Source organism: Lolium rigidum, chromosome 4 (assembly GCF_022539505.1).
Source record: "Lolium rigidum isolate FL_2022 chromosome 4, APGP_CSIRO_Lrig_0.1, whole genome shotgun sequence".
Classification (NCBI taxonomy): Eukaryota; Viridiplantae; Streptophyta; class Magnoliopsida; order Poales; family Poaceae; genus Lolium; species Lolium rigidum.
In genome coordinates this window covers 111,692,808-111,764,896 of record NC_061511.1, presented here as the reverse complement: position 1 = coordinate 111,764,896, position 72,089 = coordinate 111,692,808, and the positions used below count along the sequence as shown (strand labels likewise).

General features: G+C 42.1%; 1 protein-coding gene and 1 long non-coding RNA gene across 2 annotated transcripts; both read right to left on the bottom strand.

Annotated features, from left to right (window-relative positions):
• Nucleotides 1–31,188: 31,188 nt before the first annotated feature.
• On the bottom strand, nt 31,189–32,298 carry LOC124705570. Its single transcript, XR_007004065.1, has 3 exons — nt 32,008–32,298; nt 31,764–31,812; nt 31,189–31,447 (listed from the first exon to the last, which is right to left on the bottom strand). It is a non-coding gene; the product is annotated as an uncharacterized LOC124705570 (long non-coding RNA).
• Nucleotides 32,299–34,512: 2,214 nt separating this feature from the next.
• LOC124647419 (cell division control protein 48 homolog A) lies at nt 34,513–38,731 on the bottom strand. Its single transcript, XM_047187368.1, has 9 exons — nt 38,670–38,731; nt 38,394–38,556; nt 37,436–37,664; nt 36,434–37,200; nt 36,121–36,342; nt 35,966–36,037; nt 35,601–35,882; nt 35,165–35,524; nt 34,513–34,838 (listed from the first exon to the last, which is right to left on the bottom strand). Exons 1-9 carry the CDS (start codon nt 38,729–38,731, stop codon nt 34,539–34,541), a joined length of 2,457 nt encoding a protein of 818 aa, XP_047043324.1. The 3' UTR covers nt 34,513–34,538.
• Nucleotides 38,732–72,089: the final 33,358 nt, after the last annotated feature.

Sequence of the window (72,089 nt, the reverse complement as noted above, 5' to 3'; positions counted from 1 at the left end):
CTTTGCAGAAAACAAAGCTGTGAACCTTGCCAATAAATTCATTGGGCAGAACACCCTCTTCTTCCCCTTTTTTTTTCTTTCTGGTGCGTGCGAGAGAATCCATGTCATAACTCTCCTTTTTCCCATCAGCTAGTAGCAATCGAACTGAAACAATCCGGAAGTCTTTTTCATTTATTTCCGTTGTGTAGGGGACAAGGTTGCATGGTGGCTTGATTAATATATTTCCTCTCGCTGCTGCTACTCGTCTGCACCTCATGCATCTCCAACGTATTGATCCCGAAAGGATTATTTGGGCATCACATGTGCCGCGCGGACCTGATCGATCGAGGGCGTGTACATGACAATCGTACGTGATCCTTGATTTTGATTTTCTGCGTACGCGTAGGTAGAGTTGGCGTAGAACCCGATGCGTTTCTTCATGAAACCAGCGCAGCTACCGATCTGACCATCGTTGATGACTACAGCTTCTTGGCGAAATTAAACCGGTTGCAGTAGAAGATATGACCGCGATCTGCGCGTTGTTGATGATCCGCGGATCCTGCGACCATAAGATCAAGCCACAGCGGATTGAAACTCTTGTTGTTGTCGTTGATGTCGATGAAGGATCCCGCCCGGATGACAAAATCCAGTCGCCGCAGTTCCCACAGACGGCGCCAATTGACGAGGCGGTTCCTCGGCAATGCCCACCATGAGGGGCTTGGGTTTTAGAGAAAGGCGACGACGGGAGTTCCGGGAGCGAGGCGGTACACGACGTACCCAGATTCACGCCCCCGCGGTGGAGGGTCGCTACGTCCTGCTAGCAATCCACTATATGAATATATGAGTACAGGGGGCCGCCATAGGCGGAGTTGTTGGATCTAGTCTAGTTCTAATCTGCGGGTTGCGGTGTCTAGGCCTGTTGCCTCTAAAATTATGTTTCTGATTATGCTTGTCCCTAAGGGTTGCCCCTGCCTGGCTTTATATATCAGCCAAGCTAGGGTTTACAAGAGTCCTAGTAGGATTCATATTGAAGTCTTCTTTCCTTGTAGTCCAAGTTGAGGCGCGTGCAGGTCCAGCTTGTCGAGTCCTTGTGCTGGTCCAGCTTCATAGTTTGCACCGGGTATGGCAATGTCGAGTACCCGAAGGGTTATGCCCACGTTAAAGGTAGAAAAATCGATATACGAATCTATAATTGAATAGGTTAAACTAGGGTTTTGCCCAGTACTACAGATCAAGGTTCAAAAAAATCCAACTACGGGGTTCGAACAACACGATTCTAATCCAAGAATTTTTTCTACCTCATCCAAATGGCCTCAAACTATAGGGTTAGCATCTAACTAGTGTGCTATAACTTGTATGTCTTTCAAGTTTGAACCAAATGTATGCACTATGTGTGCTATAACTTGTATGTCTTTCAAGTTTGAACCAAATTTGAATAGGTTTGAAATATTTGAAAAGGGGCTTTTGGCTTAAACGTTTGAAAACCAAAACGACTTCTCTTCATGCTAGACTTCATAAGACCGAGTTTAGGGTTAGGGGGTAGATACATGATTGTTCTGGTTTGAATATGTCTAAACCTTGTTTATCAACTTTAATGCTAACTATATGACATAAGAAGACTATGTGCTTTGGTTTTTCATTTTTCTGTTTTTTTTTTAATTTTATGCCCATATATTTGAATCTTGGCCAAATCCTAAGTTCGATAAAGATTTAAACAAGTTTAAAACATGAAATGAAAAGGGAAGCTTGTATCCTTCTTAATTAGTCACTCTAATATGATGTTTTCGGGAGGTTTTTGAAATTTCCATGTTTGAAACCCAAAACCACTTCTCTTCATGCTTGACTTCATAACACAGAGTTTAGGGTTAGGGGGTAGATACATGATTTGTATGGTTTGAATATGTCCAAACCTTGTTTATCAACTTGAATATGCTTACTATATGACGTACATAAGAAGACTATGTACTTTGGTTTTTCATTTTTCTAATTTTTTTAATATTCTGCCCATTCGAATCTTGGTCAAATCCTAGGGTTGACCATGATTTAAACAAGTTTATAACATGAAATGAAAAGGTAAGCATGGATCCTTCTAATTCACTCGAAAATGAAGCTTTTGGGATGTGTTCTTTAAATTTCCATGTTTGAAACCCAAAACGACTTCTCTTCATGCTTGACTTCATAAGATCGATCGAGTTTAGGGTTAGGGGTAGATACATGATTTGTATGGTTTGAATATGTCCAAACCTTGTTAATTTATCAACTTGAATGCTTACTATATGACATAAGAAGACTATATGCTTTGGTTTTTCATTTTTTCCGATTTTTTATGAATTTTATGCCCATTTGAATCTTTTGGTCAAATCCTAGGTTTGACAATGATTTAAACAAGTTTAAAATATGAAAATGAAAAGGTAAGCATGGATCCTTCTTAGTCACTCTAAAATAAAGCTTTTGGGAGGTTCTTGAAATTTCCATGTTTGAAACCCAAAACCACTTCTCTTCATTATTGACTTCATAAGACAAAGTTTAGGGTTAGGGGGTAGATACATGATTTGTCTGGTTTGAATATGTCTAAACCTTGTATATCAACTTTAATGCTAACTATATGACATAAGAAGACTATGTGCTTTGGTTTTTCATTTTTCTGTTTTTTTTTAAATTTTATGCCCATATATTTGAATGTTGGCCAAATCCTAGGTTCGATAAAGATTTAAACAAGTTTAAAACATGAAATGAAAAGGGAAGCCTGTATCCTTCTTAATTAGTCACTCTAATATGATGTTTTCGGGAGGTTTTTGAAATTTCCATGTTTGAAACCCAAAACCACTTCTCTTCATGCTTGACTTCATAAGACAGAGTTTAGGGTTAGGGGGTAGATACATGATTTGTATGGTTTGAATATGTCCAAACCTTGTTTATCAATTTGAATATGCTTACTATATGATGTACATAAGAAGACTATGTACTTTGGTTTTTCATTTTTCTAATTTTTTTAATATTCTGCCCATTTGAATCTTGGTCAAATCCTAGGGTTGACCATGATTTAAATAAGTTTATAACATGAAATGAAAAGGTAAGCATGGATCCTTCTAAGTCACTCGAAAATGAAGCTTTTGGGATGTGTTCTTGAAATTTCCATGTTTGAAACCCAAAACGACTTCTCTTCATGCTTGACTTCATAAGATCGACCGAGTTTAGGGTTAGGGGTAGATACATGATTTGTATGGTTTCAATATGTCCAAACCTTGTTAATTTATCAACTTGAATGCTTACTATATGACATAAGAAGACTATATGCTTTGGTTTTTCATTTTTTTCTGATTTTTTATGAATTTTGTGCCCATTTGAATCTTTTGGTCAAATCCTAGGTTTGACAAAGATTTAAACAAGTTTAGAATATGAAAATGAAAAGGTAAGCATGGATCCTTCTTAGTCACTCTAAAATAAAGCTTTTGGGAGGTTCTTGAAATTTCCATGTTTGAAACCCAAAACCACTTCTCTTCATGATTGACTTCATAAGACAAAGTTTAGGGTTAGGGGGTAGATACATGATTTGTCTGGTTTGAATATGTCTAAACCTTGTTTATCAACTTTAATGCTAACTATATGACATAAGAAGACTATGTGCTTTGTTTTTTCATTTTTCTGTTTTTGTTTTTGAATTTTATGCCCATATATTTGAATCTTGGCCAAATCCTAGGTTTGACAAAGATTTAAACAAGTTTAAAACATGAAAATGAAAAGGGAAGCATGTATCCTTCTTAATTAGTCACTCTAATATGAAGTTTTTGGGAGGTTTTGAAATTTCCATGTTTGAAACCCAAAACCACTTCTCTTCATGCTTGACTTCATAAGACAAAGTCTAGGGTTAGGGTGTAGATACATGATTTGTATGGTTTGAATATGTCCAAACCTTGTTTATCAACTTGAATATGCTTACTATATGACGTACATAAGAAGACTAGCTATGTACTTTGGTTTTTCATTTTTCTAATTTTTTTAATATTCTGCCCATTTGAATCTTGGTCAAATCCTAGGGTTGACCATGATTTAAACAAGTTTATAACATGAAATGAAAAGGTAAGCATGGATCCTTCTTAGTCACTCTAAAATGAAGCTTTTGGGATGTGTTCTTGAAATTTCCATGTTTGAAACCCAAAACGACTTCTCTTCATGCTAGACTTCATAAGATCGACCGAGTTTAGGGTTAGGGGTAGATACATGATTTGTATGGTTTGAATATGTCCAAACCTTGTTAATTTATCAACTTGAATGCTTACTATATGACATAAGAAGACTATATGCTTTGGTTTTTCATTTTTCTGATTTTTTTATGAATTTTATGCCCATTTGAATCTTTTGGTCAAATGCTAGGTTTGACAAAGATTTAAACAAGTTTAAAATATGAAAATGAAAAGGTAAGCATGCATCCTTCTTAGTCACTCTAAAATAAAGCTTTTGGGAGGTTCTTGAAATTTCCATGTTTGAAACCCAAAACCACTTCTCTTAATGATTGACCTCATAAGGCAGAGTTTAGGGTTAGGGGTAGATATATACATGAGTTGTCTGGTTTGAATATGTCTAGACCTTGTTTATCAACTTTAATGCTTACTATATATATGACATAAGAATTCTATGTGCATTGGTTTTTCATTCTTTTGATTTTTTTTCTGAATTTGTATGCCCATTTGAATCTTGGTCAAATCCTAGGCGGTTTGACCAAGATTTAAACAAGTTTAAAACATGAAAATGAAAAGGGAAGTCTGTATCCTTCTTAGTCACTCTAAAATGAAGCTTTTGGGATGTTCTTGAAATTTCCATGTTTGAAACCCAAAACGACTTCTCTTCATGCTAGACTTCATAAGATCGACAGGGGTAGATACATGATTTGTATGGTTTGGATATATCTAGACATTATTGTTTATCAACTTGAATGCTTACGATATGACATAAGAAGACTATGTGATCTGGTTTTTCATTTTTCTGTTTTTTTTTAAATTTTGTGCCCACCCATTTGTATCTTGGTCAAATCCTAGGTTTGATAATGATTTAAACAAGTTTAAAATATGAAATGCAAAGCTAAGCATGGATCCTTCTTAGTCACTCTAAAATGAAGCTTTTGGGAGGTTTTTGAAATTTCCATGTTTGAAACCCAAAACCACTTCTCTTCATGCTTGACTTCATAAGACAGAGTTTAGGGTTAGGGGGTAGATACATGATTTGTATGGTTTGAATATGTCCAAACCTTGTTTATCAACTTGAATATGCTTACTATATGACATAAGAAGACTATGTACTTTGGTTTTTCATTTTTCTGATTTATTTATTTTTCTGCCCATTTGAATCTTGGTCAAATCCTAGGATTGACCATGATTTAAACAAGTTTATAACATGAAATGAAAAGGTAAGCATGGATCCTTCTTAGTCACTCTAAAATGAAGCTTTTGGGATGTTCTTGAAATTTCCATGTTTGAAACCCAAAACGACTTCTCTTCATGCTAGACTTCATAAGATCGACAGGGGTAGATACATGATTTGTCTGGTTTGGATATATCTAGAACTTGTTTATCAGCTTGAATGCTTACTATATGACATAAGAAGACTATATGCTTTGGTTTTTCATTTTTCTGATTTTTTATGAATTTTATGCCCATTTGAATCTTTTGGTCAAATGCTAGGTTTGACAAAGATTTAAACAAGTTTAAAATATGAAAATGAAAAGGTAAGCATGGATCCTTCTTAGTCACTCTAAAATAAAGCTTTTGGGAGGTTCTTGAAATTTCCATGTTTGAAACCCAAAACCACTTCTCTTCATGATTGACTTCATAAGGCAGAGTTTAGGGTTAGAGGTAGATATATACATGAGTTGTCTGGTTTGAATATGTCTAGACCTTGTTTATCAACTTTAATGCTTACTATATGACATAAGAAAACTATTTGCTTCGTTTTTTCTTTTTTCTATTTTTTTTAAATTTTGGTAACCATTTGAATCTTGTCAAATCCTAGGTTTGACCAAGATAATTTAAACAAGTTTAAAACATGAAAATGAAAAGGGAAGCCTGTATCCTTCTTAATTAGTCACTCTAATATGAAGTTTTTGGGAGGTTTTTGAAATTTCCATGTTTGAAACCCAAAACCACTTATCTTCATGCTTGACTTCATAAGACAGAGTTTAGGGGTTAGGGGGTAGATACATGATTTGTATGGTTTGGTATGTCTAAACCTTGTTTATCAACTTTAATGCTTACTATATGACATAAGAAGACTATGTGATTTGGTTTTTCATTTTTCTGTTTTTATTTTATTTTTCTCGCCCATTTGAATCTTGTTGGTCAAATCCTAGGTTTGAGCAAGATTTAGACAAGTTTAACACGTGAAAACGAATAAGTAAGCATGGATCCTTCTTAGTCACTCCAAAATGTACCAATTGATAGATGTGTTAACTTTGCTTCATGGAAAAAATAATGTCATGTAAATGAGTTAACTTGGATTTCCTACGCTTGAATCCATACGAAACTTTGTTCTAATGCACTATAATAATCAACCGAGTTTTTACACCAACAGGTCTGTCACTTACGTGTGGTGCCCACGGGTGAGGTCCCACACTTCAGTGAGCACAAGTCACGTGCAATAGGTACGCAAACTCCCAGCCATCTTCTTTGTCAAGAGAAGACGCATCAGGATGCGTATTGGAAGTCTCTGGGTCCTTCAGGATCCTTCGGTTCTCCCTCTCACACAAAAAAAAACAAATCTCTCTCATTCTCGGCCTCGCTCGACTCGCTCGCTCGCTCGCACCTCCTGCTCACTGACAAACCCTGCACAATAGTCAACATCTCACCCGAAAAAGGGGAGACACCATAATGCTCTCCCTTCTTCTCTCCTTCCGAGTGATCCCTCTTCCTCCGAGTTTCACTAGCTAGACGGGCAAGCACACATGTGCTGCATAGTAATAATAAAATGGTAGAAAAATCGATATACGAATCTATAATTAAATATGTTAAACTAGGGTTTTGCCCAGTACTACAGATCAAGGTTCAAAAAATCCAACTACGGGGTTCGAACAACACGATTCTAATCCAAGAATTTTTTCTACCTCATCCAAATAGCCTCAAACTATAGGGTTAGCATCTATCTAGTGCAGTATGTGTGAAAATGTATGCACTATGTGTGCTATAACTTGTATGTCTTTCAAATTTGAACCAAATTTGAATAGGTTTCAAATATTTGAAAAGGGGCTTTTGGCTTAAACGTTTCAAACCCAAAACGACTTCTCTTCATGCTAGACTTCATAAGACCGAGTTTAGGGTTAGGGGGTAGATACATGATTTGTCTGGTTTGAATATGTCTAAACCTTGTTTATCAACTTGAAATGAAAAGGTAAGCATGGATCCTTCTTAGTCACTCTAAAATGAAGCTTTTGGGATGTGTCCTTGAAATTTCCATTTTTGAAACCCAAAACAACTTCTCTTCATGCTAGACTTCATAAGATCGACCGAGTTTAGGGTTAGGGGTAGATACATGATTTTTATGGTTTGAATATGTCCAAACCTTGTTAATTTATCAACTTGAATGCTTACTATATGACATAAGAAGACTATATGCTTTGGTTTTTCATTTTTCTGATTTTTTATGAATTTTATAGCCATTTGAATCTTTTGGTAAAATCCTAGGTTTGACAAAGATTTAAACAAGTTTAAAATATGAAAATGAAAAGGTAAGCATGGATCCTTCCTAGTCACTCTAAAATAAAGCTTTTGGGAGGTTCTTGAAATTTCCATGTTTGAAACCCAAAACCACTTCTCTTCATGATTGACTTCATAAGGCAGAGTTTAGGGTTAGAGGTAGATATATACATGAGTTGTCTGGTTTGAATATGTCTAGACCTTGTTTATCAACTTTAATGCTTACTATATATATGACATGAGAATGCTATGTGCATTGGTTTTTCATTCTTTTGATTTTTTTCTGAATTTGTATGCCCATTTGAATCTTGGTCAAATCCTAGGCGGTTTGACCAAGATTTAAACAAGTTTAAAACATGAAAATGAAAAGGGAAGTCCGTATCCTTCTTAGTCACTCTAAAATAAAGCTTTTGGGATGTTCTTGAAATTTCCATGTTTGAAACCCAAAACGACTACTCTTCATGCTAGACTTCATAAGATCGACAGGGGTAGATACATGATTTGTATGGTTTGGATATATCTAGACATTATTGTTTATCAACTTGAATGCTTACGATATGACATAAGAAGACTATGTGATTTGGTTTTTCATTTTTTTGTTTTTTTTTGAATTTTGTGCCCACCCATTTGTATCTTGGTCAAATCCTAGGTTTGATAATGATTTAAACAAGTTTAAAATATGAAATGCAAAGCTAAGCATGGATCCTTCTTAGTCACTCTAAAATGAAGCTTTTGGGAGGTTTTTGAAATTTCCATGTTTGAAACCCAAAACCACTTCTCTTCATGCTTGACTTCATAAGACAGAGTTTAGGGTTAGGGGGTAGATACATGATTTCAATGGTTTGAATATGTCCAAACCTTGTTTATCAACTTGAATATGCTTACTATCTTTACTATTAAATCTGAATCGGACCGTACGTCGTACGTCCGTACAATTGACATTATGGTCCCTTAAAAAGTTGGCAATCTAACTTGCAGTCCCTCCGCATCGTTATCATGTCTCTTCCCGGTCAGCGAAAACCGTCTCACCGCTCCGCCACCCACCTCCGTCCTACTTCATCCGCTGCGCAGGGGAGGTAGCCGATGCGCTGAGCTCAATCGACTAAAGCCGCATCGCCTCTCCGGCGACGATGCTAAGCACACGCCGCCCTCTCCGTCTTGCTACATCGGGTGATCGGGCACTCCGTCCGGGCGTCCGGCGCACGGGTGAAGGCAGTCGAACCGGTCTCCGCTGGTGCCCCGCGTTGGAAGCCCCGAGCCCCGATCTGCGTGGCGTGCGAGGGAGAGACGGCGCCATGCGATCCGGCCATATGGGGTGTGATTTCTTCGTTCGAAATTCTTGTCGGCGGGGTGTCGAAGCTTCGTCAGGATGAGTTCTATTCTTTCTTGTCCGCATCTTGCTTTTATTACGTAAATACGCATTCCCGTTAGTTTAGTCCATGAGCCTACTATGAGATTGAATACACACTCTTACGGCGTCCCTCGTCAAGCATTTCCCTTATTTGATTGACCACCACGACCAAGGAGCTGAGAGAAAGGAGGGAAGTCAGGGAGCCCGTGTAGCTGTTCTGGACCTTTGCACTCATGCTACGCTGGAGCAAGCCGGCCGCCTCCTCCAAGAAGAGGAGCACGAGTCTGATTTCGTGGCCGCCGTGCTGATCCTTTGTTGTGGCCACCGTTCTTGGTAAACTGAATGTGGAATTGAGCCACTAAGTGCAAACAGCCTGCAAGAAATTGCAAAGTGCAGGAAGCGCCCAAACGAGTCATTGTTGTTAATTAACTGAATTCGGAACTCGTAGGAAAGATTGAGATCACCGAGCATTGCTGCTGTGATTGGATGTTATGACTTATGACCGAATAACAATTCCGGTTGCTATGTACATGTGTAGAACTGAATTAAATAGATTGGATGTACATCAGTTCATGTGTTTGCAGTAAACTTTCGGGGCTGGATCTGGCCAAACTCTTCCCGGAACCGGAAGCTTGCAGCCGGCCGCCACCTCCCCTAGCCTCCGTACCTGCTCAACGCCGGCCTGGACAGAGCTCGCCCCTAGCGTCCCAACCTCCCGATCTGCTCGCTGCCAGCCTAGACAGGAGGTTGATGCCGTCCTCCCGATCCACTCCGCCCCCTGGTCAGCGTGTCGTCTGCTAAGAGCAAGTACAATAAGGCTGACTCAGCAGGCTATAAGAATTAAAATAATGTTGTTTTGCTTAGATGGATGAGAGAGAAGTGGAAAGAGAAGAGAGATGGGCTCTCATGCAAGAGCCAGCTCTTGCACGTGCTCCTAGGCACTTTGTGAGTATGTGTGGTGGGCCTTTTATACACATAAAGTTATCAATCCTTAAAGCCAACTATTGTACAAGTTAGCTATAATCTAACTATAGCTAGCCTTATAGCCAGCATCGAGCTGCACTATTGGAATTGCTCTAAGTGGTACTGGGGCACGAGTGTGGCAGACTGCCAGTTGTCAGCGCCAACCACAGGCTGCTCAAGTGCTATGTGAACTGATTTCTCATGCCACCAGAGCAACTACACCCGAACATACGTGATGTTTTCTTCAGGTACTTAATGCTAAACCAAGATTAATGCCCTGCCGCAGATAGCAATGCTACAAAAGTAAGCTCTCACTTGGTACAATTCAGTTGTATCGGAAAATCACCTCAATCGATCTATCATTCGCTTTAGCAGAGACAACACCGAGGCTTTTGCCTCCATAGCGCAGTTTTTTTATTTTCTTTTGAGAAGCATGAATATATTTTCTTAGAAATTCAATTATATAATGAGAAAATTTGGATATGGTTGGAAGGTTCCGCTGCAACGCGCGGGCATTTTCCTAGTATGACATAAGAAGACTATGTACTTTGGTTTTTCATTTTTCTGATTTATTTATTTTTCTGCCCATTTGAATCTTGGTCAAATCCTAGGGTTGACCATGATTTAAACATGTTTATAACATGAAATGAAAAGGTAAGCATGGATCCTTCTTAGTCACTCTAAAATGAAGCTTTTGGGATGTTCTTGAAATTTCCATGTTTGAAACCCAAAACGACTTCTCTTCATGCTAGATTTCATAAGATCGACCGAGTTTAGGGTTAGGGGTAGATACATGATTTGTATGGTTTGAATATGTCCAAACCTTGTTAATTTATCAACTTGAATGCTTGCTATATGACATACGAAGACTATATGCTTTGGTTTTCATTTTTCTGATTTTTTTATGAATTTTATGCCCATTTGAATCTTTTGGTTAAATCCTAGGTTTGACAAAGATTTAAACAAGTTTAAAGTATGAAAATGAAAAGGTAAGCATGGATCCTTCTTATAGTCACTCTAAAATAAAGCTTTTGGGAGGTTCTTGAAATTTCCATGTTTGAAACCCAAAACCACTTCTCTTCATGATTGACTTCATATATAAGACATAGTTGCGTGGAGGTTCAAACGTAGGACTAAACTACGTAAGATAAAATCAGATGATCGGGGATCGCCAACTACTAGTTTTTATTCCAAATTGTATCCATAGTTAGTGATGTATATGTGCAAAAAAAGTAAAGTGTGCGTTTTGTGCAACAATCACATCAATAAGTGGTGTGTCGTGCAATTTCCTCGGGCCCTTACTAAGGGCCTGGTTTGCTTTTTCTTTTTTTATATCTTGAGATACTCTGAGCACTCTCTCCATCCCAAAATTACTACTCAGTACTGTACATAGTACTCCCTTTATAGGAATCTGATTCCACGGAACTTTTTCAGTACATAAGTCTCCTCCTTAATTCCCATGCCGACTTAACTCCCCCGGCGAGAAAAATCTCCTCTTCGCTCTCTAGTCTCTACCAAGCCGGCCGCCTCGCTACTTCCATAGCTTCCTCCCTACAGCACACTCGCCCCCGTACGCGAGCTAGGTCCAGCCGGAGATGGGGCACAGCCGCCCCCGCTGGAAGAATGCTCAGAGGAAGTCCGGGCAGGAGGACAAGGGTGTCGCCATCCCGGATGAACTTCTCGGGCTGGTGTTCCTGCGCCTCACCTCGCCTCTGGATCTCGTCCGCGCCGCGTTCACCTGTAGGAGCTGGCGCAAGGTCATCGCGTCGGAGAACTTCCGTGTCGTCTCCGCTCTCCACGGCGCGCCATCCTCCATAGTCGTCGGCCACTACCACATCAGCTTCTCCCATTGTCACTATCGTCCGTCTGGCTTGCTGCCCCAGTTCCTTCCCTCTTCCTCGTCATGTTGGGCCGGGTTTGCCGCAAATAATCTCGCGCTCGACTTCCTCCCACGGGCGCCAAACGGCGACCTCAGCTTGGAGCTCGCCGACTCTCGGGGCGGCCTCCTACTCCTTGCGGACTTCGACCACACCGAACACGGGAAGCCTTTCGAGCAGCCTTCACGTCTCGTCGTCCGCGATCCCCGGCAGGTCGGTACGTGACGGTCCCTCCACCCCTGCTGTTTCGAACACAACATTCGTAAGCTTGTTCCTGGGCGCCGCCCTCCATGGCGAGGACGCTGCGGCGCGCATCAGTCTGTCAAATTACAGGGTAACGTGCCTGATCTATCATGACGGCATCTGCAAGACCTGCGTGTTCTTGCCTGACCCTGGTGGCCACGCTTGGACCTCCTCCGGCGCCACCGTGCCTCTCGACACCACGCACACAGGCCTGTCGGATATCCTCTTTGTGGGGTGCAACGCCCCTTTCTTCCAGTGGTACGTGTTCGGTGCGCTCGGAAACTTCATTCTTGCTCTCGACAGAGAATCCGGTGAGCTCTCACGCTTCCAGAGAGCTCGAGACGAGGACTGGCTTCACACCGTGCCGATTGAGATGCTGGGCGGGCCCTCGCGCGTGCTGAATTGGTACGTGCTAGAGCTGCCGTGGCCACCTACCTTTCGAGCTTGCTTATCCTAGGATTACGGCTTCCTGGGTTGGATTAGTGTCGGCCATGGTGCTGTCGACACGGTCTGGAGGTTGAAGACGAAGGGCATCTCAAGTATTTTGTTGTAATTTCATTTTTGTTAAGGTGTTTTGTACTATTTGATGTTTCTCTTAATGCCAGAGGGTTTATTTGCACTAGTCAAACTTGACATAGCTGTACGTTTTAAAGATTACATTTAACTTGTTCATCATGATCCGAACTTCTAACATAATATGGTATAGTACTAGAATAGGAGGAGTAACACTTTCCGCATTTGGGCCAAATATAAAGTACTACTCCCTCCGTCCTAGTTTGTAAGTCACAATTTTTGAATATTTTGGCCTAAGGTACTAGCTGATTGGGTTTCATTTTCTCTCTCTCATTGGTGCATGCAGCCCCTTTCTCTCTCTCTCATTGGTGCATGTATTCTCTTTCTCTCATTGGTGCATGTAATCCCTTTCTCTCTCACATTAAATAAAATTATGCCTAGGAGGTGAGGGTTATGGGACAAATAGTTTTTAGGAATATGCCTTAAAAACTAGGACGGCGGGAGTACGTCCATTTCAAGGAATAAGGCGCACGCGTACTCCAAGACGTATCTTTTGATCAGATTACCATGACCATTGAATTGACAAGACAATACACACAGCATTGGGGCGTGCTCGATGGTGCTAGCTGCGGCTATACAGACATGTGATAGGCATCGCGGAAGCGTCGCAAATAGAAAACAAATCATATTTTGTGGGGGAGTGATGTTTTGGCTCCTGGGTGCGTATGCTCCCTTTATTTTGAACTGCAACATCTATATATTTTGAAATGTCAAAAACTTCCAAACAAAAAATTAATCTTATCATCTTCACATGCTAAGAGCGCATAAAGTCTTTCGATAAAAAACTAAATTGTCGTTTGGGCTGTGTAAAAAAGATAAAATTTATTGCTAAAAATAAAGCTGTTTGTAATACTTTATCTTTCTTACATCAACCACAAAAAGTATCGGCTTTTCACGAAACTACACGAACACACATAGATTATCGAGGAGTACATGCGAATTTTTTGTTAGAATTTTTCGAAAATTAAAAATATGTTTTTTTGGGTCGAAGTAGCATATCCGCCCAAGAGCCGAATTAAATTTCCGATTTTTTTGGACTGACAATTTCATCGGGAAGACATGGATGCGCGCAGGCGGCGTGCAAGGCAAGGCATCTATTTGACCGGACGTACTTAGGGTAGGTCAGGCTGCCAGCGTACATTTTTCGGGCAGGTGAGGTACCAGAACTCAAGGTCCTCTTCAGCGTCTCTCTCTCTGTCTTTTTTGAGTGTACTAGCGCGCGTTCATACTGCACTCTATCAAATGTTCACGGTCAGCGAGAAGAGCCGCAGCCCGCTCTACCCGAAGGGGATTCTCTGGCTTGGCCTTTCCTGACTTTGGGTCATTGACAGCCGGGTCCCCCAAATTGTGGGACCTGCATTTCAGGGACTCAAAGTTAGGGAAATGTTTGAGATGCAAAGTAAGAGAATATTTACCAGTATAATTGGTTGATTAGATGATTAAATGGTGGAATCACAACAGATGGGAGCAGTACATGGTGGAAACCGCAAAATATCCGTCAAATGTTTTTTTTGTGCAACATACGAAGTATGAGGTGGTGGAACTTGACGCCAGTGACTTTACTTACTCCAAAATGCAACTTTACATACATGAGCCATCGGATCAAGATCCAACGGACACAGTTGATCCAGAATTTGAAGTCACAATTTAAGTTGCTCGGAAAAAATTGAAAACATTACAGTAAGATATATATCTTCCCTTAAGTATTCTGGTAAATTTTTACTTCATTTCAAAATTGAGTTTAATTTTAAGTTCAAAATTTGGATCAACCATGTGCGTTAGATCTTGATCGAATGACTCACGTACAAGTCGCAAGTGAAGTCACTGGATCTCAGTCCGTGGTGGAATCTGCAATTCCCTCGCCTATATATATACAAGTCGAAGACTACGACCCTCTATCCCCCTCTCCTTCCCATCCTCTAAATTCATATTCCATTTAGAATCGTTGGGCATGGATGTTGGAGTTTTTTTTAGAAGAACTTGCCAGATTTTGGCACCATGCATGTTGGAGTTTTTTTTTGACACAATCCTTCTTGGAGTTCGCATGGCTCTCTTCTGAAGTGAGAGGTGAGTTGGTTAATGCTAGAACCATGGTAAACTTCCGAATGTTAGTAATTTAGCATGGACTCATCATTTGTGATGAACTACCTAGGAACAATACCAAACATGACATACCTATGTTCTTGAGAATATTCTCTTTCACCGATTTTCGCACCATGTGTGTTTTTAAGTATGTTTGCATGCCTTCTTGATTGGTTATTGAAATACCATGTCAAACTGTCGATACATGGAAAATTCCTTTGCTACAATGAAATAAACTTCGGGCTCCTTTGATTCAAAGGAATATGGAGGGTGTAGGAATATGAAAGGTGCATGATTGGAATGTTATGCCAAGTTGAATCCTATAGGAACATGATGTGTCTTTGATTGTGGCAAAGGAACTTTTCCATGAGGTATTAGCTAATGTTTTTTTTCCTATAGGATTTGCACTACAAAATTTCTATAGGAATAGTTCCTATGAATCAAATGACTTGTATAATTTTTTTCCCATAAGAACCAAATCCAACATAATTCCTATGTCAATCCTATGAAAGGAGTCCGATTCCCATAGGATTCAAGTAGACATGACATCCCAATTCTATGATTTTCCTTTTCCTATACTTTCCATTTCCTATGAACCAAAGGAGGCCTAATTACTTGGCCATACTGAAACAATTGCCAAATAAATGCCGTGCATCCTATGGCCCCCGTGAGTTTGACCTAAATTTGAAATCATGGTAAAAGGTGCTTAAAATAGGCAAATAAAAGCATGGAGTCATTTTTTTTGATGTACTACCTAGGGAAAATACCAAACATGCCATAATGCAAACTGTGTTTTAGAGAGAAGCCCTTCAAAAAAGTTGGCATCCACTTGTTGATTTTGCTATCGACATGACAAAATAACTGATCAGATGACCAAGTGGTGAAATTTGCAACATATCAGACCACCACATGGTGGAAACTGCTAAAAATCGTGAAAACTGCAAAGAAAAAGTTAAAGTGGTGGTTTGTGCAGCATATGGAGGATTGAGTGGTAAAAGTTAGATGTGCACTACCGTGGGCCTGTGGTAATTTTTCGATAAAGGATGCTTTATTACTTTTGATAAGCAATTACATCCAGCCTCTGCACAACCAGGGTGCACACAGCCGTTTTAATAGTCTGAGGATCACAAAAATGTCAAACTAAAGGAGAAAATAGGCGAAATACATATCGAAAAAATGAATAATATAACGCCTAAAATGCGGGTGGGGCTTCAATCCGTAGACTATGCTGCCACCCATGTAGGGAAAAAGTATGAGAGAATTCCTTATTTGGCCATGTCTAAAGTTTGCCTTCCTTTTTTGGCCCTGACAATTTTTTTGTTCCTTTCATGACCTATAAAGTTTGGTTGGTTCCTTATTTGGCCCTCTAGTACAATTTAAGCACTAAGATGACCATTTTACCCCTGCTGCAATATGTGACGAAATTGCACTAAAAAAGTTGTGATATACTAGTTGGTTATTAGAAAAACGATCCCCACTATGGCTGGTACCAGCGCACCAGCGCACCATTTTGCCCCTGCTACAATTTATTCCAGAAAAAACTCAAATTTATTCCGGAAACTACTGCAATTTTTTTTGTATTTCCACAACTCCAGAAAAAATTGATATTAAATAGGCACATACATAGAGACAATCCACAGGCACGACAGAAATTTCAGCCCAAAATACATCGTATTTTGGAAGATACAAAAAAGACAAATTCCTGACAGACTATACGTACACTATACGCCTATATAATGTCAGATTTTTGTTTTTTTCACAGCCCAAAATAAAACGAGTTTGTGCCCGAAACATTGCACGTACATCCCAAGCATATACATGTATTTCTGGAATAAATTTGAGATTTTTATGAAACTCAAAAATTTGGCAGCATATTGCGGCACGGGCAAAATGGTCATCTTAGTGTTTAAATTGTACTAGAGGGCCAAATAAGGAACCAACCAAACTTTGTGGGTCATGAAAGGAAGAAAAAATTTGGCAGGGCCAAAAAAGGAAGACAAACTTCAGCCGGGGCCAAATAAGGAATTCTCTCAAAAAGTATCCCTCGCCGTAGCCTCCAACCGTGTACGAAATACAACCCATGTGGGCCTGTGGTAATGTTCGCCTATTATGATGATGGCAAGAAAAAATGATGTTTTCTCTGCTGAAACTGTCCCGAGCTGATTTGACGAGACAAAATACAGCTACACGGCGTGCAAGGGACAGCTATACAGTACATTAGCTTCTTCTCGGGTCACACGCCTGCACCACAGGTGCAGTAAGTGCAGCAGAGACCAGAGAGAGAAGGAACGCCCGTAGTATTTTTGATTTCAATTCACATTGTTTTTTTCCTTGCCTCTCCGTCTTCTTCACCTCCATCTTCTCGGTGTTTTCAAGAGTGATTATCAAAAACTCGTGGGGAAGGGAGACGCAAACGCCGCACCGCATCATTAGTAGCAGTATACCTTTCTCTCCTCGCCCCGGCTGGCCGCCCGCCGCAAACATTCCTTCCATAGCGCTTGCCGTCTCCTCCAAAACCCCCCAGCGCACTTGCATCCGCCATCCACCTAAATCCACCGCCGAGTACCTTTCTGTCCTCACCATCGCCGCTGCGCCTATTCCCCTGTCCAGCAGATCCGCTCCGCTACCTGCTACACACTTCGAGCAGACGACTGCGGCGTTGCGTGTGTCGCCGCCGTGTCAGATGGAGGCGGAGCCGCTCAACTCCCGAAGGCGGGTCGAGCCAGATTGGGCAGAGCCTTGATACGTCTCAAACGTATCTATAATTTCTTATGTTCCATGCTAGTTTTATGACAATACCTACATGTTTTGTTCACACTTTATATCGTTTTTATGCATTTTCCGGAACTAACCTATTGACGAGACGCCGAAGTGTCAGTTCCTGTTTTCTGCTGTTTTTGGTTTCAGAAATCCTAGTAAGGAAATATTCTCAGAATTGGACGAAATCAACGCCCAGCATCTTATAATTGCACGAAGCTTCCAGAGAGTCAGAGAGGCACCAGAGGGGAGCCCAGGGGGCCCCACCCCACAGGGCGGCACGGCCTGGACCCTGGGCGCGCCAGCCTATGGGGGGGCACCCCCTGGCTCCTCCCAGGCCGCCTCTTCGCCTATTTAAAGTCTCCTTCGTGAAAACCCTAGACGGAAAAGCCACGATACGAGAAAAGTTCCAGAGCCGCCGCCATCGCGAAGCCAAGATCTGGGGGACAGGAGTCTCTGTTCCGGCACGCCGCCGGGACGGGGAAGTGCCCCCGGAAGGCTTCTTCATCAACATCACCGCCATCTCCATCAACACCACCGCCATCTTCATCACCGCTGCTGTCTCCTATGATGAGGAGGGAGTAATTCTCCCCTGGGGCTGAGGGCTCTACCGGTAGCTATGTGGTTAATCTCTCTCTCTGTACCCCAATACAATGATCTCATGAATTGCTTTGCATGATTGAGATCCATATGATGAGCTTTGTATCACTATTAGTCTATGTGCTACTCTTGTGATGTTATTAAAGTAGTCTATTCCTCCTTCACGGTGTAATTGTGACAGTGTGTGCATCGTGTTGTTCTTGGCGTAGGTTATGATCATAATCTCTTGTAGGTTATGGAGTTAATTATTACTATGATAGTATTGATGTGATCTATTCCCCCTTCATAGTGTAAAGGTGACAGTGTGTATGCTATGTTAGTACTCGCTTTAGATTGCAAAGATCTATTATGCTCTAAAGGTTACTTAAACATGAATATCGAATGTTGTGGAGCTTGTTAACTCCGGCATTGAGGTGCTCTAGTAGCCCTACGCAACGAATGGTGTTCATTATCAAACAAGAGTATATGTAGCACAAAGGAAGAGAACTTATTTATTATGTGATCAATGTTGAGAGTGTCCACTAGTGAAAGTAGGATCCCTAGGCCTTATTTCCAATACTGCAAACACCGCTTGTTTACTGTTCTACTGCATGTTTACTTCCTGCAATATTACCACCATCAACTGCACGCCAGCAACCACTTTTCTGGCGACGTTACTACTGCTCATATTCATTCATACCACTTGTATTTCACTATCTCTTCGCCGAACTAGTGCACCTATACATCTGACAAGTGTATTAGGTGTGTTGGGGTCACAAGAGACTTCTTGTATCGTGATTGCAGTGGTTGCTTGAGAGGAATATCTTTGACCTCTTCCTCCCTGAGTTCGATAAACCTTGGGTGATCCACTTAAGGGAAAACTTGCTGCTGTTCTACAAACCTCTGCTCTTGGAGGCCCAACACTGTCTACAAGAATAGAAGCACACGTAGACATCAAGCCTCCGTCGAGCCTCGACCTCGTCAGCCGCCTCCCCGACGAGATGCTGCACATCATCATCTCCCTCCTGCCCATGATATCCGATGTAAGGAAAACCTTGCTCTCCAAACGGTGGCGCCACCTCTGGCGCTCCGTCCCACTTAACCTCCTCGCCGACGACAACGACCTCATCAGCCGCCTCCCCGACCAGATTCTCCACATCATCATGTCCCACCTGCCCACTATATCCGCTGTAAGCACAACCTTGGTCTCCAAACGGTGGCGCCACCTCTGGCACTCCGTCCCACTTAACCTCGAGATCGACGACCAACTCGCCAAGCAAAACCACAAACGCATCGCCGCGGTCTCCGACATCCTCGCCGCTCACCCCGGCCCCGCCGTAAGCGTATCAATTGACCCCTTCGAAGCACTTGCAAGGTCGACACCACGCTCGACAGCTGGTTCCGGTCCAGCACCCTATCTTGCGTCGAGTACCTCAGATTCGATGGTGGAACAGTGATGCGCTCCTTCCCGCTGTCCGTGCTCCGCTGCGCGCCCACGCTGCGCATTGTCAGCATTTGTACTTGCTATTTGCCCGAGATTTATGCCAACTCCATGCTTCTTTTCCCCCAACTCAAGAAGCTCATGCTCTATGACGTCTACATCTGTAAGGCGGTGAACATCGACCGCCTGTTCACCCGCTGTATTGTGCTCGAGGCACTTCACCTTGAGGGGGTCCACGGGTTCACCCACCTCAACATTCACATGCCAAATCTTCGTACAATTAGTGTGGCTAGCTATTGGAAACGCAACACCACCGAACTTATTTAGTTAGACACGGTGCAAATTATGGATGCATCTTGCCTCGAGAGATTGGTCATATGTGTTCATGATGTTCCACTACTAATCCAGGTCGCCAACGCACCAAAGTTGATGGTGTTGGGCTTTGCATCGTACCCTGGCTGCCAACTTGTTATTGGACGCATAAACTTTTTGGTAGAACAGCCTTCTTCTTGTTGAATTAACTCACATTTTTGTTAGTTTTTTTTTTTGACATATGTACCATTGTCCTGTAGAGGATGATGCCCATAAGCTTGGAACATTCTCTGTGCACAGTGAAGAACTTGGTTCTAAAATCTGACGGCCCTCATCTGGATCAACTACTTGCATTTCTTAGATGCTTTCCCTGCACGGAGAAGCTATATATCAAGCTAAATTCGTTGTTGTTAACTGTTTACCACTATGAGCAAAAAGTGTAGAGTTACATGGAGTTAACCTGTTATTAGCCGTGATCAGTTGAACAATATTTTGTACTAGAAGAACATCCACAATGGAGTTATATTATGTTGTTTCAAAACTAAACTTCTTGTCATACAATGTGTTGTATCTTGTGCATCTGTGAAGTTTCATATAAACACATGATAATATGTGATCTCGTGTAAAAAAGATTAGACATATGTAAATAGTGTGACTTACTATTTACACATCATTTTTTTTTTTTGTGTAGATCACATATTATCATATTTTTGGATGAAACTTCACAGAAGCACATGATAGAACACAATGTATGTCCAGACTTTTAGTTTACATTTTTTTTTGGAAACTTGGAAGTGTCAAAAGAAAAATGGGGTGCACCCGCAACTAGTTGCTGATTGGAGTTTCCCATGTTGGTAACCTTTCCCCAACTTTACAATGACAATAACAGATGTAAAAAAGTGCATCTATCAAATTGGAACGTGTCAGGGGATTATGTTGTTCCACGGTCCTTAGTTAACACATGATTCAACTCACCTGAGATATTCATTAGTTGACAGCTATGAAGTACTTTGTTATTGTACTAACTACTTAATTTGACTTCTTTGCAGTTTTATAGAACCGGCGATAAGGTTCATGTGCTGCATAATGAGCCATCATGTCCCATTGAATGCCTTGATCTCCATGTCAAAGAAATTTCGATTTCTGACTACCGAGGAAGGAGAAATGATGTTATTGTCTCCAGGTTCTTTATGCAGAACACTAGAATGCTCAAAGTAATGAAATTTGGTGTAACAAATTATCACAATAAGATCTGGTGGGATACCCAGTTCAAGCGCCTAGACCTGAAGAACACCGCTTCTAGAGATGTTGATTTTCAGTTTGGATATTTACCATCCTTAGATAAGTTCAGCTCGGACGGTTTTCGTAGCTTCTTGATACATGACTTGTCAGTGGCTGATCCCTTTGCTAGAGAGATATATGCAAGATTTGGGCCAATTTCTGCATAGTGTTACTTTAACTCCCTATATTTTGTACTGGTCTGAACAATATACTTTATCACTTGGTTAATGTACTTCGGACTTGATGTTATTCTTGTGAACATGGTCTAATATTCTAATGCTTTCGGGATGTATGTACTACTAGTGATATATATAGAAGCTAGCAATTGGTTGACAGAATCTACTAAAAAAGCTCGTAACGGATGTTCACATTCGGTTCGTCAATGCTATATCATGTATGCTTGACGAAGGCGATAATAGAACCGCCGCGTAACACCGACCGAACAAAACGAACGATGAACAATGCTTCGTTTAAATATGTTTGCCGAGTAACACCCTATTTGTCCATTTCTAATGTTGCAGCAAACCCGAAGCTGCCGTTTGTAATCCCGCCACCGGTGGTGGATTATCAGCCTTACGAGTGGTTCCTCGCTCGATCTGCTGACGGCAAGCGCTTGATGATCATCCTTACAGTAAACCACATTGTGATTGCCCATGGTGAAGTACCTCATGACATTCCCTATGCTGCTAATGGCAGGGCTTCAGCTACGGCAGTATCCTCCTATTACCACCTAAGTCTTTGAGCGGGATCCCATATATACTGCACCTCCAGGGGACTTACTTTCCAGGCAGCTTAACAGCCTCGGCGACCACTCTCGTTCCTCGGACTCAATTACCCTATCATGGACAACCTGAAGAAACGTGAAGCAAATGCTCCTGATGGCACATTGGTTCCATTCATAAGGAAAAACTGCGCATACAGGAGGTTTCTTTGTAATCAACACCCTAAACATTTTGCGCTGCAACCGTCAACCAGATGGAGGTGAGACTGTGGGAGTAATCAGCCTTCCTGGAGGTGGTTGGGCTAGTGTCCCACAAGCGTCAATGTGGTTTAAGCCTGGTTTAGACTTTGCCCATTCCGTGTTACCTTTGAAAAATACTGACACACATTTTTCTTGTGCTTGAAGTGTTGAGAAGTAGTACACAGTTTTTAGTATGTACTATATTGAATCAGTTTATTTGAACACTGCCCTGCTTTTGTATTGCGTGTTGCCTTTAGAGTTTAGATTATAACCCATGTATTGTTGTTTAATGTTTGACTTTATTTCAGCACTATAATTACATTGTGTGTACATCCTTTATAATATAGCCATCTCCTGTTGATCATACTTTGAGAGGACCATTCCTATTTTTTTGCTTAGATAAGCGAACGTACATCCCTGCGGGCAGTTGTTCTTGCTCAAGAAAGTGAAGAGGGTTCACGGCTGCGACTAGGCTTGGTTCTGAATAAAGTGCTCAACAATAATGTCAACATAAGCTTTGATCTTTGCGGCTACGCTTGTGGGAGACACCATCATATGTTCTTCTCTTAGCTTATTACGGGCATCCCAAATGTGCCAACATGTCACCGAAAGGACTGTAGCTTAAAGGTCACCACCTCTATCCAGATAATCAAAGATCCACATCTTGGGAGAGGCAAAATTCTTACAGTTTAGGTGAATACCATAGAAGCCATTAACTTCAGACCACACCTCACGTGCATCAGCGTCCTCTTAGTTTCAAAGGCGGCAGGGGATCGAAAAAATGCAAATAGCCAGTAATTACTGTCAAAAATAAATCCAAGAAAGGAATCTTTTATTGTTCATAGAGGCTGACATGTGGGACCCATGAGCCAGCAGCGTCTCAAGGTTTCAAAGGCGCCTTGTGATCGAAAGAAAATGGCAAATAGCCAGAAATTATTGGTCAAAAATAAATCCCACAAAGGAAAGGTTTATTGTTCAAAGAGGCTGACATGTGGGACACATGAGCCAGCAGCGTCCTCGACGTTTTAAAGGTGGAATGAGATCGAAAGAAAAAATAAGCCAAACATCAGTTGGTAAAAAAACAAGAAAAACACATTTATCGTTCTGAGAGGATGACATACGGGACCCATGAGGCAGCAGCATCCTCAACGTTTCCAAGGCGGCATGGGATCCAAAAAAAAGGCAACTAGTCAGAAATTAGGGGTCAAAAATAAATCAAAGAAAGGAAAGGTTTATTGTTCACAGAGGCTGACATGTGGGACCCATGAGCCAGCAGAGTCCTCAACGTTTCAAAGGCGGCAGGGGATTAAAAAAAAGGAAGTAGCCACAAATTAGGGGTAAAAAATAACTCCAAGACAGGAAAGTATTTTTAGGACGACATGCGGGTCACATTTTGCAGCAGCGGTCTCAGCATTTCAAAGGTGGCACGGGATCGAAAGAAAAAGGCAAGTGACGAAATATCAGGAGCCAAAAATAACTCCAAGAAAAGAAACTTTACTGTACATAGAGAATGACATGCGGGTCCCATTTTGCCGCAGCGGTCTCAACGTTTCCAAGGTGGCACGGGATCAAAAGAAAAAGAAGTAGCCAGAAATTAGGGGTAAAAAATAATATATCCAAGAAAGGAAACTTTTATTCTACATAGAGGATGACTTGCGGGACCCACAAGCCAGCAGCTTCCTCAACGTTTCAGATGCAGCATGAGATCGAAAGAAAAAGGCAAGTGACTAAATATCAGGTGCCAAAAATAATCCAAAAAAAACTTTTATTGTACATAGAGGATGACATGCGGGTCCCATTTTGCAGCAGCGGTCTCAACGTTTCAAAGTTGACATGAGATCGAAAGAAAAAGGCAAGTGACCAAAATATCAGGAGCCAAAAATAATCCACGAAAAGAAACTTTTATTGTACATAGAGGATGACATGTCGGCCCCATTTTGCAATAGCGGTCTCATAGTTTCCAAGGCGGCACGGGACCAAAAGAAAAAGGAAGTAGCCAAAAAATCCAAGAAAAGAAAGATTTCAATTGGGCTGCGTATGGACATCTGGGCCTTCGAACTATCCTGCTGGAAGTCTTTTGACTCGTACAATTTAAGCCCACTCCAAAACAGGAAAGTCCTATGCTTGGCAAAAACAAAATACAAGGAGATTCAACATATAAGTTTGTTTACGTAAAAACAAAGATTTAATTTATCCCTTTGCAATAGCTCAGAGCGTAATACACTGTTTATTGTCTGCAAAATAATCAAGATATCACATGTTTCTTGTACGGGGAGGCTGACATCGGGGCCCGATGAGCCAGCAGCGTCGTCAACGTTTTAAAGGCGGCAGGGGATCGAAAGAAAAATAAAACAAAAATCAGTTGGTAAAAAAATCCAAGAAAATAAACATTTATCGTTCTAAGAGGATGACATGCGGGACCCTTGAGGCAGCAGCTTCCTCAACGTTTCCAAGGCGGCACGGGATAAAAAAAAGGTGAAATAGCCAGAAATTAGGGGTCAAATAACTCCAAGAAAGGAAAGGTTTTTTGTTTATAGGCTGACATGTGGGACCCATGAGCCAGCATGTGGGACCCATGAGCCAGCAGTTCCTCAGCGTTTCAAAGGTGGCATGAGATCGAAAGAAAAAGGCAAGTGACCAAATATCAGGACCCGAAAATAATCCAAGAAAAGAAACTTTTATTGTACATAGAGGATGACATGCGGGACCCATTTTGCAGCAGCGGTCTCAACGTTTCCAAAGGCGGCACGGGATCAAAAGAAAAAGGAAGTAGCATCTGGCCAAAATAATCCAAGAAAAGAAAGATTTCAATTGGGCTGCATCTGGCCATCTGGGCCTACGAACTATCCTGCTCGGCCTTTTGTCTCGTACAATTTCAGCCCACTCCAAAACATGAAAGTCTTTTTTTCGATAAAAAACATGAAAGTCCTATGTTTCGCAAAAACAAAAAACAAGGAGATTCAACATATAAGTTTGTTTATGTAAAAATAAAGATTTAATTTATCCGTTTGCAAAGCTCAGAGCGAAATACACTGTTTATTGTCTGCAAAATAATCGAGATATCACATGTTTCTTGTACGGGGAGGCTGACATCAGGGACCCATGAGCCAGCAGCGTCGTCAACGTTTTAAAGGCGGCAATAGATCGAAAGAAAAAATAAGCCATAAATCATTTGGTAAATCCATCAAAGGATGACATGCGGGACCCATGAGGCAGCAGCATCCTCAACTATTCCAAGGCGGCAGGGGATCAAAAGAAAAAAAGGAAATAGCCAGAAATTAAGTAGGGTCAAAAATAAATCCATCAAAGGAAACTTTTATTGTTCATAGAGGATGACATGTGGGACCGACCTGCCAGCTGCGTCGTCATCGTTTCAAAGGGGGCAGAGGATCAAAAGAAAAAGGCAAATAGCCAGAAATTAGGGGTAAAAAATAAATCCAACCAAGGAAACTTTTATTGTTCATAGAGGATGACATGCGGGACCCATGAGCCAGCAGCTTCCTCAACGTTTCAAACTCGGCATGAGATCGAAAGAAAAAGGCAAGTGACCAAATATCAGGATCCAAAAATAATCCAAGAAAAGAAACTTTATTGTACATAGAGGATGACATGGGGGTCCCATTTTACAGCAGCGGTCTCAGCGTTTCAAATGCGGCTTGAGATCAAAAGAAAAAGAAAGTTTGATTGTACATAGAGGATGACATGCGGGTCTCATGAGTCAGCAGCTTACTCAACGTTTCCAAGGCGGCAGGGGATCAAAAGAAAAAATCCACGAAAAAAACTTTTATAGTACATAGAGGATGACATGCGGGTCCCATGAGCCAGCAGGTTCCTCAACGTTTTCAAAGGCGGCATGAGATCGAAAGAAAAAGGCAAGTGACCAAAAATCAGAGGGTGGAAAATAATCCAAGAAAAGAAACTTTTATTGTACATAGAGGATGACATGCGGGTCCCATTTTGCAGCAGCGGTCCCAACGTTTCAAATGCGACTTGAGATCAAAAGAAAAAGAAAGTAGCCAAAAATTAGGGGGTCAAAAAAATCCAAGAAAAGAAAGTTGATGGACATAGAGGATGACATGCGGGTCCCATGAGCCAGCAGGTTCCTCAACGTTTCAAACGTGGCATGAGATCGAAAGAAAAAGGCAAGTGACCAAATATCAGGATCCAAAAATAATTCAAGAAAATAAACTTTATTGTTCATAGAGGATGACATGCGGGACCCATGAGCCAGCAGCTTCCTCAACGTTTCAAACTCGGCATGAGATCGAAAAAAAAGGCAAGTCACCAAATATCAGGAGCCAAAAATAATCCAAGAAAAGAAACATTATTGTACATAGAGGATGACATGCGGGTCCCATTTTGCAGCAGCGATCTCAACTTTTCCAAGGCGGCATAGGACCAAAGAAAAATGAAGTAACCAGAAATTTGGGGGTGAAAAAAATCCAAGAAAAGAAAGATTTCAATTGGGCTGCATCTGGACATCTGGGCCTTCGAATTATCCTGCTCGGCCTTTTGTCTCGTACAATTTCAGCCCACTCCAAAACAGGAAAGTCGGATTTATCTAAAAAAAAAAGAGGAAAGTCCCATGCTTCGCAAAAAACAGAAAACAAGGAGATTCAACATATAAGTTTTGTTATGAAAAATAAATATTTAATTTATCCATTTGCAATAGCTCAGAGCGAAGTACACTGTTTATTGTCTGCAAAATAATCAAGATATCACATGTTTCTTGTACGGGGAGGCTGACATCGGGGACCCATGAGCCAGCAGCGTAGTCAACGTTTTAAAGGCGGCAGGAGATCGAAAGAAAAAATAAGCCAAAAATCAGTTGGTAAACAAAATCGAAGAAAAGAAACATTTACCTTTCTGAGAGGATGACATGCGGGACCCATGAGGCAGCAACATCCTCAACTATTCCAAGGCGGCACGGGATCAAAAGAAAAAAAGGAAATAGCCAGAAATTAAGTAGGGTCAAAAATAAATCCATCAAAGGAAACTTTTATTGTTCATAGAGGATGACATGTGGGACCGACCCGCCACCTAGCGTCGTCATCGTTTCAAAGGGGGCAGGGGATCAAAAGAAAAAGGCAAATAGCGAGAAATTAGGGGTAAAAAATAAATCCAACAAAGGAAACTTTTATTGTTCATAGAGGATGACATGCGAGTCCCAGGAACCTGTTCATAGAGGATGACATGCGGGACCCATGAGCCAGCAGCTTCCTCAATGTTTCAAACTCGGCATGAGATCGAAAGAAAAAGGCAAGTGACCAAATATCAGGATCCAAAAATAATTCAAGAAAATAAACTTGATTGTACATAGAGGATGACATGCGAGTCCCATTTTGTAGCAGCGGTATCACCGTTTGAGAGGCTGCACGGGATCGAAAGAAAAAGGCAAGTGACCAAATATCAGGAGCCAAAAATAATCCAAGAAAAGAAATTTTATTGTACATAGAGGATGACATGCGGGTCCCATTTTGCAGCAGCGGTCTCAACGTTTCCAAGGCGGCACAGGACCAAAAGAAAAATGAAGTAGCCAGAAATCAGGGGTGAAAAAAACCAAGAAAAGAAAGATTTCAATTGGGCTCCATCTGGACATCTGGGCCTTCGAACTATCCTGCTGGGCCTTTTGACTCGTACAATTTCAGCCCACTCCAAAGCAGGAAAGTTCGGATTTTTCTAAAAAACAGGAAAGTCCTATGCTTCGCAAAAACAAAAAACAAGGAGATTCAACATATAAGTTTGTTTATGTAAAAATAAAGATTTAATTTATCCGTTTGCAATAGCTCAGAGCGCAATACACTGTTTATTGTCTGCAAAATAATCAAGATATCACATGTTTCTTGTACGGGGAGGCTGACATCGTGGACCCATGAGCCAGCAGCGTCGTCAACGTTTTAAAGGCGGCAGAGGATGGAAATAAAAAATAAACCAAAAATCTGTTGGTAAAAAATCCAAGAAAAGAAACATTTTCGTTTTGAGAGGATGACATCCGGGAACCATGAGGCAGCAGCATCCTCAGCGTTTATTGTTCATAGAGGCTGACATGTGGGACCCATGAGCCAGCAGCGTCCTCAAAGTTTTAAAGGCGGCAGGATATCGAAAGAAAAAATAAGTCAAAAATCGTTTGGTAAACAAAATCCAAGAAAAGAAACATTTACCGTTCTGAGAGGATGACATGCGGGACCCATGAGGCAGCAGCATCCTCAACGATTCCAAGGCGGCAGGGGATCAAAAGAAAAAAAAAATAAATATCCAGAAATTGATTAGGGGTTCAAAACAAATCCATCAAAGGAAACTTTTAATGTTCATAGAGGATGACATGTGGGACCGACCTGCCAACAGCGTCCTCATCGTTTCAAAGAGGGCAGGAGATCAAAAGAAAAAGGCAAATAGCCCGAAATTAGGGGTCAAAAATAACTCCAAGAAAGGAAACTTTTATTGTTCGTAGAGGATGACATGCGGGACCCATGAGCCAGCAGCTTACTCAACGTTTCAAAGGCGGCATGAGATCGAAAGAAAAAGGCAAGTGACAAAATATCAGGAGCCAAAAATCATTGAAGAAAAGAAACTTGATTGTACATAGAGGATGACATGCGGGTCCCATTTAGCAGCAGCGGTATCACCGTTTGAGAGGCCGCACGGGATCGAAAGAAAAAGGCAAGTGACCAAATATGAGGAGCCAAAAATAATTCAAGAAAAGAAAGTTTTATAGTACATAGAGGATGACATGCGGGTCCCATTTAGCAGCAGCGGTATCACCGTTTGAGAGGCGGCAGGGGATCGAAAGAAAAAGGCAAGTGACCAAATATGAGGTGCCAAAAATAATTCAAGAAAATAAAGTTTTATAGTACATAGAGGATGACATGCGGGTCCCATTTAGCAAGCAGCGGTATCACCGTTTGAGAGGCGGCAGGGGATCGAAAGAAAAAGGCAAGTGACCAAATATGAGGTGCCAAAAAAACTCCAAGAAAAGAAAGTTGATTGCACATAGAGGATGACATGCGGGTCCCATTTAGCAACGAGCGGTCTCAACGTTTCCAAGGCGGCAAGGGATCAAAAGAAAAAGGAAGTAGCCGGAAATCGGGGGTCAAAAAATCCAAGAATAGAAAGAATTTTGGTTCATAGAGGATGACATGCGGGACCCATGATCCTGCATCGTAAACGGCTCGATCGGAGAGCGTTGAACGAGATGGCGCGATCGAGAAAAAAAAACAATGCCAAAGAGGCTGCCATCTGGGCCCTACATCCCTAGGCGGTGCGGATTTGCGTTGACTCGGCCGACGAACCCGAGATTTCGAGATGCACCACATCCCGGGCCACCATACGCGACGTTTTGGCCGTTTTCGTCGGGCTAGGTGGCCTCAAAAACGAGAAAAAAACATTTTGACATGCACAACGGAGAGACCAAAAATCGTCGGCCATGGTCACCAGCAACCACGGCGCGACTTCAACTTCGTCGGCCATGGCAACTTTTCTTGTAGTGACTCCCCTCCCCTGTACACGCATATCTCGCCTGCAGCGGTAATTCTAGGCCGGAAGGAGAGGCAACAACGCCACGACATCCAACGGCCGTCTCTGAGCCCGATGAACTGACCCCGCACGAAGTCGTCCCCATCTATCATGGAGGTAAGGGAAAGCAGCAAAGGTGAAAAAAAAATTGCCACCATCCAACGGTCAGGGTAGAGTGCGGGAGTGAAAAGTTGCTGTATAAAGCTAGACTGACGAGCAGGATCAAATCCCCCCTTCGGCTGCCCTGGGAAGCCGAGTTGTCCAGGCTCCTTTCTAGGAGTAACGAGAGTGAGAGATGAGAGAGATAGACAGAGAGAAAGAGAAAGAGAAAGAGAGGAGGGCAGCTGTGGTGAAAAGTGGGATTTGGGATTCACAGTGCAAGGCCAAACAAACGAACCAAATTAAAGATGGCATTTTTTCAAATTGAAGACCATATCAACATTACTATATATTACACAACATAGAAAATAAGAGAATAGCATATAGACAGTTAAGTAAAAAAAAGAAGTACCTTCGCTATATAGGCATACCAAATATGTAACCCTCAAAGAGCAAAAACCATAGCATTAATAATCCTAAGCCTCCCTTATTGTTTCCTTCCCAGAATAGAAAATCACGACACATGAAAGTAGAAATAAAATTGCTCTGGCTTTTACCTCCAACAATGACGATAACCATAGTTCTGTGCTCCTACTTTGTGAGAATGGGAAAGCTGCAAAATGACAACTTGTGGACAGAGAAGGCAAAACAAGGAACGGCCAATTTTAAAACTTGTCACATTAAAGGGGTATCATCTCCTTTCGTAGCTAAACACCTGAATAAATGCCCACGGTAATTGGGATATGGATGCAACCAATATAAACAAAAAAAACATGAAACAGTCAAATAGAATCGTAGAGTAGCCTAAAGTAGCTATCCAGCACCAATATTTGCTCAACAATTGATACCACAACAAGGTAAAAAAAAATTAAAGATGGAATTTTTTCAAATTGAAGACTATATCAACATTACTATTTATTACACAACATAGAAAATGAGAGAATAGCACATAGACAGTTAAGTAAAAAAAAAGTACCTTAGCTATTTAGGCATACCAAATATGTAACCCTCAAAGAGCAAAGACCATAGCATTAATAATCCTAAGCCTCCCTTACTGTTTCCTTCCCAGAATAGAAAATCATGACACATGAAAGTAGAAATAAAATTGCTCTGGCTTTTGCCTCCAACAATGACGATAACCATAGTCTTGTTCTCCTAGCCAGAACTGAACATACTTTGTGAGAATGGGGAAGCTGCAAAATGACAACCCGTGGACAGAGAAGGCAAAACAAGGAACGGCCAATTTTAAAACTTGTCACATTAAAGGGGTATCATCTCCTTTCGTAGCTAAACACCTTAATAAATGCCCACGGTAATTGGGATATGGATGTAAACCAATATAAAAAAACATGAAACAGTCAAATAGAACCGTAGAGTAGCCTAAAGTAGCTATCCAGCACCAATATAAGCACATCTACAAAAATACTTTCTAGTATAGAAAAGCAAGCAACAATACTACTTTTTATGCATAACCTTTGCCACGCCAGTGGCTTAGGAAACGATGAGTATGTTTTCTTCCATACTTCAATTATGTTGATAAACACAACAGGTACCGTTAAATTTTGGTAACAAGAACACGATCCAGTCTCTGCTCGGGATGTATATACATGATAACTATTTGAGCATTGTATTGTAGGCCCAGCTAAAAACAAATTAGCACACATGAAATTTGCTGTTTCTGTAGACCTACTTACCAACGGGCGATCAATTGCCATCAATTTCTTCATACCTTTTTCCAGGTAAGCTCTGATATTTCTGAAATATGACAAAATTTCAAATATGTTAGAGAACCAAAAGCCATTTCAAAATACTCTATTTTCAGAGGAACTTAAAAGGTATTCAAGAGGACCACTGAAAATACTCTATTTATTGCCTCGTGCAAGAGCTAACTCCTATAAATCAGTTTTATTCCCATAGAGCACAGAAGTCACAAGAATTAGATTTAACAAACCAGTTACTACATAGAAATTATAGGCAACCAATATAACTAAGCATACTTTGCAGGAAGAGGCAACTTTACTACTGTGGTAATCAAGCAGAACAACAACGATTAGACCCGAAATTTTCTCACCATTTCCTGCTTGCTCCCTTCCTGTTCCACCAAATAGAGAGAGCCATTCCTAAGGGGAGAAGAAAAGGATGATTATATCGATCTAAACTGATATAAAATGAACTGAAATACATTACGGTAGGATAAAAATGTAAACAATCAATTCAAGCCATTAAAAAGACAAGCAAGAACACGGGAAAGGGGAATGATGTTGGGGCCTATGTCGAGAGAGGAGAAGAGAGGTGAGTAGGATAAGCAAACCTACAGCAGCCATGGAGTCCACGAGAATATATCAATTTTCTGGGAAAAGAAATATGTGGGCAAGTTTCTTTCTGCCCTTCATTCTATTGATTTTCTCTATTGGATCTCGACAATCTGACTGGAACATGCCAATACTGGGATTTCCATGAGATACATTCTTTGAGATTCCCCAGCTTCTAACTTCCATGAGTCATTCAAGCAACCTTAGAATGACAAGTCTGTAAAAAATCATGGTATACAAACTTATTCTGGAAGCATTAAGATTAAAAATAAAATAGCAGAGCAAGGTATGGGATTTCATAATAAATAATTGTCAGATCATACAAAATATAACTTGTTTGTTACAAAAGGTTTAGAACATCCTGGAGGATCCTTTAGAAGAGATGTAATACCTCATTCTTGAGAGCTCCTAAAGCCTCCTCATATCATACAGAAAAAGCATGTAGACCAACATATCAAGGGAAATCTTCAGGCACACATATATTTTCAACCAAAGCAAGGAACTCAAATATATAGAGAGGTTGCATGGATATTGGGTTTGCCTGTAAATCACCAATCAGTTGATGGTCAGAATTAGATAGGAATGAAACAAATAAATATGGTTGCCAAAGAATCATTTTTGGCTGATGCATCCTTGAAGGAAGTATTATAAACAGCTTCCTCCCCACACTTCATAATCAAATCATAATTCTAGAGGGGAGAAACGGAAAAATTAGCTACAAGTATATACCTATATGGGAAAATATCAAACCTGCAGGGTGGAGGAAGTGAGGAGTAGCTCAACTGGAGCATAAGCCTTCTTCTTGCCTACATGGATTGAAGGAGAGGCATGTGTGAATCATAAGAAACACTGCTTTCCACATCCAAAACCATAGGCCACGGACAAGATGCTTGCTATAATTTTGCAGCCATCAGCATTCCAAGTCAACACGAGCTCGTACCTGCTGCTTGTTGCTCGGCGGCGACAATTGTCCACCCACTGCCGCAAGGCACCATATACCAGCTCATACCTGCTGCTGGTTGCTCGGCGGAGACCATCGTCCACCCACTGCTCTAATTTTGCACCATTCCTTTCTCCGCTCCTCTGCAATCTTCTCTCACCTTGTCTACATCAGCAAGCAACACAAATCATTAGAAACAACAATTATCTGAACACTACAACTTGGAAATTACCAGATAGTGAAAGAAACCTGACAAGAAAGAACCTTAAAACATCACGACAATTAACAAAATAAGGAAGAAAACCACATCGCACAAATATTGGGAGACACATAGAGGGCTCATCTTGCTATCTTACCATTAGACGTCGTAGTCCGCTAGGTCGAGCTCGTGGGCGGAAGAGTCTCCGTCGGGGAGTACGGAGGAAGTGTCAGGTGGGGTAGCGCAGTGGCTAGACCTAGCCCGCCAAGTCGAGCTCGTGGGCGGCGTCTGCACCGCCCCCACCGTTTCTTGACCGCATCCAGGGCCAGCCTTCTCACGAGACGTAGCGGCGCCGCGCCGCCGCCCGCTGATTCTTCTCCGCGACGCCCCTTGCTGCCTCTTCTCCGTGCCGCGCCGCTGCTTCTTGCTCGCGCCGCCGCCCCGCTTCTTCTTGTCCGTGGGACGGCGTTCCCCTTGGCTTAGCCTGCCACGAAGGACCCGGCGGTGAGCGTCCATCAACGGACTCACTGGAGCAGAGGCAAGGGTCGGGCAGCGGTCGGCGCGGGGAGGCGGAGGCTGGAGGTGTGCGCATGGGAGCGGGAGAGAGGAGGCGTGGGTTGGGAGAAGAAAGGAGCCAGCAGCAGATATTTTCCCACGGTGAGATCTGGGGTTTCACTGCTTGGCACGAAAACGAGCGACACACAAACTTACGGGTCGTTGCCTCTGTTCGCTGGCCCCACGCGCGATCCGGTCCCGCTTGTCATTATTATCCAGAGAAGCAAGAAGTGGCAAAAGTAATCACTTATCCAACGGTTGAGGTGAAAAGTGAGGGTGAAAAGTGGGGGTGAAGCTGGTACGGCCTGGCCAAAATCAACGAACCAGATTTATGTGCCCCTTTGAAGGCCTCCAATGAGCGGGTAGTCTAGGAACATTTATAGATAGAAATGCCCGATCAAACTCTATTGGTGGACGCCACGAGGGAAGGCCCGAACATCTGCCGCCTTTTTCTAAGGATATTATTGCCATCCCAACGTCAGGAATTAACGCACTGAACACCCTTGCCCTGCCCAGACATTGTTGAAGATGTTCCACTTCAAGAAAAACTGTCGGGCCCTGCAGCGCCACAATAGAAAATTGGGATGTAGTTTGTACCTAGCGCGTCACAGCATACACAACCGAGGTTGGAAATCACCGAAAGCATACAGAAACCAAGAGCACAATTCAGAGAAGAACAGTAACAGCAACAGCCACAGGAAGCAGCTTCCATTGCACTGGATAAACACCATCACAGGGCGTGCCGTGCCTAAAGTAGGATTAAGTTTAACACGACTAACACAACCAGTACGAAACACAAAACACAAAAGGACGAGCCAACAAAGACAGCTAACTAAGAGACTAACTATATAGATCATCCTCATCAGCGGCTGCGGCAGCAGACGCAAAGGGATCAGCTGCAGCTCCAGCAGCAGCTTCTGATGATCGATCAGCAAAGCGGAACTCGCTGCCAATCCCACGGGACTGCTGCAGCGTCTGGGCAAACGCCTGGTATTTGCGGATGTCTGCATCGCTAACACTCCGCCGTGCATACTTCATTGACTCCTCGAAGTGGGCAGCCTTGATCTCAGATACTTCGTCCACCCCATCCTCCTCCATTGCTTCAGGGTTGTCCTTCCTCCGCTTCTCCATCTCAATGTCCTGGAAGGATTAGAACCAAATCAGTGCAAAATTGCAAAAGTGCCACAGCTTGAATTTGGCGATTTCACTTTTTATGCTGAACATTGCTGCTAGATGATGCTATTCCCAGAGTATCATGTACTCACATAACAGTCAAAATTAATGGTTCAAAGCTGCTCATAACAATCCAAATTAATGGTTCAAAGTTGCTCACAATCCATATTAATGGTTCAAGGTTGCTCATAACAATCTAAACTAATGGTCAAAGTGGTCAATTGTGATCAACTGAGTTGCACATGTAGGAATTAATACCGTATATGACTTCAGATACATATCGTTAGAATTACCTTCTCAATGTTCTCTCTGATTGCATATTTGCACGCACGCTGGCATATTTCCGTGATATCTGCACCACTGAACCCTTGCGTGTATTTGGCGAGAGCATTCAGGTCCACATCCTTCGCCACGGGGGACTTCCTTAGACAAGCTTTGAAAATTTGAAGCCTCGAGGCATCATCAGGAAGTGGAATATATATCAACTGATCAAGACGTCCTGGCCTAAGCAACGCTGAGTCTATGATGTCAGGCCTGTTTGTGGCTCCAATGATGAAGACAGTTTTCTTAGCATTCATGCCATCCATCTCTGTCAGAAGCTGATTCAGCACTCTATCGGCAGCACCACCAGCATCGCCCTGGCTACCTCCTCTCTGTCATTCGAGTACAATTTTAAGCCAAGGAAAATGTAGCGCCAAGGAACATGCAAAGGAAGAGGGATGCACATACCTGTGTAGCAATTGAGTCAAGCTCATCAAAAAAGAGGACACATGGTGCAGACTGGCGCGCCTTGTCAAAAATTTCACGGACATTGGCTTCACTCTCACCAAACCACATTGTAAGCAACTCCGGTCCCTTGACACTGATGAAGTTAGCCTGGCACTCGTTGGCAATTGCCTTGGCCAACAAGGTTTTACCACAACCAGGGGGTCCATAGAACAGAACTCCTTTCGATGGGGACATACCGAACTTCTCAAACTTCTCTGGATGCTCCACTGGATATTGAACAGTCTGCAAAAAGGAAATATACATTAACAAACTGTACAACAAAAGACAGATAGCACAAGAACAATAAAATCTATGCCTCTACATACCTCTTGCAGTTCCCTCTTGACATTTTCCAGTCCACCAATGTCTTCCCATGACACATTTGGAACTTCAACAACCTGTATTCATAAATGAACTTAGTTTCTATCACCAAACAAGAGGATTACAAAGAGAATATAAGTCCATGTCTAAAGTAACTTACAGTTTCACGAAGAGCAGATGGGTTGCTGGTCCCAAGAGCAGTCTTGAAATGATCATTCGTAACAGCCATTGAGTTCAATATCTCAGCATCTATGGTCTCATCCTCCAGATCAATGATATCCATCTTCTCACGAATGCACTGAAGAGCAGCTTCAGTGCAAAGCGCAGCAAGGTCCGCACCAACATATCCATGGGTGTCTTTGGAAATGTGTTCCAACTCAACCTGCGATATAATTAAACATGAGATATATTAGGTTATCGATTAAATATAGGGAAAAAAATATAAATAGACAGCATACTGAACTGACACTTACATTCTCTGCTAGTTTCATGTTCTTTGTGTGAATGCGGAGAACCTCAAGCCGACCAACTTCATCAGGAACTCCAATGTCGATTTCCCGGTCGAACCTTCCAAACCTACGGAGAGCAGGGTCTATACTGTTGGGACGATTAGTAGCACCCATAACAATAACATGTGCGCGAGCCTTGAGTCCATCCATAAGAGTCAAGAGCTGAGAAACAATACGGCGTTCCACTTCTCCATGGGTCTTCTCTCTCTTTGGAGCAATAGAATCAATCTCATCAATGAAAATTATAGCAGGAGCATTCTTCTCTGCTTCTTCAAATGCCTTCCTGAGATTGCTCTCACTCTCTCCAGCTAGCTTTGACATAATCTCTGGACCATTGATCAGAAAGAAGAATGCACCTGTCTCATTTGCAACAGCACGGGCAATGAGGGTCTTCCCAGAACCAGGCGGTCCAAATAGCAGTATACCCTTAGGTGGCTTCACGCCAATAGACTTGAAAAGCTGAGGATGACGCAGTGGAAGTTCAACAAGCTCTCTGATTTGAGCCATCTGCCTCCGAACCCCACCAACATCGTCATAACCAACCTCATCAAGCCTCTCCTCGTCCTCCCTCTTAATAGGCTCTCCATCACAGAATATTTCTGTATCCGGTGCGACAATGCAATATTCAGCAGGATCGGTCTCTATGACTTTGAACTCCACACTTCTCATTCCACCCCTGACAAGGAAAAGATCTCCTTTTCTGACAGGGCGGTATGCTTCCAAGAAGTATGCTGCACAGTTCAACAATAAGTGGCTATTAGTAAACAAATTCTGATCAGATACAGCTTCAAGTAAGCAGAAAGATAGTTATTCTCATGTGAAGACAAAAATTGCAGATGCAGTAATTTCAGAAAATCTATGAGCAGTGGACTTGTAATACAGCACAAGAACATGCAAGTCTTCAAAAATGAGAATGAGCATATACAAGGAGTAACTTGGAATAAATCTTGAAGGTCAGAATCTCACGTTTCAAGAAGGCATCAAATAGGTTGCCAGTAATGCCTTCAACTGTATCATCAATTGGAAGAGTGTGGATACGCTTGCCATATTTCACGTCCTGGCATTGATGGACAGAGACAACATCGCCGAGTCGCACCCTGAGGTTCTTCCTAACGACCTTGTTCATCCTGACTTTAGCCTCCTCACAGGTGTCATCCGCAAGGACAATGCAGATAGTGTCTTTCCTCTTCTTACCCTGCAATGCAGAAGATGCCAAATGTAAGAAGCGGAATCAGACTACAGCAGCAACAATCTGTCAAAACAACTTGATCAGACTGGCCATCAAGATGTAAACTAGCAAACACATGAGTCATTCTATGTGGAAGTTCCTGAGAAATATACTATACTCACATCCCATACAGTCAAAAAAAAAAAATCTACTCAGCAAGTGGACACTTGGAACACCAAGTGGAAAACCAACAGCAGAAATATCAAATTGGGCAGAACCATTCATCTAATCTAACTATTATTGAATACAATATCTTGCACTCCACTATATCTTCCAAGAAAAGCACAGTAGCAATATTATTATATATAACATGGTAGCACGTCTTAAACCTAAGACAGCAAAAGTTCCAACACAATACGAAAGCCAAAACATAACAAGACACGGGGCTGCAATTTTGATACCTACATGCAATCCAAGGTTCTAATTTTAATTATCTGGAGACCGGACGGCACAACCTACTAACTTGCTTGCAAAATTCAGCAAAACAATTCATAGCAGTGTTGTATCTTAACACTTCCAAAAGCGATCACAAGGATAAAGCTAGGATTTTTTTTTCCAACAGATCTGTAACCCCGAATTGGTTCCAACTTCAAACCCCCCGCAGATGAGTTCACTGGCCCCGATCCAGTATGTAGCAATGCAAACGGACTCAAGAGTCGCGGAGGTATGAGCTCCGATAAGGCCGTGTAAATCTACCTTGAGTAGGACGGTGTCCCCGCGGAAGAGCTGCAGCTTGTCCATGGTGTCCGGGTGCAGCGCGACGACGGAGTTGTCGTCATTGGTGGCCTCGTCGACCACGAGGCGGTTGGGCGACTTCTTCCTCTCGAGGATCGCCGTGGAGAAGTCCTTCTTGCCCTTCCTGCACCGCCACCACACCGAGCACGAAGAATTATTATGAGGAAGCCCCCGAAAAGCTCCAGATCGGAACCGAGAAAACCCTAGGGGTGTGGAGGGGAGGGCGCGGGATCTTACGGATCGGCGGGAGCGGGTGCCGAGGCCGAGGCCGAGGCCGAGGCCTCGTCGTTGCTGGCCATGGCGGCGTAAGAGCCGAGGCTGCAAGGCGGCGGTGGGTCTCGTCTCGGTGCGCCTCCCCCAGCGGTGGCGTCTGTTTAATTAGAGCGGTGCGGGTGCGGAGAAGACGAGATTGGTTGGGCTGTGGCCTGTGGGTAGGGTGGGGGAGCCGGGGATTACTGTTTTCTTATAGGTAGTCCTCGCAGCTCCTTACTTGCAGTGGGGGGTTTGCTTCGTCATCGGGTACGTCTCTGACTGTCAATGGGGTCCACTTGCCATGGAACGTCCGGGAGTGTTCTGGAGGTCGGCCCGTGTGCGTCGCGCCGACGTGGACTTCTGGGCACACCTGGTAGTGGTGGTAAGGTGGATATTTAGGTGCCTGAGGCCGGCACCGTGCAATCTCTATCTCTACTATTTGCTACTACTTGAATGCCCGGTTTTCAACTTTCTTTCCTTTGGATATTTTTCCATCCAACATGTAAGGCTGGTGCCAATGGGGTCGATAGTGGGGGCGGTATCGCCCGGGTAGGGGCGGGAGGCGGGCGGGAGTGGGGCGGGAGGGCTGCGCGGGGCGACGGCGCTGGCGCCAGGCGGTACCGCCCGCTGCCGCCCGGCTACCGCCCGCGCTGGGGGCAAGAGCGAGGCGACAGCGGGGCGAGAGGCGGGGCGGCGCGCTGGCAGAGGGGGGCGAGAGGCGGGGCGATTATTTTTATGTAATCTTTTCAAAAAAATTATGTAATCTTTTCAAATTTTTATGTAATTTTTTTATGATGTAATCGGTAACAATTTTAGTTCAATAAAATAATTTCCTTGCATTATTTTTAATGTTGTAATCTGAAAAAGAAATGCTGATGTCGAGGAGAGAGAAAAGCTGATGTGGAGGAGAGAGAAGTGAGAGTGGGGACTATAGCCCGTGCACTGGCACCGTGGGGTGAGAGTGGGGTGAGAGTGGGGTGAGAGTGAGGAAAAAAGCTGACGTGGCGGGTGAGAGTGAGGCTATGCATTGGCACCAGCCTAAATAGAATATATGTTACTATTTTAATAATTCAACTGATACCCACCCAAATTAGGATACATGCCGAACACTAAACCCCCAAAAAAACAGACTTTTTTGCCCATAATCTCAATACTGCTACAATATAAAGACATGCTTATAGCATGATAAGTCATTTTTTTGTACAAAAGTGACTGTATATTGACAAAGTAAAAAAGAGCATCACAGCTATAGCGCCAAATGATGTTCATAAGTAAGCACAAAAATCTTAGTTTTTAAAATGGTATATATCTACAAAGGCATGTTGTCCAGAATACTCTTGTTATCTCTATATATAGACGGTGTGTACCATTTGTCATCGAAACATTCCACTTGAGGCCAAATGAATCCACAAGGTTAAATTTGTATCCACAATCATCATGTATCTCCCTTGATAAGTAAAATATATAGCTGACATCGTAATTATGCGAATGAAAAAAAAAGATTTACATGTGGAGTCTTTGTTCACCCTCAATAAGACCCTCGGTCGAATTCCGCCATGGCTGGATTTGTGTCTCATGTAGCGGTCGTGCTCCCATCAGGTGTTGCGTGTTGCGGCAAGCATGTCCGTGGACGGGCCTGAGTGACCACCAGACGATGGTCATCGCATTGGCGATAAGACAACCAGATACCACAACTTCTTGACCAGGCGCGGATGCCTCCTCGCCAACACACATTTGGCATCCCTTGAATTTCAAGGATCGACTTCTCCATGATCAACAATCATCGTGTCCATGCCTATGGAACAAATTTCACAGCAGAAAGAAAGGCAGCAACGAAAATCGGTTACCCTAGTTGTCCAGCGAAGAGAAGAATTTAAAAAGTGCACTAGTGGACATACACATTCTTTTCTTCAAAAAAAATCAGAAAGTTTAGGCTAACTCTGAATAACAAGTCGGTGAAAAAGATGCAACTCTAAATTTGTGTCAAATAAAAAGACAATGGCACATAGGAGTCAACAACTACTTCAAGGGACAGGACCCTGTTAGAAGAGTCAAATACCACATCCAACAAGGAGAAAACCTAGATTAGCAATAGAACGGGACTACCTCCCTAATCCTAGCTCCTAATTAGCCAGAATCCTCATAGCCCTTATAGCTAGTCAGATCCTCTATGGATAGAGTTCCTGATAGGATTAGACTACGAGTCGTTCTTCTCGAGTTTATTTGCAGTTTGGCCTCATTGTAAAGTAGGAGGCTGTGTTGATCTTATGTAAAGAGTCGGTGTTGTAATTATATAGACATACCTTGGACCCGCATATGTTTCTGTTGTACCACTCTGAGTGATGTAATACTAGTGGAACGGTGTTCCATTGGTGTTATGTCAACGACTTGCATACTACACCATGCAGTGGTATGCTGGGTCACCACAGCCGGTCCGGTTTGGATCGGGCCTGGGACTAGACCATGACCGGGCCAAGGCGGTTTCACGCAGTACACCCGCCCGGTTGGCACCAGCGCAGGATCCAGCGGGCGCTGGGCTCACCCGGCGTGGGGGCTGGTTGGACCGGACGTGGCACCGGGCCGACCGGCGTGGTGGCCGGTCGGACCGGGCGTGGCGCTGGCCTGGACATTGTCTTCCTCCCTCGCGCATGCGTCCCTCTCCTCCCTCGCGCGTCCATGGGATGTCTTCATGTCCAGCTTCATGTCCAGCTCCATGTCCAGCTTCACGTCCAGCTGTTCCTCTTCTCCTCGTGCGATGATTGCTCCCTCTTCGTACCTGATCATACATAAGTAAAATAACTTAGGCAGTATAAAGTTCTCATTGATCAAAGTATCATTTAGAACAAGTTCACCTATTATTTGAGTAGCTTCGCACGAGCCCTTGTAATGGGTCCAATCCTAACTTCATTGCACTTGAGCTTTACATCAGCATCGTCTTCATCTTGTAATGACGGAGGTAATGGTTCGATAGGGATGTCCTCATCATCTCCCCCTTCAAAAGGCGTCGACCTCGACGCTCCAAGGTCTTCTCCGTCATATGGTGTCAAATCAGCCACATTGAAAGAATTACTGACACCAAACTCATTAGTTGGAAGATCTATAGAGTATGCATTATCATTGATCTTGGCAAGCACTTTGTAAGGACCAGCACCACGAGGAAGCAACTTGGACTTCCGTAGCTTCGGGAACCTGTCCTTGCAAAAATGAACCCAGACCATATCACCGGGCTTGAACAACATCTCCTTGCGCTTATTGTTCACCCTTGCAGCATTGCTCTTGCCTTTCTTCTCAATCAGCTCTTTAGTCTTCACATGTATCTTCCGTACAAAATATGTCCTCTTTGATGCCTCCATATTGACTCTCTTATGTATGGGTAGAGGCAACAAATCAAGTGGAGTAATTGGTTTGAAACCATACACAACCTCAAAGGGACACGGTTCTGTGGTAGAATGTACCGCCCTGTTGTAAGCAAACTCCACATGCGGCAAACTGATGTCTACGGGAGCTTCTATTCTTGTAGACAGTGTTGGGCCTCCAAGAGCAGAGGTTTGTAGAACAGCAGCAAGTTTCCCTTAAGTGGATCACCCAAGGTTTATCGATCTCAGGGAGGAAGAGGTCAAAGATATCCCTCTCAAGCAACCTTGCAATCACGATACAAGAAGTCTCTTGTGTCCCCAACACACCTAATACACTTGTCAGATGTATAGGTGCACTAGTTCGGCGAAGAGATAGTGAAATACAAGTAGTATGGATGTATATGAGTGGTAATAGCAATCTGAATAAAATATGGCAGCGAGTAAACATGCAACAGTAACGATAAATAAACGGAGATTCGATGTTTGGAAACAAGGCCTAGGGATCATACTTTCACTAGTGGACACTCTCAACATTGATCGCATAATAAATAACTCTTTCTCATATGTGCTACATACACTCTTTTGTTGGATGATGAACACATTGCGTAGGATTACACGAACCCTCAATGCCGGAGTTAACAAGCTCCACAATTCAATGTTCATATTTAAATAACCTTAGAGCATAATAGATCATTGCGAAATAAACCAAGAACTAACATAGTGCACACACTCGTCCACATTACACTATGAAGGAGGAATAGATCACATCAATACTATCATAATGATAATTAACTCCACAATCTACAAGAGATCATGATCATAGCCTACGACAAGAACCACACGGTGCACACACTAATCACCTTTACACCATGCAGGAGGAATAGACTACTTTAATAACATCACATGAGTAGCACACAACTAGTAGCGATGCAAAGCTCATCATATGGATCTCAATCATGCAAAGCAATTCACGAGATCATTGTATTGGAGTACGAGAGAGAGATTAACCACATAGCTACGGTAGAGCCCTCAGCCCTGGGGTCAATTACTCCCTCCTCATCATTGAGGCAGCGATGGCGGTGAAGATGGCGGTGGAGACGGCAGTGGAGATGGCTCCGGGGGCAATTCCCCGTCCGGCAGGGTGCCGGAACAGAGAGTTCTGTCCCCCGAATTGGACTTTCGCGATGGCGGCGGCTCCGGATGGTTTTCTCTCGTTTCCGTCTTTTACGTCGATGTTTTTAGGTCAGGGACGATTATATAGGCCGAGAGTCGGAGTCGGAGGGGCCACGGGGTGACCACACCATAGGGGGCGCCCCCCCTTGGGCCGCGCCGCCCGTGGTGTGGGGCCCCCCGGCACCCCTCTGACTTTTCTCCGGTGCTCCGGAAGCTTCCGGGAATTATAAGGCCTTCGGTCTTGATTTCGTCCGATTCCGAAAATATTTCTTTACTAGGATTTCTGAAACCAAAAACAGCGAGAAAACAGCAACTGGCCTTTCGGCATCTCGTCAATAGGTTAGTTCCAGAAAACGCATTAAAACGATATAAAGTGTGAACAAAACATGTTGGTATTGTCATAAAACAAGCATGGAACATCAGAAACTATAGATACGTTGGAGACGTATCAGCATCCCCAAGCTTAGTTCCTACTCGTCCTCGAGTAGGTAAACGATAAAAGATAATTTCTGAGGTGCCATGCTACCAACATAATCTTAATCATACTATTGTAAAGCATATGAGATGAATGCAGCGATTCAAAACAATGTTAATGCAATGAGTAAACAATTGAATCATATAGCAAAGACTTTTCATGAATAGTACTTTCAAGACAAGCATCAATAAGTCTTGCATAAGAGTTACATCATAAAGCAATAAATTCAAAGTAAAGACATTGAAGCAACACAATGGAAGATTAAGTTTCAGCAGTTGCTTTCAACATGCAAAGCAATATAACAAGTATAATATGCAAGTATGTAAGAATCAATGCACAGTTAATCACAAGTGTTTGCTTCTAAGATAGAGAGAAATGGGTAAACTGACTCATCATAAAAGTAAAAGAATGGTCCTTCAAAGAGGAAAGCATCGATTGCTATATTTGTGCTAGAGCTTTTATTTTGGAAACATGAAACAATTTTGTCAACGGTAGTAATAAAGTACATGTATCATGTAAATTATATCTTACAAGTTGCAAGCCTCATGCATAGTATACTAATAGTGCCCGCACCTTGTCCTAATTAGCTTGGACTACCGGATCATCGCAATACACATGTTTTAACCAAGTGTCACAAAGGGGTACCTCCATGCCGCATGTACAAAGGTCTAAGGAGAAAGCTCGCATTTTGGATTTCTCGCTTTTGATTATTCTCAACTTAGACATCCATACCGGGACAACATGGACAACAGATAATGGACTCCTCTTTAATGCATAAGCATGTGGCAACAATTAGCGTTCTCATATGAGATTGAGGATATATGTCCAACACTGAAACTTCCACCATGATTCATGGCTTTAGTTAGCGGCCCAATGTTCTTCTCTAACAATATGCATGCTCCAACCATTAAGGTGGTAGATCTCTCTTACTTCAGACAAGACGGACATGCATAGCAACTCACATGATATTCAACAAAGAATAGTTGATGGCATCCCCGAAACATGGTTATCGCACAACAAGCAACTTAATAAGAGATAAAGTGCATAAGTACATATTCAATACCACAATAGTTTTTAAGCTATTTGTCCCATGAGCTATATATTGCAAAGGTGAATGATGGAATTTTAAAGGTAGCACTCAAGCAATTTACTTTGGAATGGCGGATAAATACCATGTAGTAGGTAGGTATGGTGGACACAAATGGCATAGTGGTTGGCTCAAGGATTTTGGATGCATGAGAAGTACTCCCTCTCGATACAAGGCTTAGGCTAGCAAGGTTGTTTGAAGCAAACACAAGCATAAACTAGTACATCAAAACTTACATAAAAGATATATTACAAGCATTATAAGACTATACATTGTCTTCCCTGTTGTTCAAACACCTCACTAGAAAATATCTAGACTCTAGAGAAACCACTCATGCAAACCAAATTTTAACAAGCTCTATGTATTTCTTCACTAATAGGTGCAAAGTATATGATGCAAGAGCTTAAACATGAGCACAACAATTGCCAAGTATCAAGTTATTCAAGACATCATACCAGTTACTACATGTAGCATTTTCCGTTTCCAACCATATAACAATTAACGAAGCAGTTTCATCCTTCGCCATGAAAATTAAAAGCTAAGAACACATGTGTTCATACGAACCAGCGGAGCGTGTATCTCTCCCACACAAGCATTTATTCAAACAAAAACACAAACAAAAGCACACAGACGCTCCAAGTAAAGTACATAAGATGTGACCGAATAAAAATATAGTTTCAAGAGAAGGAACCTGATAATTTGTCGATGAAGAAGGGGATGCCTTGGGCATCCCCAAGCTTAGATGCTTGAGTCTTCTTGAAATATGCAGGGATGAACCACCGGGGCATCCCCAAGCTTAGAGCTTTCACTCTCCTTGATCATAGTATATCATCCTCCTCTCTTGACCCTTGAAAACTTCCTTCACACCAAACTCGAAACAAACTCATTAGAGGGTTAGTGCACAATAAAAATTAACATGTTCAGAGGTGACACAATCATTCTTAACACTTCTGGACATTGCATAAAGCTACCTGGACATTAATGGATCAAAGAAATTCATCCAACATAGCAAAAGAGGCAATGCGAAATAAAAGGCAGAATCTGTCAAAACAGAACAGTCCGTAAATATGGATTTTATTAGGGCACCAGACTTGCTCAAATGAAAATTCCCAAATTGAATGAAAGTTGCGTACATATCTGAGGATCACTTACGTAAATTGGCTTAATTTTCTGAGTTACCTACAGAGAATTAGACCCAGATTCGTGACAGCAAAGAAATCTGTTTCTACGCAGTAATCCAAATCTAGTATCAACCTTTCTATCAACGACTTTACTTGGCACAACAAAACACAAAACTAAGATAAGGAGAGGTTGCTACAGTATTAAACAACTTCCAAGACACAAATATAAAACAAAGTACTGTAGCAAAATAACACATGGGTTATCTCACAAGAAGTTCTTTCTTTATAGCCGTTAAGATGGGCTCAGCAGTTTTAATGATGCACTTGCAAGAAATAGTATTTGAAGCAAAAGAGAGCATCAAGAGGCAAATTCAAAACACATTTAAGTCTAACATGCTTCCTATGAAGAGGCATCTTGTACACAAATGAATTCATGAAGAACAAAGTGACAAGCATAAGAGGATAAAACAAAAGTAACTTCAAGATTCTCAACATAAAGAGGGGAAACTTAATATTATTGAAATGCATATAACCATATTTCCCTCTCTCATAATAACTTTCAGTAGCATCATTGATGAAATCCACAATATACCCATCACTTAAAACATTCTTATCATGGTTCATATGCATAGAAGTATCATTAAATTTGGCATAAGAAGAGTTATTCTCATTAATAGTAATTGGAGTAAGATTATTATCAAGAATTTGAACATGGTAAACAAATTGCATATTAAGGGAATTGTTTTTGGTAATCCAATCATGACTATGACAAGTTTCATAAGGATAGTTAGAACCTATATCATAGCATTCTTTATAATAATTATCAGAGATCGGGGGCACAGTGTCATCATAGGAAATAGAATAGTTATCTTCCACAGTCGGTTTATCTGTGTTCACACCATCATTGTTATTAGAAGGAGATGTATCAAGAACATAATGACCAGTAGCTAAAGGATTTTCAAACACCTCTTCCCCAAGCTTAGAGCTTTCTATATCATTATGGGAGGAAGCATGGATAGCACTGACACTATGGCAATTATTATCATCATTTTCAGAATTAGTTTCCCAGAGATTTGTAATATCAAAAGTAGTGTGCTCATTCAAATCATGATCGCTAATGTATGTAAAGGGCATAGGAAGATCATCGTATTCAGATTCATTATCATAATAATCACTAGGAGCAACATACTTACGGTTACCTAGCGTTATCTCATTTACGCGGGGATACGCCGTTACCTCTTTCTTTTTATTCTTCTTCTTCTTCTTCTTCTTCTTCTTCGTTCCCTTTTTCTTCTTCTTCTCTTCCTTCTCCTCGTTCCCTTCTTTAGGAGGAAGAGGCTTGAAGGGTGGCTTGTCCGCATAACCTGATTTACTTTCAGAAACAATAGAAGAAACTTGGGAGGATCCCTCCTTTTCATTAATTAGTTGAAAACACACGGCGGTCCTATCATATTTTGGCAAGGTGTCATCTTCTAAAATATTTTGTATGTAAGTATTTGTATGGCTATTATCAATGCAATAAGAAAAACACCCATGCAGGACATCATCAATATCAAGATCACTCATATGTAACAAAGAGATTTTTCTTGACAGTTCTTCACACCCCAAAAATAAAGTAAGTTCATCATGCTGATTAGGAGTAATTTCATCATCACAATACAAATTTGCAGCACTCATTGGGTTCAAATTATCATTGGAGGAGCATTGAAAATTAAAATGACCCACTTCGTGGCAAACTTCACAAATAAAAGGATAGAGGGCACAAACTTTTTTACCAAGATCATCTAGAGCCCTAAACCACTTTCTAGTTTTTTCATTAGCATGATGGATACAATATTCATCTTTGATTTGATTAATTCCACAAGGTCTATGTATTCCACAAAAATTAACATGCTTATAGGAAATAGCATTCTTAGGAGTTTGAGCATGCTTATTGCAATAATTAACAACAATTTCATTATTCATGCAAGCCTCTTTAAAAGGTTCATGATACTTATCAAAATTCTTTTTGGGCAATTCAAAATGAGAAGCAAAGGCTTTATAAAGATTTGCAGCAACTTCAGAGTCAAGACCATAAGTAGCACTCATATTTCGAAATTTATCGGTATCCATAAAAGCTTCAATGCATTCATAATCATAATTTATACCTGACTCTTTACCTTTGTCGTTCTCCCATCCTTCGGCGTGCTCCTCAATCCGATCAAGAAGATCCCACCTAGCTTCAACCTCCTTGCTTGTGAAAGATCCCTCCGAACACGCGTCCAGATAGTCCTTGTGTTGTCCTGAAAGCCTCGCATAAAAATTATTAACAATAACATTACGGGGAGCTCATGAATGGGACATTTGAGCATTAGTGATTTCAATCTCCCCCACGCTTGAGAAATACTCTCTCCATCACGAGGATAAAAGTTATAAATATAATTCCTATCAATATGCACTTCATGAGGAGGATAAAATTTAGAGTAAAAGAGAGATACAATTTCCTCCCAACCAAGAGAATGACTATTCTCCAACAGTTTATACCAATGCGCCGCTTTACCAGACAACGACATAGAGAATAATTTCTTCTTTACTTCATCCATAGAGATACCTGCACACTTGAATAACCCGCATAACTCATGCAAAAAACAGTAATTGATCTCCAGGATGGACAGTTCCATCCCCTTCATAGCGGTTATCCATAACACGTTCAATAATTTTCATAGTTATTTTATATGGAATACTTTCAGTAGGTGCATTTAAAATATCACAAGCATCATTAGAGTTATCGCATATGGGAGATAAAGTATTATCAGAGCAAATTTTCTCCCCTAGAGATGGGAAGCTAAAAAGATCACAAAAACTAGCTTCCCCAAGCTTAGACTTCTTCATAGCATTAGCAGTAATTGCATTCGTGCTAATAACATTGCTACTATCATGCAAATAAGGTTCCATAGGTTTTTTAATTTTCGCATCAAACAATTCTAAATCAGGAAAAAGATTAAAAAGCTCACCAATTTTTTTGTTGTTTTCCATTATGCCTAACTAATGTAAACAAGAAACAAAAAGATGCAATTGCAGAATCTAAAGGAGATAGCTTCGAGCACTCACACACCGGCAACAGTGCTAGGAAATAGCTTAGTAGTCGGAGGATGTGAATACCTTTTACCTTACCTCCCCGGCAACGGCGCCAGAAAAGTGCTTGATGTCTACGGGAGCTTCTATTCTTGTAGACAAGTGTTGGGCCTCCAAGAGCAGAGGTTTGTAGAACAGCAGCAAGTTTCCCTTAAGTGGATCACCCAAGGTTTATCGATCTCGGGGAGGAAGAGGTCAAAGATATCCCTCTCAAGCAACCCCGCAATCACGATACAAGAAGTCTCTTGTGTCCCCAACACACCTAATACACTTGTCGGATGTATAGGTGCACTAGTTCGGCGAAGAGATAGTGAAATACAAGTAGTATGGATGTATATGAGTGGTAATAGCAATCTGAATAAAATATGGCAGCGAGTAAACATGCAACAGAACGATAAATAAACGGAGATTCGATGTTTGGAAACAAGGCCTAGGGATCATACTTTCACTAGTGGACACTCTCAACATTGATCGCATAATAAATAACTCTTTCTCATATGTGCTACATACACTCTTTTGTTGGATGATGAACACATTGCGTAGGATTACACGAACCCTCAATGCCGGAGTTAACAAGCTCCACAATTCAATGTTCATATTTAAATAACCTTAGAGCATAATAGATCATTGCGAAATAAACCAAGAACTAACATAGTGCACACACCGTCCACATTACACTATGAAGGAGGAATAGATCACATCAATACTATCATAATGATAATTAACTCCACAATCTACAAGAGATCATGATCATAGCCTACGACAAGAACCACACGGTGCACACACTAATCACCTTTACACCATGCAGGAGGAATAGACTACTTTAATAACATCACATGAGTAGCACACAACTAGTAGCGATACAAAGCTCATCATATGGATCTCAATCATGCAAAGCAATTCACGAGATCATTGTATTGGAGTACAGAGAGAGAGATTAACCACATAGCTACGGTAGAGCCCTCAGCCCCAGGGATGAATTACTCCCTCCTCATCATGGAGGCAGCGATGGCGGTGAAGATGGCGGTGGAGACGGCGGTGGAGATGGCTCCGGGGGCAATTCCCCGTCCGACAGGGTGCCGGAACAGAGAGTTCTGTCCCCCGAATTGGACTTTCGCGATGGCGGCGGCTCTGGATGGTTTTCTCTGTTTCCGTCTTTTCTGTCGATGTTTTTAGGTCAGGGTCGATTATATAGGCCGAGAGTCGGAGTCGGAGGGGCCACGGGGTGACCACACCATAGGGGGGCGCGCCCCCCCTTGGGCCGCGCCGCCCTGTGGTGTGGGGCCCCCCTGGCACCCCTCTGACTTTTCTCCGGTGCTCTGGAAGCTTCCGGGAATTATAAGGCCTTCGGTCTTGATTTCGTCCGATTCCGAAAATATTTCTTTACTAGGATTTCTAAACCAAAAACAGCGAGAAAATAGCAACCGGCCTTTCGGCATCTCGTCAATAGGTTAGTTCCAGAAAACGCATAAAAACGATATAAAGTGTGAACAAAACATGTTGGTATTGTCATAAAACAAGCATGGAACATCAGAAATTATAGATACGTTGGAGACGTATCACAAACACTCTTCCCACTCCTTCAAGTTCTTCTTGATCATGGATCTCAATAGTTGTGATAATGTTCTATTCACCACCTCAATTTGACCATCAGTTTGGGGATGACAAGTAGTGCTGAAAAGTAGCTTCGTCCCCAACTTTCCACAAAGTGTCATCTAGAAGTAGCTCATAAACTTCACGTCACGATCAGAAACAATAGTCTTCCCATGTAGACGTACAATCTCCCTGAAAAGCAGGTTAGCAATATGCGACGCATCGTCGCTCTTGTGGCAGGCAATAAAATGTGACATTTTAGAGAATCTATCCACTACCACAAATATAGAATCATGGTCTCTTTTAGTACGTGGCAAACCCAACACAAAATCCATACTAATATCTTCCCATGGTGTAGTAGGTGTCGGTAAAGGAGTATACAAACCGTGAGGCTTCAGCTTGGACTTGGACTTGTTGCAAGTAATGCATCTCTTTACATACCTGTCCACATCCCGCCTCATCTTTGGCCAATAAAAGTGATCAGCGAGCATGAGTAGCATCTTCTCACGCCCAAAGTGACCCATCAAACCTCCAGCATGTGATTCCTGTAATAAGAGCAAACGCACAGACGATTCTAGAACACATAGTTTTTTAGCTCTAAACAAGAACCCATCATGTATGTGATATTTCTCCCATGCTTTACCAATAGCACACAAGCGATATGGTTCAGCAAAATCATGATCAGTGGCATATAAATCACATAGTACTTCTAATCCAGGAATTTTAACATCAAGTTGAGTTAATAGCATATTTTTCCTAGATAGAGCATCAGCAACTATATTATCTTTTCCCTTCTTATGCTTAATAATGTATGGAAAAGACTCAATGAACTCAACCCACTTAGCAAGACGCCTATGCAATGTAGATTGAGCTTTCAGATATTTCAAAGCTTCATGATCAGAATGTATGATAAATTCTTTTGGCCACAAATAATGTTGCCAAACCTCAAGAACTCTAATTAAAGCATACAATTCTTTATCATAGATAGGATAGTTCAACTTAGCATCAGAAAGTTTCTCAAAAAAATACGCAATTGGGCAATACTCTTGCATCAAGACACCACCAATTCCAATACCACTAGCATCACATTCAATCTCAAATTGCTTATTGAAATCAGGAAGGGCAAGCAACGGTGCAGAACTTAACATACGTTTCAGCTCATCAAATGCATGATCTTGGGTTGTTCCCCACTCAAATGCAACACCCTTTTTAGTCAATTAAAGGTGCAACAATAGTTCTAAAGTTGGGCACAAATCTTCTATAAAATCCAGCAAGACCATGAAAACTTCTTACTTGACTCACATTCATGGGAGTAGGCCAATTTTGAATTGCTTCAATTTTACATGAATCTACTTCTACTCCATGTTGAGAGACAACATAACCCAGAAATATGACCTTATCTTTGCAAAATGTGCACTTATCAAGATTACCATAGAGTTTATTATCGCGCAACACTTGCAAAACATGTCGAATATGCATAGTATGATCAGATTCATTGCGGTTGTAGATTAATATGTCATCAAAGTACACAACCACAAACTTGCCAATAAAATCACGCAAAACATGGTTCATCAGTCTCATGAAAGTGCTAGGTGCATTAGTTAAACCAAAAGGCATTACTAACCACTCATATAAACCAAATTTTGTTTTAAAGGCTGTTTTCCACTCATCCCCCTCTTCCATACTAATTTGATGATAACCACTACGCAAATCAATCTTAGAGAAAATAGCAGCACCACTCAGTTCATCTAGCATATCCTCTAAACGGGGAATAGGATGACGATATCGAATAGTAATGTTGTTAATCGCTCTACAATCTACACACATGCGCCATGTACCATCTTTCGTAGGAACTAGAATAACAGGAACAACACAAGGACTTAGGCTTATTCGAATATAACCTTTGTTGAGCAGCGCTTGTACTTGCTTCTGTATCTCCTTCGTCTCTTCGGGGTTCATCCTATACGGCGCCCTATTGGGCAGCGAGGCGCCGGGGATCAAGTCAATTTGATGCTCAATACCACGCAATGGTGGCAATCCTGCGGGCACCTCCTTCGGAAACACGTCGCTGAATTCCTGCAAAACATGAGAAACACCAAGAGAAATAGGGGTCATGTCGTTAGAAACTAAAACCTCACCCTTGTACATGAGCACAAGAGGCCTAGCTGTAGGATCATCACTAAATTCTCTCATATCCTCTTTGGTGGCTAATAGAACTAAGGAATTCACTCTCTCGCTTTTCGTTATATCACTCACGGCATTACAATTCTCTCGCCTATCTACGGATGCATCCTCCAAGTTCACTTCAACTTTCTGACGAGATTCATTGACAATTTGCTGTGGTGACATAGGCTGCAAGTTGATTTTCTTGCCCTTGAACTCCAAGTGATATGTATTGGCGCGGCCATTGTGTTGCACACGGTCATAGAGCCATGGCCGACTCAATAGTAGGTGACACACTGATACGTCCAAAACGTATCTACTTTCCCGAACACTTTTGCTATTGTTTTGCCTCTAATTTGTGTATTTTGGATGCAACTAACACGGACTAACGCTGTTTTCAGCAGAACTGTTCTGGTGTCTCGTTTTTGTGCGGAAATCCAACTTTCGGGAAAAACCTCGGGATTTTGACGGAAGGCCCTATTTTCCCAGAATGCGACGGAGCCAGAAGGACAAATCAAGTGGAGGCCCGAGGGCCCCACACCATAAGGCGGCGCGGCCTAGGGGGCCCGCGCGGCCCTATGGTGTGGCCCCCTCGGCCGGCCTCCGACGCCCTCCTTCGGACTACTTATTCGCCTCGACCTAAAAACGCACGGGGAGAAGTGGAAGTCGCCAGAAACCCTCCAGAACGCCGCCACATCGCGAAACTCCGTCTCGGGAGCCAGAAGTCTCCGTTCTGGCACTCCGCCGGGACGGGGAAATGGAGGAGATCATCGCCATCATCACCACCGACGCCTCTACATCAACCAGCCATGTTTCCCCCATCCATGTGTGAGTAATTCCCCCGCTGTAGGCCGAAGGGGATGGTAGGGATTGGATGAGATTGGTCATGTAATAGCATAAGATTGTTAGGGCATAGTGCCTAGTGTCCGTAGATGGTACCTTTATGATATTGTTGCAACTTGTTATGCTTAATGCTTGTCACTAGGGCTCGAGTGCCATGATCTCAGATCTGAACATGTTATTATTTCATCATGATATTCATTGTTTATGGTCTTACCTGCAAGTTGTATACACATGTCGCTGTCCGGAACCAATGGCCCCAAAGTGACAGAAATCGGGACAACCGGAGGGAATGGTAGCGATGTGAGGATCACATGTGTTCACGGAGTGTTAATGCTTTGCTCCGGTACTCTATTAAAAGGAGTACCTTAATATCCGAGTAGTTTCCCTTGAGGCCCGGCTGCCACCGGCTGGTAGGACAAAAGATGTTGTGCAAGTTTCTCATTGCGAGCACGTACGACTATAATTGGAACACATGCCTATTGATTGATTAGTACTTGGACACCGTTTTATTATTATCCGCAAATGCTCTGCTATGATTGTTACATGAGTTTCTCTCATCCATGCAACGCCCGTTATCCGTCCCCGTGCCTACGATATTTTAATCCTGCTTGTTTACTAAAATCACTACTGCTGTCTTTGTTACTCGTTGCTTGTTATTTCACTACTGCTATCTGCTATAAAACTGTTACTATCGATAAACTCTTGCGAGCAAGTCTCGTTTCCAGTGCAGCTGAATTGACAACTCCGCTGTTAAGGCTTTCAAGTATTCTTTGTCTCCCCTTGTGTCGAATCAATAAATTGGGTTTTACTTCCCTCGAAGACTCGTTGCGATCCCCTATACTTGTGGGTCATCAAGACTATTTTCCGGCGCCGTTGCCGGGAGCATAGCTTTATTTGGAAGTTCACTTGTATTGATATTGTTCGCTGCAAATTCTCCATCATGGGTAAACCTCGCGATACTAAGGTCGCCATATTACCATCCACTACAAGAAAAGGTACAACTCGAGTACCTCTGCTGCTCTTGATTCACCATCTGTGATTGATAAACTTGTTTCACCGCCACATGCTTCAAATGCTGGTACTTCTGCTGAATCTGAAAATAACTCTTATAATATTGATGATGCTTCTGCTGTGCTTGATGATAGTGGTTCATTGGGAACTTTTCTAGATACTACAATTGCTAGGTCTAGACAAATTCAAAATACTGAAACTCCTGATGTTACTACACCTATTAATTCACCTGAACTTGAATACTCTAGTGATGATCTTGATGGAGATTATGTGGAACTTGATGATGATTTTATTGAAAAGTGCAATGCTACTACTGATGCAAGAAAAATTAAAAAGTTGCTTGTAGAACATACTGTTAGATATAAACTGTCTCCTGATCCTAAATTTGCCACATCTCCTATAAACATTAAGGATAAAGATTATGATTTTTCTCTTGATCTATCTCATATAGCTATTGTTGAGAAAACACCCTTTTGTGGTACTGAAAAAGAAAGTGCTTCGTTGAACACATGACTGAGTTATCTACTTTGAGTAGCTTGTTTTCTGATGATGTTAAGAAGCGTACTTACTTTGTTGCTAAAATCTTTCCATTCTCATTAAAGGATGACGCTAAAACTTGGTATAATAGTTTGCCACCTAGTTCTATTAAAAGTCCAAAAGAATTGCTTAATGTTTTCTTCCGAAAATACTTTCCTGCTAGTGCTCAACATGCTGCTTTGCAGAGAGTTTATAATTTTGATCAAGGAGATGAAGAGAAATTGCCTGAGGCTTGGGCGAGATTTTGCTCTCTTATTAGAGCTCTGCCTGACCATGATTTGGAAAAGCATGATTTACTTGATATATTTTATAGTGGACTAACCATTGAGTCTAGGGCATACCTGGATAGTTGTGCTAGTTGTGTTTTCAGGAAAAGAACTCCGGACGAAGCTGAAGAATTATTGGCTAAAATAGGCCAGAATTATGATGATTGGACTACGCCTGAACCAACTCCAACGCCAATAGTGAAGAAGAGGGGTTTAATTAAATTGAATGATGAAGATATGAGGGAAGCCAAGAAGTCTCTCAGGGAGAAAGGTATTAAATCTGAAGATGTGAAGAATCTACCTCCCATAGAAGATATATGTGAGATAATTGCCCCTTCATCCATGATTGAGGTAAACTCCCTTCAACGCTTTACTAGAGAAGATATTCCGTATTCAAAATCTCCTGCGCAATGCTTAGATGAGTTTGATAATTATATTGTTAAACAAGAAAATTTTAATATGAGAGTAGAGAATCATCTAATGGAAAATTCTCAAGCTATTAGTGAATTGCATGATATTGTGGAGAGAACCTCCAATGATGTTAAGATGCTTGTTAAACATTTTCATATGGTTCAAACTCAAATTGATCAACTCACTAAAGTGCAAAACGACTTGTTAGGAAATAATGCTAAAGAAAAACATGCTTATGAGGTAACAACTAGAGGTGGTGTCTCTACCCAGGATCCTCTATATCCTGAAGGGCATCCCAAAAGAATTGAACAAGATTCTCAACGAACTAAAACTAGTGCTCCATCTAAGAAAAAGAAAAAGAAACATAAAAATGTTGTAGAATCCTCTGAACCTGCTAATGATCCTAATAGTATTTCTATTTCGATGCTGAAACTGAAAGTGGTAATGAACATGATAAAGATAATGATAAGAATGATACTCCTGATAAAGAAGAGGTTGAAGAAGAACCTGAAAAGCATGCTAAAAATAAAAAGTATACCAAAGAAGATTTTATTGCTGAGCATGGTAATGAAAGAGAACCTTGGGTGCAAAAGCAAATGCCTTTTCCTGCTAAGAAACTAAAATCAAAGGAAGAAGAACACTATAATAAATTTTGTGATTGGATGAAACCTTTATTCTTGCAAATCCCTTTGATCGATGCTATTAAATTGCCTCCTTATTCAAAGTATATGAAAGATATTGTTACTAACAAAAGGAAAATCCCCAATGAGGAAATTTCCACTATGCTTGCTAATTACTCTTTCAATGGCAAAGTTCCAAAGAAGTTGGGCGACCCGGTATACCTACTATTCCTTGTTCTATTAAGAATAATTATGTTAAAACTGCTCTATGTGACTTGGGCGCCGGTGTTAGTGTTATGCCTTTTTCTCTTTATAAGAGACTTTACTTAGATAAGTTGATACCTACTGATATATCTCTGCAAATGGCTGATAAATCTACTGCTATTCCTGTTGGTATATGTGAGGATGTTCCTGTTCAAGTTACTAATAACTACTTGATATTAACTGATTTTGTTGTGTTGGAAATGCCTGAAGATGATAATATGTCTATTATTCTTGGGAGACCTTTTCTTAACACCGCAGGGGCTGTTATTGATTGCAATAAAGGAAAGGTTACTTTCAATGTTGATGATAAGGAACACACCGTCTATTTCCCCAAGAGGATCGAGAAAGCGTGTGGAGTCAATACTATTTCTAATATGAGAACTATCAAAATTGGAACTATTGATTGTCCTATATATGAGCCTAAAGAAGAATATCAAACTCTTGTGATTGGATCCATATCAATACAATTCAAGGTAACATGATTGATTTGAGGTTTATTTCTTCTTATGCTATGTAAAATTTATTTGGTGGCAAGACTTGATCAACCTTGTTAACAAATACTTTTTATATGCATAGAGGAGGTAAACAACATCTCTTTCTTCCTCCATTTGCTCTAGTTGCTGTAGCACTTTTATTTTGCAAAGTTCCTTAGTTGATTAGAGATTTCAAAAAATTTCCTGGCCAGTAATAATAAACTTAATACCCAGAAATGTGCATTTTTCAAAGTTTTCAAAAATTCGCAAAAATTACACCGTTGGTCCTATTTTTCGACGAGGCACCTGGGAGTACCAGAGGATGACCTGTGGGGCACCACAGGGTGCCACACCACAGGCCGGCGCGGCCAAGGAGGGGGGCGCGCCACCCTGTGGTGTGGGCCCCTCCTTGCCCCACTACTTCATCTCTTTCTCCCAGCATCTTCTCTCTCCCGAAAAAACTCGAACCAACTTTCTCTCACTCGCGTTTTTGCTCAAGAGCTCAGGATTTCTCGATCTCTTTGCTCAGCCCAGATTTCTGTCTGAAATTTGGCACATTTGCTCTCCGGTATGTGACTCCTTCGATTATCCAAATAGAATTTTGTTTGGTTGAGTATATCTTGAATATTTTGCTGCTGTAGGTAACATGTTTAGTGAGCTTGCATGTTTGTTCTAAATGGTAGAAACTAGTTTTGATGCATGATTAGTACTCTAGCAAGTTCCTATGGTAGTTTCCCTCAATTATATGTCACCAAATCAAGTTTTATATTGTTTGTTGAAAAATTTCAGAAAATGGAAGGGAGCATGCACCAACTTAACCAACAAGAATTGGAGGTACCACAGGTCATGAGAGTTCACCGAGAAGAAGGAGTGTATCCCACTTACTATCCGTGTGCGGATTTCATGAGAAGTGCAGGGATCTTGCAGGACGTCCAAAGTTTAATCTCTCGTGCAGGATTGGATGATTTTGTTGATGGGGAACCATGCCAATATGTGAAGCTGACTATGTCAGTAGTGCAAGATTTTAAATTCAATTGGTCACGATCTAACCCCATGGTTCAGTACAAAATTTATAATAAAACTGTCAACTTGCCATTCAGTGATTTTTGTGCAGCAATCAGAGTGCCGCAATGGGGATCATGCAAGAAGATAAGGGGATCGCCGCAAGAGCTCTTGGACCTCTTCAAGATGATTTGTCATGGAAGAAGCTTCTCAGAGGATGATGGTAAAATCAGTATTATTCATTTCCCAGCTATTCGTTACTTCGCTTATTTCATTACCAAGTGCGTTCTAGCGAGAAAGAATGGAGGTAAAGTAACTATCCCGGATCTAGCCTTTCTAGCTGCTGCATTACAAGGTAATAGGACTTATAACTTGGGAGCTTTGATAGCCAACAGACTTGCCACTAACCGTGAGAAGGGAGGAATTTGTGGGGGTCTCATCGCCTCTCGTTTATTAGCTATGCATAATGTAGGACCTCACCGTCTTGATATTCAGCTCCCCATGGAGAAACTTGACATAGCTTCCATGATTAAGCATGAATTTCTTTCTGGTTCGTCTAATTTAGGGAACCTGTCTTATAGAATAACATTTTACAAGAAATCTTGGACAAGGACTAAGAAAGTTGAAAAATTAGTAGGATTGCCTGCACCTTCTCTGTTTAACCTTGATTCCAGGGAGGATTGGTCAGTCACGGAAAGTGCAGTTAATGCATACATCGAGGGAGGAAACCATCGTGCACGAGACAACACGGATGAGGTCGAGGAACACCTCGACTCGTCGTCAGATGCAGCAAGCTGTTCGCATCAACACATTGGGCATGAGGAACCTCCACGCTTTTCTTCTGCATCGGTACCTTATTATGACTACTCCATGTATGATCCACCGGCGTGGAACCCAGACCCTCGGCTAGGGTTGAACTCCACTTAGGCCAAAAGCCTAAGCTTGGGGGGAGGTATACCGGCATCACTCATTCTTTGCATATTATGGTTGCTGGATACTTGTACATACTTGTTTAGTTTGTTTGAGTGGTTTTCTAATGAGGGGGAGATGATATTTGGGGAAGTGCTGCCTGAAAACAGATTCTGGACTGTTACCGTAAAAATTCGTGCGCACAGCCAGAACGTTATTTTGAGCTGCCAATTTTTGTGCAGGTTCCCCAGGTTGTTATCTAACTTTCATTAGTTGAACACTTTTCGAGCTGAGCAACGTAAGATTTTTGTAAAAATCGATTTCTGTACTGCTGTCAGGTTTTGGCAGATTTGTGCTATCTCGCTTTTCTGTGTTTCTTTTAGTTTGCTATTTCTTGATTTCACCTTGTTTCTCTCCCAAAACACAAAAAGACCAAAAATATTTCTGTTGTTTCTCTTCATCATTTGTTTATCTTGGTTTCTTGCATTTGTTTCGCTTTATTTGCTATTGCTAGTTTGCTATAAGAAAACCCAAAAAGATTTTGCTTTATTTGCTTGTTTCCTTTTGTTCTTGTTCTCAAATTCGAAAACACCAAAAATATTTGCTGTTCTTCTTTGGTTTGTAAAGTTCATCATGAGTTCAATGGTCTTCGGTGGCTGGAGCGTGGTTTTCATTTCATATTATCCAAGCTACACAAGTGAAAAGGCAATAATGACGATCTATGACAATCCGATTGTGGTGAGAGGCTGGTATGAACTCTATTTGTTTTCATTTTTGTACATATACTCATCCATGTGAGCATGCTTAGTTGGTTCATGTGAGGTATATGTCATTTAAGAAAGTCTAGTAGTTCATAATCTCTCATGTTTAGTTCCAATTTATTAATATGAGTAGCATGTCATGGATGTTTGCTTGCATTGTTTTATTCATAAGTAAGTATGGCATGGTGGTATCCTCCTCTGAATAATTCATTTATATCGACTTGGCACATGCTCACGCATGCATATGACTGAACAAAAGTCAATTAAGCCTCAATGATTTACATTGCTTCAGAGTTCTTGTATCACTTTTATGCCTCAGTTAATTTATTTTGCCGCAAGCATGATTATGACGATTCTTGCTCTCTTGATTTGTCGCCCCCTAGTATTTTGCTAGCCTTCACTTGTACCGAGCGGGAACGCTGCTCGTGCCTCCAAACACATGAAAACCAAGTTATTCCGAGTGTCCACCATAAATACCTATGCATGGCATTTCAAACCATTCCAAGTAAATTCTCATGCGCCACCTTTAAAACCTTCAAAATGCTTCTCAATTTGTGTTAATGTTTCATAGCTCATGAGGAAGTATGTGGTGTTTAGCTTTCAACCTTGTCATTTACTTTTGACGGACTCTCATATGGACTAGTGGCACATCCGCTTATCCAATAATTTTGCAAAAAGAGCTGGCAATGGGATTCCCGAGTCCCGAATTAATTAACTTAAATAGACACTCCTCCATGGTTTGTGATTGTTGGACGGCACCCGAAGGATTCGGTTAGCCATGGCTTGTGTAAGCAAAGGTTGGGGGAGTGTCATCATCATAATAAAACTAAACTAAAAAGGCACCCCTTCATGGTATGTGATTGTTGGCAGGCACCCGAGGATTCGGTTAGCCATGGTTTGTGTAAGAAAGGTTGGAAGGAGTGCCACATAAAAATACAAATAATTCATGGGAGCCGCTCTTGAAAGTCCGGTTGGCGAGGTAGTTGGTGTACCCATTACCATTCGTTGACAACAACAAACACCTCTCAAAATAATTTTACTCTCGCTTTACAAATGAAAAGCTCTAGCGCATGTTAATCCCTGCTTCCCTCTGCGAAGGGTCAATCTTTTACTTTTATGTTGTGTGTCCATCCTTTCTTTGAGCACTTTCTTGAGACCACAACTGTCATTCTTAGTATAATATGCTTGTCTCAAAATATGATTGATTGTGGTATAACTTTGATGCTTTTATCTTTGACAATCACTACTTCTAGTCTTTCTATGAACTCCGGAGGTGCCCGGGCATTTATGTTTTGCCGATCAAATACGAGCAAGCGAGATACCACTTTATCATACTCTCTTATGAACATTGCAATCCTGCTTATATACATGATTCATGATGCTTATTATTAATTGTTGGTACCTCTTCATGATTGACATAGCTGTTAGATGATCTTATTTGCATGTACCTTATTATGAACTGTCTAAGTATTAGCCATATCATGAGAATATATACATCATATGAGCAAATGTGTTCGTGAAAGTTCTTTTATCGCTCAGTTGTTAACTGAATTGCTTGAGGACAAGCAATAAGCTAAGCTTGGGGGGAGTTGATACGTCCAAAACGTATCTACTTTCCCGAACACTTTTGCTATTGTTTTGCCTCTAATTTGTGTATTTTGGATGCAACTAACACGGACTAACGCTGTTTTCGAGCGAAGCTGTTCCGGTGTCTCGTTTTTGTGCGAAATCCAACTTTCGGGAAAAACCTCGGGATTTTGACGGAAGGCCCTATTTTCCCGGAATCTGACGGAGCCAGAAGGACAAATCAAGTGGAGGCCCGAGGGCCCCACACCATAAGGCGGCGCGGCCTAGGGGGGGCCCGCGCGGCCCTATGGTGTGGCCCCCTCGGCCGGCCTCCGACGCCCTCCTTCGGACTACTTATTCGCCTCGACCTAAAAACGCACGGGGAGAAGTGGAAGTCGCCAGAAACCCTCCAGAACGCCGCCACATCGCGAAACTCCGTCTCGGGAGCCAGAAGTCTCCGTTCTGGCACTCCGCCGGGACGAGGAATTGGAGGAGATCATCGCCATCATCACCACCGACGCCTCTACATCAACCAGCCATGTTTCCCCCATCCATGTGTGAGTAATTCCCCCGCTGTAGGCCGAAGGGGATGGTAGGGATTGGATGAGATTGGTCATGTAATAGCATAAGATTGTTAGGGCATAGTGCCTAGTGTCCGTAGATGGTACTTTTATGATATTGTTGCAACTTGTTATGCTTAATGCTTGTCACTAGGGCCCGAGTGCCATGATCTCAGATCTGAACATGTTATTATTTCATCATGATATTCATTGTTTATGGTCTTACCCGCAAGTTGTATACACATGTCGCTGTCCGGAACCAATGGCCCCGAAGTGACAGAAATCGGGACAACCGGAGGGAATGGTAGCGATGTGAGGATCACATGTGTTCACGGAGTGTTAATGCTTTGCTCCGGTACTCTATTAAAAGGAGTACCTTAATATCCAGATAGTTTCCCTTGAGGCCCGGCTGCCACCGGCTGGTAGGACAAAAGATGTTGTGCAAGTTTCTCATTGCGAGCACGTACGACTATAATTGGAACACATGCCTATTGATTGATTAGTACTTGGACACCGTTTTATTATTATCTCGCAAATGCCCTGCTATGATTGTTACATGAGTTTCTCTCATCCATGCAACGCCCGTTATCCGTCCCCGTGCCTACAGTATTTTAATCCTGCTTGTTTACTAAAATCACTACTGCTTGTCTTTGTTACTCGCTCGCTGTTATTTCACTACTGCTATCGCTATAAAACTGTTACTATCGATAAACTCTTGCGAGCAAGTCTGTTTCCAGTGCAGCTGAATTGACAACTCCGCTGTTAAGGCTTTCAAGTATTCTTTGTCTCCCCTTGTGTCGAATCAATAAATTGGGTTTTACTTCCCTCGAAGACTGTTGCGATCCCCTATACTTGTGGGTCATCACACACCATCATAGGAACCACATCAAAATCAATGGAATCCTTATACGATCCAATCTCAAAATCAACACGCACCATGTGGTTTACCTTCATCTCACCATTATCACTCAACCACTAAATATAATATGGATGCGGGTGCGGTAGATACTTCAGTTTCAGCTTGGCACACAACTCCTTGCTTGCTAGATTGCGACAACTCCCTCCATCAATAATGACCTTGCAAGCTTTATCAGGACCAACTAGTGCCTTTGTTTGGAACAAATTGCAGTGTTGAGTAGATGCACTTGGCTGCACATTAAGAGCACGCTGTGACACAACAATAGTGCAAGCTTCAGACAGAAAAGCATCTACACCATCATTGTCATAATCATCATCTTCTGGAGCATCCGGATCAGCATCATCTCCAGTCTCATACTCATCGTTGTCATTAATGATCATGACTTTACGGTTAGGACAATCTCTCTTGAAGTGACCCTTGCCACCACATGTATGACAGTTCGTATCGTTGTTGCGTGCCGTACACATGCTAGAACCACTTCCACTTGCAGTAGGTTCAGACTTCTTTGTGTTCGACACATTGGAGACCGGCTTGCTAGACGAAGTAGGAAAAGGTGCGGGGCGCGAAGATGGTGCCGACGCCGTAGATGGGGCACCCTAAACGTGAATCGCCCAGCTCCCGTAGCACGACCTTTGATTTGCGCTTCTTTAGCTAACTGTGCTTCAGCTTCTCTTGCATGATGTAGCAGTTGATTCATATTATTGTAGGTGTGATGACGAACAATGCCCTTGATATTATACTTCAAACCATGTAAGAAACGTTGCATTGTAATCTGAAGTGACTCACGAACACGTCCACGCTGCATGTCGAGGGTACTCCTCGGCAATGCCCTCCGATTGGGGCTTAGGATTGATGGAATCCTGTAGGCTGACACGAGACATCGGTTAACAGACAAGCGGGGAGAGCGATTTACCCAGGTTCGGGGCCCTCGATGAGGTAAAACCCTTACGTCCTGCCTGTCTGATCTTGATTATGATAATATCGGGTTTACAATGGGGTGCCGAAGGTTTCGACTGTGATCTCGTCGAGAGGCTAAGTGCTACGGCGACCTAACTCTAAGTTTATGGTGGCTAAAGTTGCCAAGATTGATTGTGTCCCTCAGCAGCCCCTCTCCTGGCCCTTATATAGGAGGCCAGGTCTCAAGAGATTTGTCCGGGTATGACTAGGTTTACAAAAGACCTAGCTCTAAACTTTCCTTGTTCAGCTTTTCTTCGTCTTGTTCTTCAAGGAATCCTCTCTAGTATCGTCCTAGTGGCCCACCTTCCCTTCGGGTATCTTTATGGGCCTCCAGTTGGGCCGCACAAGATAGGGCAATGTCGGTTACCCGAAGGGTAATGCCCACGTCAGTAGTCCCCGAGTGTCTAGCCGAAGATTTCTCGGGTAGAGACTAAAGCATGCCTCCACCGAACGTTCTTCTCCCTTGATTGTTCTTGTCCATCTTGCAACATCATCATCTTCTCCTATCGAGTGCGTGTCCAGCGCTCCCGATGGGAGTAGCCCCCGAGTCTAGGTGCGGATGCTTGCGATCCATGCGTAGACTCAAGTTGTGCTACTCGAACGTCTTCTTCTGCCGAAGTTTTCTGCAGGTCTTCATAGGTCACTCGATACATTTGTATCGGGGCTTGTATTTTTCAGTATGGTTTTAACACGTAAAGGATATTGAGTAACGTGCACAGCTTTGCTGGTTAACTGCCGATGGCAAAACAACGTTACCCTACACAGAATCAAGTCCCCGGGCATGATCTTGGAGTGCAAAAAAGTTTCATCGGGTGCGCGTCTAGCGCCCCCGATGGGAGTAGCCCCCGAGTCTAGGCACGGGCGCTTGTGACCGGGTGCAGACTCGAGCTGAGCTTTTCTTCAAATATTTCTTCACAGGAATATCTTCGAGTTCACGTTTATCGGGTGCGCGTCTAGCGCTCCCGATGGGAGTAGCCCCCGAGTCTACGTGCGGATGCTTGCGATCCGTGCATAGACTCAAGTTGACTACTCGATGCTTTTCGTTTTTCTTCAGATGCTTTCGGTGAGCTTCACGATGTCACTGATGACGCAACCACTGCTGTGGTTTGATTGACAAGACGTCACCTGATGGGCCCACCCTAGTTCTGCGCGGGCAGTTTTCAGGAAATGACTGGTGCATGCACACTGACCGAGGCGCCTCCTCGATTTTCGCACATCGTGGGAATAATGGGCCGCCGGTTCCGTTCTCATCTGGAGCGACACGTGTACGACTAGATCTCGTCCACCTCCCACGATGTCTTTGGAGTTATGGCCACGATTTCCCATCACTCCGGTGGCATAAATAGGGAGCCTTCCCATTGTTTTCACTTTTCACGTTTCCACACTGCTCATCTTCTTCCCCAGCCTTTCTTTCCACCTCTGTTCCTTCCCTCAAGAACTCCGAGCGCCATGGGCAAGAAGAAGAGCACCAGCGCCTCAGGCGCAACCAAGGTTAGCCGCGATTGGGGCGCCTCCACCATTTCCAACCGCGAGGTGAACAAGCTGCGCACCCTCGGTCTCATCTCCCCGTCCGATGATGACATCCGTCTTCCAGGTGCTACTTCTCGCCCAAATCCCCCGAAGGGATTTACAGTTAAGTTCGTCGCCTTTCTGTTTCGCGAGCTTTCTCTTCCTGCCCACGAATTTCTCTGTTCTCTTCTTTTCTTCTATGGGATCCAGCTCTGGCAGTGATACGTCTCCAACGTATCGATAATTTCTTATGTTCCATGCCACATTATTGATGATACCTACATGTTTTATGCACACTTTATGTCATATTCGTGCATTTTCTGGAACTAACCTATTAACAAGATGCCGAAGAGCCGATTGTCTGTTTTCTGCTGTTTTTGGTTTCAGAAATCCTAGTAACGAAATATTCTCGGAATTGGACGAAATCAAGACCCAGGGTCCTATTTTGCCACGAAGCTTCCAGAAGACCGAAGAGGAGTCGAAGTGGGGCCACGAGGGGCCGACACTATAGGGCGGCGCGGCCCAGCCCTTGGCCGCGCCGACCTGTAGTGTGGGGCCCCCGTGTGGCCCCCACGTTTCCCTTCCGCCTACTTAAAGCCTCCGTCGCGAAACCCCGAGGCGAAAAACCACGATACGGAAAACCTTGCGAGACGCCGCCGCCGCCAATCCCATCTCGGGGGATTCTGGAGATCTCCTCCGGCACCCTGCCGGAGAGGGGATTCATCTCCCGGAGGACTCTACACCGCCATGGTCGCCTCCGGAGTGATGAGTGAGTAGTTCACCCCTGGACTATGGGTCCATAGCAGTAGCTAGATGGTTGTCTTCTCCTCATTGTGCTTCATTGTTGGATCTTGTGAGCTGCCTAACATGATCAAGATCATCTATCCGTAATACTCTATGTTGTGTTTGTCGGGATCCGATGGATAGAGAATACCATGTTATGTTAATTATCAAGTTATTACATATGTGTTGTTTATGATCTTGCATGCTCTCCGTTATTAGTAGAGGCTCTGGCCAAGTTGATGCTAGTAACTCCAAGAGGGAGTATTTATGCTCGATAGTGGGTTCATGCCTGCATTGACACCTGGGGAGTGACGAAACCCCTAAGGTTGTGTTGTGCTTGTTGCCACTAGGGATAAAACATTGATGCTATGTCCGAGGATGTAGTTATTGATTACATTACGCACCATACTTAATGCAATTGTCTGTTGTTTTACAACTTAATACTGGAAGGGGTTCGGACGATAACCTGAAGGTGGACTTTTTAGGCATAGATGCAGTTGGATGGCGGTCTATGTACTTTGTCGTAATGCCCAATTAAATCTCACTGTACTTATCATGACATGTATGTGCATTGTTATGCTCTCTCTATTTGTCAATTGCCCGACTGTAATTTGTTCACCCAACATGCTTTTATCTTATGGGAGAGACACCTCTAGTGAACTGTGGACCCCGGTCCATTCTTTTATACTTGAAATACAAATCTGCTGCAATACTTGTTTTACTGTTTTCTCTGCAAACAATCATCTTCCACACAATACGGTTAACCCTTTGTTACAGCAAGCCGGTGAGATTGACAACCTCACTGTTTCGTTGGGGCAAAGTACTTTGGTTGTGTTGTGCGAGTTCCACGTTGGCACCGGAATCTCTGGTGTTGCGCCGCACTACATCCCGTCGCCATCAACCTTCAACGTGCTTCTTGACTCCTACTGGTTCGATTAAACCTTGGTTTCTTACTGAAGGAAACTTGCCGCTGTGCGCATCACACCTTCCTCTTGGGGTTCCCAACGGACGTGTCAATTACACGCATCAAGCAAATTTCTGGCGCCGTTGCCGGGGAGATCAAGACACGCTGCAAGGGGAGAGTCTCCACTTCTCAATCTCTTTACTTTGTTTTTGTCTTGCTTTATTTTATTTACTACTTTGTTTGCTGCATTATATCAAAACACAAAAAAATTAGTTGCTAGCTTTACTTTATTTACTGTCTTGCACTCTATATCAAAAACACAAAAAAAATTAGTTTACTTGCATTCACTTTATCCAGTTTGCTTTATTTACTACTGTTAAAATGAGTAATCCTGAAGTTGAAGTTCGTTCGTTTAAGCAACAAGGGGGAGAATGTTTAAAAGATGCTTGGTACAGAATTAGTGATGCCCATAATAGGTGTACTAAGAAACACTCCACCACTATCCTACTCAGGAATTTTTATGTTGGTATCTCTAGCTGGAATAGATATGTTCTTGATTGTCTCGCGGGAGGTAACTTCCTAGGCACTCCCGCTTTAGAAGCTAGTTGCATTATCGAGAGTTTATTTGGAGCACCACCTGTTAATGAGATTAAAATTGAAACCTCCCTTGAGGATGTTATGAAAAAACTGGAAACCATAGAGAAAAAATTTAGTGTTGAAACTAAGTTGGAGATGTTACTTGATAAAACTGACAAACTTGATAAATCCTTAGGAGGAATTGATGAAAGAATTAATGTCCTAGGAACTTGTGTTGACCATGATAACCAAATTAATAGGATTGGCGAACTTGAAAAAGCTATGGGAACCTTGGGTTCAACCTTTTCATCTTTACAGTTTTAGAGAGAAAGCTTATGTGGGAAAGGAGCAAAAGTTTATGTATGTCTCTAAAGTGCCTAAACCAAAGAAATATTATTATAGGCCTAAAATTGACAAAGCCCTTAGTACCACTACAAATGGGGGAGCTTATGATATCGATGCTTCACCCTTCGATAATACTTGATATACACTTTCTGCGCCTAGCTGAAAGGCGTTAAAGAAAAGCGTTTATGGGAGACAACCCATGTTTTTACTACAGTATTTTTGTTTTATATTTGAGTCTTGGAAGTTGTTTACTACTGTAGCAACCTCTCCTTATCTTAGTTTTATGTTTTGTTGTGCCAAGTAAAGTCTTTGATAGTAAAGTAAGTACTAGATTTGGATTACTGCGCAGTTCCAGATTTCTTTGCTGTCACGAATCTGGGTCTACCTCCCTGTAGGTAACTCAGAAAATTAAGCCAATTTACGTGCATGATCCTCAGATATGTACGCAACTTTCATTCAATTTGGGCATTTTCATTTGAGCAAGTCTGGTGTCCTAATAAAATCCATCTTTACGGACTGTTCTGTTTTGACAGATTCTGCCTTTTGTTTCGCATTGCCTCTTTTGCTATGTTGGATGAATTTCTTTGATCCATTAATGTCCAGTAGCTTTATGCAATGTCCAGAAGTGTTAAGAATGATTGTGTCACCTCTGAACATGTGAATTTTTATTGTGCACTAACCCTCTAATGAGTTGTTTCGAGTTTGGTGTGGAGGAAGTTTTCAAGGATCAAGAGAGGAGTATGATGCAATATGATCAAGGAGAGTGAAAGCTCTAAGCTTGGGGATGCCCCGGTGGTTCACCCCTGCATATTCTAAGAAGACTCAAGCGTCTAAGCTTGGGGATACCCAAGGCATCCCCTTCTTCATCGACAACATTATCAGGTTCCTCCCCTGAAACTATATTTTTATTCCGTCACATCTTATGCACTTTGCTTGGAGCGTCGGTTTGTTTTTGTTTTTGTTTTGTTTGAATAAAATGGATCCTAGCATTCACTTTGTGGGAGAGAGACACGCTCCGCTGTAGCATATGGACAAGTATGTCCTTAGGCTCTACTCATAGTATTCATGGCGAAGTTTCTTCTTCGTTAAATTGTTATATGGTTGGAATTGGAAAACACTACATGTAGTAATTCTAAAATGTCTTGGATAATTTGATACTTGGCAATTGTTGTGCTCATGTTTAAGCTCTTGCATCATATACTTTGCACCCATTAATGAAGAAACACTTAGAGCTTGCTAATTTGGTTTGCATATTTGGTTTCTCTAGAGTCTAGATAATATCTAGTATTGAGTTTTGAACAACAAGGAAGACGGTGTAGAGTCTTATAATGTTTACAATATGTCTTTTATGTGAGTTTTGCTGCACCGTTCATCCTTGAGTTTGTTTCAAATAACCTTGCTAGCCTAAACCTTGTATCGAGAGGGAATACTTCTCATGCATCCCAAATACTTGAGCCAACCACTATGCCATTTGTGTCCACCATACCTACCTACTACATGGTATTTATCCGCCATTCCAAACTAAATTGCTTGAGTGCTACCTTTAAAATTCCATCATTCACCTTTGCAATATATAGCTCATGGGACAAATAGCTTAAAAACTATTGTGGTATTGAATATGTACTTATGCACTTTATCTCTTATTAAGTTGCTTGTTGTGCGATAACCATGTTTTCTGGGGACGCCATCAACTATTCTTTGTTGAATATCATGTGAGTTGCTATGCATGTCCGTCTTGTCTGAAGTAAGATAGATCTACCACCTTAATGGTTGGAGCATGCATATTGTTAGAGAAGAACATTGGGCCGCTAACTAAAGCCATGATTCATGGTGGAAGTTTCAGTTTTGGACATATATCCTCAATCTCATATGAGAATAATAATTGTTGCCACATGCTTATGCATTAAAGAGGAGTCCATTATCTGTTGTCCATGTTGTCCCGGTATGGATGTCTAAGTTGAGAATAGTCAAAAGCGAGAAATCCAAAATGCGAGCTTTCTCCTTAGACCTTTGTACAGGTGGCATGGAGGTACCCCATTGTGACACTTGGTTAAAACATGTGCATCGCAAAGATCCGGTAGTCCAAGCTAATTAGGACAAGGTGCGGGCACTATTAGTATACTATGCATGAGGCTTGCAACTTGTAAGATATAATTTACATAACTCATATGCTTTATTACTACCGTTGACAAAATTGTTTCATGTTTTCAAAATAAAAGCTCTAGCACAAATATAGCAATCGATGCTTTCCTCTTTGAAGGACCATTCTTTTTACTTTTATGTTGAGTCAGTTCACCTATCTCTCTCCACCTCAAGAAGCAAACACTTGTGTGAACTGTGCATTGATTCCTACATACTTGCATATTGCACTTGTTATATTACTCTATGTTGACAATTATCCATGAGATATACATGTTACAAGTTGAAAGCAACCGCTGAAACTTAATCTTCCTTTGTGTTGCTTCAATACCTTTACTTTGATTTATTGCTTTATGAGTTAACTCTTATGCAAGACTTATTGATGCTTGTCTTGAAGTACTATTCATGAAAAGTCTTTGCTTTATGATTCACTTGTTTACTCATGTCATTACCATTGTTTTGATCGCTGCATTCATTACATATGTTTACAAATAGTATGATCAAGGTTATGAATGGCATGTCACTTCAGAAATTATCTTTGTTATCGTTTTACCTGCTCGGGACGAGCAGAACTAAGCTTGGGGATGCTGATACGTCTCCAACGTATCGATAATTTCTTATGTTCCATGCCACATTATTGATGATACCTACATGTTTTATGCACACTTTATGTCATATTCGTGCATTTTCTGGAACTAACCTATTAACAAGATGCCGAAGAGCCAGTTTCTGTTTTCTGCTGTTTTTGGTTTCAGAAATCCTAGTAACGAAATATTCTCGGAATTGGACGAAATCAAGACCCAGGGTCCTATTTTGCCACGAAGCTTCCAGAAGACCGAAGAGGAGTCGAAGTGGGGCCACGAGGGGCCGACACTATAGGGCGGCGCGGCCCAGCCCTTGGCCGCGCCGACCTGTAGTGTGGGGCCCCGTGTGGCCCCCCACGTTGCCCTTCCGCCTACTTAAAGCCTCCGTCGCGAAACCCCCGAGGCGAAAAACCACGATACGGAAAACCTTACCGAGACGCCGCCGCCAATCCCATCTCGGGGATTCGGAGATCTCCTCCGGCACTCCGCCGGAGAGGGGATTCATCTCCCGGAGGACTCTACACCGCCATGGTCGCCTCCGGAGTGATGAGTGAGTAGTTCACCCCTGGACTATGGGTCCATAGCAGTAGCTAGATGGTTGTATTCTCCTCATTGTGCTTCATTGTTGGATCTTGTGAGCTGCCTAACATGATCAAGATCATCTATCCGTAATACTCTATGTTGTGTTTGTCGGGATCCGATGGATAGAGAATACCATGTTATGTTAATTATCAAGTTATTACATATGTGTTGTTTATGATCTTGCATGCTCTCTGTTATTAGTAGAGGCTCTGGCCAAGTTGATGCTAGTAACTCCAAGAGGGAGTATTTATGCTCGATAGTGGGTTCATGCCTGCATTGACACCTGGGGGAGTGACAGAAACCCCTAAGGTTGTGTTGTGTTGTTGCCACTAGGGATAAAACATTGATGCTATGTCCGAGGATGTAGTTATTGATTACATTACGCACCATACTTAATGCAATTGTTTGTTGTTTTACAACTTAATACTGGAAGGGGTTCGGACGATAACCTGAAGGTGGACTTTTTAGGCATAGATGCAGTTGGATGGCGGTCTATGTACTTTGTCGTAATGCCCAATTAAATCTCACTGTACTTATCATGACATGTATGTGCATTGTTATGCTCTCTCTATTTGTCAATTGCCCGACTGTAATTTGTTCACCCAACATGCTTTTATCTTATGGGAGAGACACCTCTAGTGAACTGTGGACCCCGGTCCATTCTTTTATACTCGAAATACAAATCTGTCGCAATACTTGTTTTACTGTTTTCTCTCGCAAACAATCATCTTCCACACAATACGGTTAACCCTTTGTTACAGCAAGCCGGTGAGATTGACAACCTCACTGTTTCGTTGGGGCA

Excerpts from the sequence above, each read along its gene's own strand:
- LOC124647419 (XM_047187368.1), bottom strand. The coding sequence starts at position 38,731 with ATGGCCAGCAACGACGAGGCCTCGGCCTCGGCCTCGGCCTCGGCACCC. Across the intron at positions 36,343-36,433 it reads ACATGAAACTAGCAGAGAAT|GTTGAGTTGGAACACATTTC; the intron begins GTAAGTGTCAGT and ends ATTATATCGCAG. Across the intron at positions 34,839-35,164 it reads TCAGAGAGAACATTGAGAAG|GACATTGAGATGGAGAAGCG; the intron begins GTAATTCTAACG and ends TAATCCTTCCAG.